The sequence below is a fragment of the Rana temporaria genome, chromosome 1, assembly GCF_905171775.1.
Source record: "Rana temporaria chromosome 1, aRanTem1.1, whole genome shotgun sequence".
Taxonomy (NCBI): Eukaryota; Metazoa; Chordata; class Amphibia; order Anura; family Ranidae; genus Rana; species Rana temporaria.
Window position 1 is genome coordinate 682,635,423 of NC_053489.1, and position 72,089 is coordinate 682,707,511.

Below are 72,089 nucleotides of genomic sequence, written 5' to 3' on the forward strand. Positions count from 1 at the left end.
CAACATCAAGCAAACATGGAACAAAAGGGAGTCGCGATGTGAAAAGACACTAGATAGGTGTCAATAGAATAAATAGCAATTATTCAGTGAGATTATGTGATAACATAAATGTTCATGACAATATCAATACGACATGGTTATCCATAGTGCAATGAAGAAAAAATAGAAAAAATAAAAAAGCAGAACAAAAAGATTTGAACACAGTCCCAAAATATAGTGATGAAAACAGCAGTAGATCCCAAGGTGCAAAATAAATCCACGGCGTGAACAAGTCCCTGTTGAGACGAAATGTCGGGAGGAGTCGCTCTGACTTTGCCGCGTTTGCACGTGTGAGGACCCGGAAGTTCGGGACGCACGCTACTATACAGGCCGGCTGTGTGTTTTTATGCTCGATACATGCTCATTTTAATAGGATTGATGTAAGTACGCAATCTGCTGTTTTTTTACAATAAACCTACATACAGTATTACGCTATTGTGCTCTCCTTGGTTTCTTCATATGTTTTGGAGCTCTGCATCGGGCTACTACTGAGTGGGGATATTCACCATTGAGGCTTCATTATGAGATGAAAGGATTGAATTTGGCCCTGCAGTGGAAATTGGATATCTTTGTGATGCTGATTTTAATTTGACATGCGGTAAGAGTCAGTGTTACCCGTGGGTGGTGGTCTCCTGTCTGTACTGATCACTACGCCGTGGATTTATTTTGCACCTTGGGATCTACTGCTGTTTTCATCACTATATTTTGGGACTGTGTTCAAATCTTTTTGTTCTGCTTTTTTATTTTTTACATTTTTTCTTCATTGCACTATGGATAACCATGTCGTATTGATATTGTCATGAACATTTATGTCATCACATAATCTCACTGAATAATTGCTATTTATTCTATTGACACCTATCTAGTGTCTTTTCACATCTTTAGAAGCGCCACTCCCTTGTGTTCCTTGTTCAAAAAACTGTAAATGGATAGTCAGGAATGTTTTTCTAATAAAAAAAAATAATATGTCTAATGAACATGTTTTAGCAGACATGATTTTCATTGGTGAAAGAAGTTTAAAGTGCCCTTGGAAATCCCAAAATATTGAAATGAACCCGGAAACAAGTTGGGGGTAGACCTGTGCAATTTGTTTTGTTCAAAATTTAAAGAATTATGACAAATTACAGTAAAACCTCGGAATACGAGCATAGGAGAATGCTTGTAATCCAAATCACTTGCATATCAAAGCGAGTTTCACCATAGAAGTCAATGGAAACAAAAAAAAAATGTGTTCCGCATTGACTTCTATGGCATGTATATGGCATAATATTCTTTTGATGGACATTGAATGTAATAAAAAGGTGAAAGTGGCAGATTTCAGACTGACGATGCTCCGGGGAACACAGACACCCATGTCCTGGTTTATACCGTACACAACTCCAGAACTCTGCCCCCTACAACAAGGGGAACAGTGGCTTCTGCACTCAAGCATGGACGTCTGGGCCTTTGGTGTCATGATATTCACAGCTATGATCGGGTCCTTCCCCTGGAAAGACACAAACAAGTTTATGCCCAACAAAGGCCCCAAAGTCCCGTTCAATGTTCCGACCACAACTTCATCCCAGAATTCCTTTAGAAATAGAAACACCAAACCCAAAAGACCCTTGTCAGGGGAAGATGCTAATGCCCCTAAGAAACGTATCTTACAACCCTCAATGCCCACTACTACCAGCGGTGGTGCTGCCAGATACGACCAGCAGGGCAAATCTCCTGCACGTTCCACTGAACTCTTCTCAAGCTTCTCTAATTCTCAGCATTTAAACACACAATCCACTCATGAAGGGTTACGACCCACTATTAAACAAACTAGTGACACTGTTTTTTTTTTCACCAGGTCTCGCATGCAACACTGGAAACCTAGACCCCCTTGAGGGGGCTCATGATAGTACATGCACCACTCTGCTTTAGCTAGGGTAGGGACAGGCTGCTGCTGATTGAGGGAGAGTGTTAGATAGGATTATCCTGCTGGAGAAATCTACACCAGCACTGTTTATTTCTGTGAGACCTGCATCTTATAGTTTAGGGACAGGTTCCTGCTATTTCCTATATGGACAGAAATATATAGGTGACTCTCTGCCTATTTCACCAGCACTGCACCTGTAATATACTGTGTGTGTCCAGTACATTGTTTAGGGAGAGGTTCCAGCTATTTGCCATAGGGACATAAATATATAGGTGACTCTCTGCCTATTTCACCAGCACGGCACCTGTCACCAGTGATATACTGTCTGTCCAGCACATTGTTTAGGGCTAGGTTTCTGCTTCTTGCTATAGGGAAAGAATTATATAGGTGAATCTCTGCATATTAAACTATTGTTGTATTTAAAAAACACCCATTTAGGGCAAGATCCTACATTTGAGAAATAGGAGGAAAACGTCAAATAAGGGACGTGGCCGCGGTCGTGGTGCTGCTGGTGGAGCTCCTGTTAGAGGGAGAGGACGTGGTCGATCTGTGCCAGCTACAAGCACAAGTGAAACACCTTTCTCAGGTGCGAGTAGCCGACAGAGCCTGCAGCGGTATTTGGTTGGGCCTAATCCAGCTCTACGAATGTTGAGGCCAGGAGCAGAACAGGTGGTAGTAGATTGGGTTGCTGGCAATGCCTCCAGTTCCTTCACATTGTCTCCCAACCAGTCTTGTGCTGAAAGTTCAGAGTTGGTGCCTGCAGCCGATGTCCACCATCAGTCTTTCACCTCACCCCCTTGCAAATCAGCCAAGCATGACCAGGCATCTAAGTGCAAAGCATGAGCTGCAGTGGAGTAGACACCTCAAAAACCAAGAAAGGTCTCTGGCTCCATCTGCTTCCTCTTCTGCATCAGTCTCGGGCCTCTCTGCCTCTTCATCCACCTCTGTAGTGACAGTGCCACCTGCCACCCCACAATCAGAGGACCGGCAAGCAACACTACCACCTGGGTCACCAAACATCTCCACAATGTCCCATGGAAGCATTCAGCTCTCTATCTCCCAAACACTGGAGCAGAAGAGGAAGTACCCCCCTACCCACCCGCGATCCCTGGCCCTGAATGCCAGCATTTCAAAATTACTGGCCTTTGAAATGCTGTCATTCCGTCTGGTGGAGACGCAGAGTTTTAAAAGCCTGATGGCATTGGCTGTCCCACAGTACGTCGTGCCCAGCCGCCACTACTTTTCCAGGCGAGCCATCCCTTCCCTGCACAACCAAGTGGGGGACAAAATCAGGTGTGCACTGCGCAACGCCATCTGTGACAAGGTCCACCTAACTACGAATAGGTGGACCAGTAAGCACGGTCAGGGACGTTATATCTCCCTAACAGCGCACTGGGTAAATGCAGTGGCGGCTGGGCCTGAGGCGGATAGCAGTTTGGCGCATGTCCTTCCACCACCGAGGATTGCAGGGCGCTTCAGTTTGCCTCCTGTTCCTAACTCCTTCTACTCCGCTTCCTCATCCTCTACCGCCTCCTCATCCAGTCAGCGTAACAAATTCACCACCAACTTCAGCACAGCCATGGGTAAACGACAGCAGGCAGTTTTAAAACTTTCCTGTTTGGGGGAAAAACCCCACACCGTGCAGGAGTTGTGGAGGGATATGGAACAACAGACCGATGAGTGGTTGGCGTCAGTGAGCCTCAAGCCGGGCCTGGTGGTGTGCGATAATGAGCAAAATCTCGTAGCAGCTCTGGGCCTAGCCGGTTTGACGCACATGCCTTGCCTGGCGCATGTGCTGAATTTGGTGGTGCGGAGGTTCCTTAAAAATTACCCCGATATGCCACAGCTGCTGCAGAAAGTGCGGGCCATCTGTGCGCACTTTTGGAGTTCTCACCCTGCTGCTGCTCGCCTGGCAGCGCAACTTCGGCCATCCCGATCACTGCCTCATATGTGACGTGCCCACAAGGTGGAACTCCACCTTGCACATGCTGGGCAGACTGTGCGAGCAGCAGTTCTAGCTGCAGCACGCACGCGTGAGTCGCTCTGCGGAACAGATCCACTTTACCACCAATAACTGGGCCTCCATGCGAGACCTGTGTGCCTTGTTGCGCTGTTTCGAGTACTCCACCAACATGGCCAGTGCCGACGATGCCGTTCTCAGCGTTACTATCCCAGTTCTATGCCTCCTTGAAAAAACGCTTTGGGCGATGATGGAAGAGGATGTGGCACAGGAGGAAGAGGAGGAGGAGGAATCGGGATCATTTCCAAGGCTTTCAGGGTAGTCATTCACAAGTGGATCCGAGGGTGGGTTCGTGCACCAACAAAGGCCAGGTACACAATTGTCCAGCAAGGGCACAGTTCTGGAGGATGAGGAGGAGAAGGAACCATGTTCACAGCAGGGTAGCACCCAGACCAGCTCATGGCCATCACTGGTGCGTGGCTGGGGGGATATAGAGGACACAGATGATACACCTCCCACAGAGGACAGCTTTTCGTTGCCTCTGGGCAGCCTGGCACAAATGAGCGATTACATGCTGCAGCGTCTCCGCAACGACCGCCGTGTTTCGCACATTATAACAGGTGCTGATTACTGGGTGGCCATGCTGCTGGATCCCCGTAACAAGGACAATGTACCGTCCTTAATTCCCTCACTGGAGCGTGATCGCAAGATGCGCGAGTACAAGCGTACGCTGGTAGACGTGCTACTGGTGGAATTTCCACCTGACAGCGGGGCCACAGTGGAAGCACAAGGCAGAGGAGGAGGAAGAGGTCGCCAACGCAGCCGGGGCACCGCCAGCACCTCAGAAGGCAGGGTTAGCATGGCCGAAATGTAGAAAAGCTTTGGCAGCACGCCACAACAACCAGCACCACCAGCTGATATGGAACGTCTTAGCAGGAGGCAGCATTTCACCAACATGGTAGAGCAGTATGTGTGCACACGCCTACACGTACTGAATGACGGGTCTGCCCCCTTAAAATTCTGGGTCTCTAAATTGGGCACATGGCCTGAGATTGCCCTTTACGCCTTGGAGGTGCTGGCCTGCCCTGCGGCCAGTGTATTGTCTGAACGTGTATTTAGCACGGCAGGGGGCGTTATCACAGACAAGCGCAGCCGCCTGTCCAGAGACAATGTGGACAAGCTCACGTTCATTAAAATGAACCAGGCATGGATCCCACAGGACTTGTCCGTACCTTGTGCAGAATAGACACATATACCGGCCTTACCCAGCCATTCTTTTTTTTTCTGATCTTTCTCATTCTTTTGGGGTGTACGCTAATTTAAAAAATAGATTAAAAACAAAAACCTGTGTTGGCTACCTTGTCCTCCTCCACCGCCGCTTCCACATCCACCGCCACCTCAACCTCCTACTCCATATGGACCTTGTCCTCCTAGGTCAAGATTATACATTTTTTTAATATGCATTTTATGTTATTATAAGTTATTTCCCTATCCATGTTTGTCTGCAGAGTACTTACCATGCGCTTACCAACATTTTGCTGCCATTTGCAGTTCTCTAGCCCTTTCCATTACTTTTTTAGAGACATTTTAGTACTCAAAAGTTCGGGTCCCCATTGACTTCAATGGGGTTCGGATTCAAGTTCGGGTCAAGTTTGTGTCCCGAACCCGGACTTTTTTTCCGAAGTTCGGCCGAACCCGAACATCCAGGTGTCCACTCAACTCTAGACCTGGTTTATTCTGGACACCACTCCGGGAACTGTGAAACTTACAAAAAGGAAAATTTTCTGCTGCACCCGAGCATTGACGTCTGGGCCTTTGGTGTCATGATATTCACAGCTATGACCGGGTCCTTCCCCTGGAAAGAAGCAGGGGGCCACAACCACATATAAAAAAATAGCTTGGTGGCAAATGAAGAAGGATCTGACCTTGGCACCAGGAAAGTGGTGACAATTCTCCATTGAAGCCAGGCAGATGTCTAGTGACTAATGTTTATTTTTCCCTACAGGTTGGTATACGTGAAGATATAATGAAGTGTTGTGTTCTACAGATCGTGAGTGTTTTGGACTTTATGCACAGCAGAGGAAAAGACAATCGGAAAATCATTTTGGACGATATTCTTTTGAGGGACAATAAATGTAATAAAGTGAAAGTGGCATATTTTGGACTGGTGATGCTCCGGGGAAACTCAAGAACCCTTTATGTTCTGGTTTATACCGTATACAGCTCTGGAACTCTGCAGCCTACAAACAGTGGGAACAGTTACTGCCGCTGCAACTGTCATTGACATCTGTGTGTCATAATATTCACAGCTATGACCGGGTCCTTCCCCTGGAAAAAAGCAGGGGGTTATGACCTTGTGTATCAGAACTTTGCTTGGTGGCAAATGAAGAATGACCTGACCTTGGCACCAGGAAAGTGGTGACATTTCTCCATTGAAACCAGGCAGATGTTCTGGAACATGTTGGCCCTCAATGCCTCTCAGAGATGTTCTGCTTTGGCCATTATAAAATATGTCCACCTGCCATGGAAAGCAGAAATGCCTCAAGAGAATCTATCCAGGAATACGGTAATACATATGGACATAACTGAGTGTATGGTGTTCATTCTGTTGGGGTACTTGAGGACTGAGGTTTGAGTACCACCCAAAAAGAAGACTTGCTGCATTGTGCCATAATAACAATGTTGTACATACGCACACTGTGACTAGAAAAATTGAGGATAGTGGCGAGCAATTGATGGTTCAACATAAGAACTTAGAGTTTCCGGTGGGTAGAGCGCATGGCGGGTGCGTGATAATAGCAGTAACGAGGAGGAAAGCCCGGAGCCAGAAACGTCCCGATCCAGGAGGAGGAGATATAAGGCCTCAAATATGTCCTTTGTGGAGATGGTGGACATCTTGAAGAGGCCTGACTATGATAGGAAAAACGAAACAGGAACTATGGAAACGCATGGAGAAACATGTACACTCCATGCGTATTGGCAACTTATACCTCCCCTTGGGAAGACATGTAGCTAGATGTCATAATTATAGAATGACCACAGTGAATTTTACTGTGTTGGATAGAATCCACATTCCAGTCGGGGGGGGGGGGGGATTGGAATAAGGTCTTGCTCCAGCTCGAAATGCACTGGATCAGGTAACTAAAAGCCACGAAATCCCCGGGCCTGAATGAGGCAGAAAGCTACAGACCCTTCCCTTGAGGGATATAGTTTAGGCAAAACAGACAGATTTGGGGTTTGGGGGACCACCGTGGCTTTTTGTTTCCAATTCTCTGTATCCGCGGATTGGAGATCCTGTGTTTTTTCTCATAATGTTCATGGACATGGGGGAATCCACATCCAACAACTATCCCTTTCCTGGAATGCACCCTGGTCAGATGCGGGGGGACCCAGAACCCATAGACCACTGGCGATACATAGATGTTTTTTTTTGTATATATTATTTCAGGCAGTTTTTGTTCTGGCACCTGTAAAATTTGTGAAGGTGCGTTCTGCTTGGACCTTGAAGAAGGGGAAACACCCCGAAAGCTTGTCCTGAAAAATTGCATGTTAGTGCAAATAAAAAGAGAGTATCACGGACAGTACACCATTTTCTCTGAAGGTGCTTTCAAAATGTTTGCCATTGTTATAATTTCATGCTAATGCGTTCCTTAAGGATACGGCTGATTTGCGGACATCTTTGGAAGAAGTAAAGATCAACCCAAATTCAAGATTTTTTTTGGTAACAGCGGATGTAGCATCCCTATACAAAATAATACAACATGAGGATGCTGCATTGGCATTGAATTGGGCGTTGAGTAAGAGAGATGATATCCCACATATTCAACAGAAATTCCTGGGTCAGGCTTTGGAGTTTTGTATGTCACACAATTATTTTTGGTTTATTTTTTTCCCCAACAGGTTGGCGTAGCAATGGGAGCTAAATTTGCTCCCAGCCTCGCCAACCTGTTCATGGCAGAGTGGGAAGATAAACATATTTTCTATAACCGGAAATCTCAACTGATCTTCTATCGAAGATTTATTGATGATCTCATGCTTATTTGGGAGGGATCGGAAGTAGATCTCAGACAGTTCTTGGAAGGCCTCAATGATAATACCAACAACATTAAAACTTGATTAGGTCATCAGTAACAATTCGGTCAATTTTCTGGATGTTACAATAGAACAACATGAAAGAGAATTGAAAACTACGGTGTTCTTTAAAGCCACTGACCGTAATAGTTATTTATCGATCAGGAGTGGCCATCATCCAGCTTGGATCAGGAATATAACGAAAGGTCAATTCTTAAGAGTGTGGCGTAATTGCACGGAAGATAGCGATTATCTAGAACAAGCAGATAAACTAAAGAGCAGATTTATACAGAAAGGTTATGATGAACCCAATCGGAACGCCATTATTCAACAAGTGGCTGAGGTACCAAGAGTTATGTCTAAAGAAAAAAAGAGACCGAACAATCCACTAACCAACATCAATGGGGTTTCCTGACAGGTTTCCATATACAGTATAAAAGAGATAGAAACCATTGGCATATTCTCAGTAGAGATATACATTTAGGGGGGGCTCTCCCTGAACAACCTTGCTTCATCTACCGAAGGGCTCCGAATTTTGGGGATAGGGTTGTCCGTAAAATCTTGGACCCACCAGATCACCACATCAAAATTGACCTCAACGGTTTCTTTCCTTGTAGGAAACGTATCTGTTGCCGAAAGGTGAAGGTGCACAATAGAGGGAAATGTGAAGTGACAGGCACTGATGGCAAAGTGTTTGAGATTTAGGAGTTTAGTACTTGTAATTCATTTTATGTTGTTTACTTACTATGGTGCCCATGTGGGCTACTATATGTTGGGAGGACTAAGAGACTCTCAAGAGTGCGTATTGCCGAGCATCTAGCTAATATCAAAAAAGGTGTTGAATACCATAGTGTATCCATGCACTTTAAAAAGTTACACAATCAAGATCCCACTTTGGCTCAATCTTGTGGGATAGATTGTGTCTATCCATCCTGGAGAGGCTCGAATAGAGTAAGGGACCTTTCACAACGTGAGACTCAGTGGATTTTCTCATTAAAATGTCTCTTTCCACGAGGTTTAAACATAGAGGTTGATTTGAACTGTTTCATAAGCAACTCTTAAAGTAGCCCTCCTCTTCCACTTTTGACTCTCCTCTATGATTGCACTTCTGTGCAGTATGTGGAGGCATGCTGTCAGCCAGTTGTGACCTTTTGTGCAAGGCTGGGCGGTCAGATACAGAGGGAGTCCTTTTTTATTTTTTATTTTTTTAAGCTATTCAGTGTGATTTATTGCTATATGTATTAAGGCTCAATAGTGTTATATCACATAAGTTTAACAGCTTGCTTTATTCACATTAGCTTTTCCATACTGTCCATTTAACCATTCATCCAGATTTTATTTCACCTTTTATTTGTTTTTAATATTTACCTTGTGAGCTTTGAGTAAAGCATTTTTTAGATTTCAGACCTATGTTAAAATGTACATTGTAACCATGTTTACTGCTAATTTATTAATATATGCATTGAGATCAGTTCATGACATGATGCATTTAGATTAGTCTATGACATGATTCCACTAACATAATGATAGGAGGAAGCCTGTGTGCTGGTGGATTATGGTCACAGGGACACTCGAGAAGCCGTTCATAAGTTGCTGACAGAGCGCGCTATTGGACCGCCAACTTTGTAATTCCAATCAGTTTACCCCATCTTACGTCTCATCTGTTTCTGTTGTGCGTTGCCCTTTGCTGCTCAGGTGGTGTGCGCCACTTCCGCCCATAGATATGGCCGCGCCCGCGCGCCATTGGCTGTGACGTGCACGTGATCGGTGGAGCTGTAAGTATATGAGTGAGGTGTCAATGCGGTACGGCCAATCCCATGATTAAGTCGGAAGTGACGAAACATGTCGGGGCGTGGCCATACAGTTAATCTGTGAACCTACGTGACGCGCTAAGGTCGTACAGCGCTGTCAGATATCTGGCAATCGGAGCAAGCAGTTCATTCGAGTGGGGTTGCAGTGTCAAATAGTGTAGAATATTTATCTATTCTTTAGCATTGTTAATATTTGCTGACACTTTAGGTAGAAGATCAGTTATTTTTTTATTTTTCACATAATTTCATGATTTGGATTTTCATGTCTTTGGATAATATATATTTCTTTTGGGTGGCTTGCATTTCCCGTGGTGAAGTCACGAGCTGTAATCTAGGTGCTGCAAGTTTTTTTTCCCCTGGAGGTTGGGGGGACTCTTCTCAACATTTCATTCCATTGTGTGATGATTTCCTCACACCCTTTCCCATCTGCTTCCAGGGGAGCGATGGAGGCGTTTGCCTATTTGGGTGTATTTGTACATCCACTAAGACAACCCTTGGCAGCGGTGGTATTTGATTTTATTTTTTTTCTTTCTTGCCCCTTTAAGGTTCAATCTGGGGGGGCAGAATTTATACGTTGAGAGTGTTAATACTCTCCTACGGGAGCAGCTTTCAAGCTATGGATAGTGGGCATTCAGGGGTGGGTTTGCCTGTTCCATCATGGCTGTTGAGGAACTTCCTGTGATCCAAGTAGCAGAGGAGGAGATGTTAGCCTCACAGCCAAGAAAGCCCATTACCAAGATGGCCGCTGACTAACTTCTGGTGATCTTCGGATCACCGGAAGTGATGTCATTACATACCGTTGTCACAAAAGTCCGCCGCCGCCCTCTGATGACGTGAAGCGCCATCCACCATCCATCGTGCACCATTTGTAGGTACACAGCGGTTTGGGACCGGTAAGTATTTAAGAACGCCAAGGTGGGCCTTTGGTGTCATTTACCCTCCGCAACCAGGTGGTTTAGGAGGTAATTCTGTGCTATACCAGGAGCTAGGGGGATCATTTGGGAAGAACATCCTGGTGGGAGCAGGTGTTTTTTCTGACTGCTTTGGGCCTGTTGGCCCGTTCCTGGACCATACTTGGGGGATCAGTCTTTTCCTTCTCCGTTTCATGGGTTAGTGGCCATTTGATATGTTCCCTGCCCTTGGAATTTTTTGGAGGCATGGCCTTTCTGATGATTTATTTTCGCTCTGCCCCAGTATGGCCGCATTAGTTTTAGTTTTGTATAGAATTACAGTACGAGGAGTAAAGAGGGAAAACACACTAGCAGTCATCTTGGGGGGAAATTTCCCTTCACTTCCTCTCCCGGAGATGCAACATTAAGCAAGAGGAAACTCTTAGTTGACACTAGTACAGGTGTCCATGTTGGAAGATTTAAACTTCCCTTTTGTTCTGACAACTTTAACAATTAGAATTTTCAATCACTTTGTCTCAATAACAGAGGTCACCGGCACAATGAAATAAGGTGAATATATCGCAAGTACATACACCTATTGAAAAACTGAAAAACCTCAGTGGTAATGAGATTTTTAAGGCAACAAAAATAGCGTTCATTCCTCTCCCAGTTCCTGAAGGAGTGGGAGTATCTGTGTGTGACAGAAGAATCATTGGAGGGTTAATTTTCCGATTGGATAGAGGTTTCTTTCATTTTTTGTCCTCCCCAAAGCTGTTGTACAGCAGGAGGAGCTCCTATGGATTTGAGGATTGGGGAGCATCAATTATTCTAACATCGGTGCCCTTCCTGACGTTTTGCTTGGGTTCTTGAGAGCGCACACCCCGCAGGCTTGGGCACATGTCTCTTCTGTCTCTACCTCGTGTACACCCTGGGACACAGACGCGATTCTATATTCAGCTTGTTGGCTCCCATATAGACCTCAACACTGTTGTCTCCTGGTGGTGCTGCTAACTAAGGGCCCCCCCTAATAGGGTTCCATGTGCTTTGCTAACCTGCTGCCATCTGTTGTCCCAGTAAGCCCAGGACCATACAAGATAGTCTACCTGAGTTATACAATCTTTCTGTGGCGTTTAGTTTTCAAATCTACGGACCATTGCGTTGACCATTCCAAGATCCCTGGCTTATGAGAACTTTTATTCAAGCTCAATGCTGATTTTGATTTTTTTCTACCTGTGCCTTATGTGCCTCATGGATGTATCCGTTGAAGGACCATTTGTCATATAAATCTCTGTTTCACTGCTAAACATGTATTCCTCGTCTTCGTCCTGAAGAAGCCCCACGGCGAAACGTGTGTTGGCGACTTCTGAGGAACGTACAGTGGTCAATTTTCTGTAAAAAAAAAAATTGTAATATCATACTTTATTATTGTGTGTTAATTTATATGCTATTAAATATATATTTTTTTTAAAACATACTTCCCTGGCCTGAAAGTGTGACCATCAATGTCCACATGCTAGATATTGCTTCCTCCTTAATATAATTACAGATGTGGCCCATGTGAGTGCTATCCTTATGTCCCCATTCTTCCTTCTCTCTTTTTTTGATCCTTCTCTTCTTTCCCCCCCCCCTTTTTCTTTTTCCTTCCCCCCCTTTTTTCTTATCCTTTCCCTCTCTTCTTTTTCCTTTCTTTTTTGAATCTTCTGAAGAGAGGAAATTGATACTGTACAACTTTTCCCTGAGGAAGAATGTATATCATTTAAAACGCGTTGGAAAATTGTCCTGCACGCTCACAGCTCATTGCCATTGGGCATGCTGTGACCTACAGCATCTTTGAAAAGTTTTTATCCTTGTTTTTGATACTATTTTTTGTTGTCTCTTTGATATATAATTATGTATTGTAATAAATGTATAACTTTTTTTATGACCTTGGTTGTCACACATATTTTTGTTGCCTTAAAAATCCCATTACCACTGAGGTTTTTCAGTTTTTCAATTGATTTAAGGGATGATGGCAACCACATGCCAGTATACATAAGCTACCTTTTTTCCAATACATACACCTATAAGAATTCATCTCTAGGTCTAAAACTAAATAAGTTAAGTCTGTCTATACATACACTTTACCTGTTTCTGTATTCCTGAATTTCTCCTCATATTTACTCCACTGTTTTTAACATCAAATTGTATTTTGATTTGATTTTTACTTATGAATTCCAGAAGACATGATAATAAAGAGATGTGCTTTTCAGATTCCCAATGCCCTCACATTCATAGCAGAGAAAGGACTTGTACACATGGATTTGAAGATAGAAAAGGTTTTGGAATTTGACAAGGAATGCCAATGTGTAATGTGCGCGTCTCTCTTCACCCCCCCCAGACCTGCAAGAGCTGCCGCCTAGTGGGTGAGGAGAATCGGAACCTTATTCGGGAGAATGAAGAGCTCAAAAAGCAACTCGGTGAGGAGAGTCGCTGTGCCTTGCTAAGGTCAGAGGGACGGTGATAACATCCAGGTGTGGCAGCCAATCCTACATGACCCCAGAAAATACTCAACGTGACCATTTCAGGTGGACTGGTTGTAGATGACATCATCAATGTGTGACATTTGGTGTCATCTTCTGCTGCCCACTTACAGGGGAGTTTTCATGGCGGGTGACTATCATTGATGATGAAGGATAAACATTTTGTTGACTGGCAAAACAATTTCAAGATGGAGAAACCTCCTGAAGCACGGAGAAAGGTTACCACTGGGATACAGAGGATGTTTATTGAGCTTTTGGCAATTGATTACACCAAAAGAAGTCAAAGTACCAAAGTCCTCAAAAACACGAGTGAAAGGTGGAAAAAATGAGATCCCATTGGAAGGAATTCTTCTGCACAGTGTGAGGAATCATTGGCTTCTCACCTGAACACGTCACAGAGCAGAGTTTCCATCACATCAACTCTCATCTCCATGTCTTCTTCTCTTCTCACCACAAACACTTCTGGATCTCAGTCTGAGATGATTGAGAAGATTCCAGAGCCACAGAAGGACGACATGGAAGAGGCACCAATTATGTTTGATGATGAATTCTCCTTACATATTGGTGCAGAGGTAGACATTGGGTAACCAAGAATTGGTGAGTGATGGGACGTCTGAAACAACATCGCATGTGGCCAAATATTCTCAGCTATGCGGCTCTGAGGATATAAATGGCAGCGTGTTCCTGTGATTCATGTGCAAGTGTGATCTGAAACTTATCCCCCTGAGTACAGGACAGCTGTGTGCGGGGGCGGGGTGGACAGCTGTGTGCGGGGGCGGGGTGGACAGCTGTGTGCGGGGGCGGGGTGGACAGCTGTGTGCGGGGGCGGGGTGGACAGCTGTGTGCGTGGTGGACAGCTTTGTGCGGGGTGGACAGCTGTGTGCGGGGTGGACAGCTGTGTGCGGGGTGGACAGCTGTGTGCGGGGTGGACAGCTGTGTGCGGGGTGGACAGCTGTGTGCGGGGTGGACAGCTGTGTGCGGGGGCGGGGTGGACAGCTGTGTGCGGGGGCGGGGTGGACAGCTGTGAGCGGGGGCCGGGTGGACAGCTGTGTGCGGGGGCCGGGTGGACAGCTGTGTGCAGGGGCCGGGTGGACAGCTGTGTGCAGGGGCCGGGTGGACAGCTGTGTGCAGGGGCCGGGTGGACAGCTGTGTGCAGGGGCCGGGTGGACAGCTGTGTGCAGGGGCCGGGTGGACAGCTGTGTGCAGGGGCGGGGTGGACAGCTGTGAGCGGGGGCGGGGGCGGGGTGGACAGCTGTGTGCAGGGGCGGGGTGGACAGCTGTGTGCGAGGGTGGGGTGGTTGCAGTTTCTCATTTTTTTTAAAACTCCTTCTGCTCAGGTGTTGAATGCAGCCTAACATTTTACAACTATAAAACAAGAGGTTGAGGATGTTTCCAGGTTTTTATCTTTTAGGGACCCTAAATATTTAAATGTAAACTTTAATGACATTGAAAAAGTGAATATATAATTCCATCAAATGCTTCCTCAAAAGCCAGACAAGTAAATACTTAAAGCACATGCACAACTTTTTCCATACTTTATGCTTTGTTTTTGCAAGTCACCAATGATATATAGAAGAGAATGGAAACCCTAGCCCATGACATTGTCAGTCAAAGGTTTGAATCCTTGATGAGAATCTCCAGAACTCCCACCAAATGCCACAGGTTTCTAGAGGCAGCTGTAATGGGAGTCACACTTCACTTCATCGGGGCACAAGCAGAAACGAGGGGGGCCAAATCATTCCTCAGTAGTACATCCGCTGGCAAATCCTTCATCACCCCCACATTCACGTGTCCCGAACCAACCCCCCAATCCAGGTGAATGCGGGCAACGGGTAGCCGGTGCCTCCCGCTACTCTTACGGCTAGTGTCTCCGGTGTGTTGGCTCTCTGGGATGAGGTTCTTCTGTAGTATGTTCATGGAGGAGTCAGTATCACATAGGCCATTGGCTATCTTTCCATTAACCCGGACAGTCTGCCTGTGTTGCTGCCTTGTACTGGATCAGTCTCGTGCAGGATGCCCCACTGTTAGTCCTCCTCAACGCAGTGGCCCGCAGGCATGGATGTGTGCGGGTTCCCCCCTGCTGGCTTTCTCCACAACTGGGACTGCCTGGCTGGATTCAATGGACAGTCTAGCTTTTTGTGCCCCTAGCTGTTTACATCCCAAACACTTGATGGGTTGTGAGTAGTCCTGGGAGTTGAACCTGGGCTGCTGGGGATAAGTGGCCGCTGGAGGTGGTGCTGTAGGGCGGTACGACTGTGGTTGGTAGGCAGCAGTTGGAGGGCTTCTGACCAATAGGCAATCTCTGTGACGTCCGAAGCTAGCGATTGGTCTGTTTGCAAAGCTTGCAGCTGTGTGTCGCTGGGAGCCATTGGTCTAAAGCAGGGATAAGCAATTAGCGGACCTCCAGATGTTGCCAAACTACAAGTCCCATGAGGCATAGCGAGACTCTGACAGCATCAAGCATGACTCCCAGAGGCAGAGGCATGATGGGACTTGTAGTTTGGCAACAGCTGGAGGTCCGCTAATTGCTTATGCCTAGTCTAAAGGGAAAGAGGCTATACACGCTGCTACTGCTGCGGACTCAAAGAGACCAGTCTGTGGGAAGGATACGTATCTGCTGTAGAGAAGCTGCTACAATTGGGATTGCATTAAGTGGCTCTTAAAAAAGCCTATCAGGCCCCGTACACACGACAGAGTTTCTCGGCAGAATTCACCGAGAAACTCGGTCAAAACCCGGATTCTGCCGAGAAACTCTGTCGTCTGTACAGTTTTGGCTCGATGGAGCCGCCGAGGAGCTCGACGAGAAAATAGAGAACATGTTCTCTATTTTCTCGTTGTTCTATGGGAGAAGGCGGCCCGCCGAGCTCCTCGGCGGCTTCATCCCAAAACTCGACGAGGAACTCGACGTGCTTTGCACGTCGAGTTCCTCGGCCGTGTGTACGGGGCCTCAGAGGTGAGAGGCTGGGGGAAACAGGCACCTGGAGTGGAGTACTTTTGTGACTTGGTTGGAGTGCCTCACTTTGGAATTTATCTTGGACATTTTTTGGTGTGCATGTTATTGCTGCTAATTTTGTTATTTGCACAGAAGACTTTGATCTACTCACATTGCATGAAGATTGTTACTCATTCACTGGAATGTGTATGAGTTACTCATGTTAATTCTTATTAATTAATTCTTCACTACGTTTTTGTGGACAGGAAATTTATGCACATATTGCAAGGAATTTTTTTATTTTATTTTGTTATTTATAGAAAGTTTTTTTACTGCCTAGTATTTATTTGATGTTTATCACTGGATTTCATGTATTATTTATTATTCACCATTAGTAAGCGCCCCAACACCTTACCTTTCATAATTGCCTATAAGTGGATTGACAGAGCATAAACATTAATTACAACAAGGATTGACTGTCAGCTTTCAAGTCCCTCTATGAAAGAGGATATATGGGGGTTTCCTTATACAGGAAAAATATGGGGACTCTTGTTAAAGCATCGACAGTAAAATTCTATAGAAATATGTGGGCCTGGTCAAACCTCAATCATGAGAGCCACAACACCGATATGAATATCAAAAATATTTATTTTGTAAAAAGGTTTTCTTTATAAAAAGACATAGAAAAAGAAAAAAAGAAAAAAGAAAAAATATTGTACATTGAATACTATAGAATGCATACTAGACAAATTCCAGACTATCAAATAAAATGATACTTCAAGTGCATATAGATGCAGGTGATCTTCATTTCATCCCACATGTAACGGTTCTACTAGTTTCGCCCAAGGGGGCTTCGTCAGGAACCAATGGGGGGCAGTAGTCTGAGCAAACAAAGAGTATATCAATGAACAAGAACATATATATCATAATGTATACAAATAGTCACATAGATTGATTATATCGGTACATACAAACGTGTCTGGTTGACCATGGAGTTTAATATAATCATAGTTTATTATAAGACATAAAGATAATGTATTTTATTTAAATAGACGAAAGTCGAGTTAATGGAGTGTCTGTGATAGCTGTGGACTTTAACGAAAAAAATAATAATAATAAAAAATATATTTACCTGTAAAAGTGGACTAAAAAAACCTGAATAGTTGGCCGTGGTTGGCTCAAAGTCCCAGATGGAAAATCCCAGATAGATGGAAGGAGGGATGGGAAAAAGAGGAAATGATCCTCTTAAGCATGCGGGTAGGATCACCGTGCAATGCACAGAGCCTGGATGCAAGCCTATAGAGGAAGAGGAGCCGGAGGCAAGCAGGTACTGTAGGTACAGAATAAAAATATTAGGGATATTGAAAAATTAACAAGTAAAAAGGGAGAAAGAAGAAATGTAATCAGAAAAGGAGAAAAATTGTGATGAACAGACAACTATAGAGAGATATGTGTAAAAGAGTTAATGATTATTACCTGATTAAAATGATGATAGAAAAAATGGGAAGATTGATGATGAGGTAGTCTCAGAAGAGATGGATATAATTCATCCCAAGAGATTTCTGTCAATACTATACTGCACAAAATAGGAAGTCATTCACTATATCATCAGATTGTATAATGACAGATTAGTTTGAAAATTAATTATTAAAACTGCAAACGACAGCAGTGATAAAGATAATGTTAATATAAATATAAACGCCTATATAGGCTGCAAAGTATCAAACGAATCTAAATTATTAGAAGAATGTAGCATTTTTTGTGTAATAATTCAACTTTATAATTGTTACACCTATCATAGTAATAGGGGTATAGCATAAAAAAAGAATGAAAATACTAATCTAATTAAAAGGAATAATGGTAATGGTTTTACCTGATTCTAGTTGCAATAATAACTGCCGGGAATAGGGCAGATAAATTGCCCAAGAGATCTGTATAGTCCAGATACTAGATAGTGAAAAATAAAAGAAAGAAAGTCAATCCAGGAAAAAATATTTCCTCAGTGTTGACAGATAAGTGAGTAAAAAGTATATTTTCACAAAGTCTGCAAGTGGCAACAAAGTATCACATCCAGATTGTTGTGAATAATGAATTAAACTTGGAAGGAAGAAAAATGAAATAATGATAAGACAATGGTAGATGAAAGCATACCTATGACCTGCTGTTGCCTCTGTATACCAAGGAATGATTCCTCTGGCAGAGCTCACGCTGACACATCAGCTGTGCGGCTCACTAATAAGCTGCCCTCAATCAGAGTGAGATGATACACAGCTGAGTAGGGGGCAGCTCCTCACTCTAAGATGGGCGTGGTGATCACGGCAGATGTCATGGGGATTGCCCATAGGAACCACAGGGACCGCGTCTGCGCAGAAGAAGGGCATCCCTCTAGGAGATGCTGAATCAAACGCGCCGGCGTGGAGAAAGGGAACTCCTGGGAAAGTACACCAGCGTCACAAATGACGCATCAGTGCCTACCATATGGGTGCCGTGAAGAAGCGGACGCGCGCACTGACACTCAAGCCTCCGCTTGAGTTCAGATCAGTGACGCTGAGCTGGTGCGTGCCCCCTAGCGCCCAAAGTGGCTTGCAGCATTGCTGATAGATGTCTGATGATAACGGCAGTGTGCTAAAGTGCAGGGGATCAATGCTGGTGGTAGGAGAGCATGCAAAACAAGTTTGAATCCGTGTCAGGCAAATAAGTGAAGAGGTAAAGGTAGATGTGGGGAAAGGGGGAAGAAGAAAAAAAGGGGAAGAAAAGAGAAAGAAAAAAGGAAAGCAAAAGTAAATATAAGTATAATAATTGGGAAATAAGAATTGGTGAAGCAGAAAAAATTGTTTAATTAATTATAAAGAATATTAAAGGAATATAATATTAATTATAAAATTAAAATTACGAAAAAACCGAAAATGAATGATAATGAAAAATGGAAAAAATAATAATAATAATAATAATAAGAAAAAAAAAAAAAAAAAAAAAGAGTCCCCATATTTTTCCTGTATAAGGAAACCCCCATATATCCTCTTTCATAGAGGGACTTGAAAGCTGACAGTCAATCCTTGTTGTAATTAATGTTTATGCTCTGTCAATCCACTTATATCTTATTATAGGGTGGATTTAAACACCCGTGCTCCCCCCGTTTAAGACAGAGCTCTAACATACTCTAGTTGATCTTCCTGTTAACCTCACTCATGTGCCACATTTATTGTGACAATTTGATTTTTTTTTATGTGCTTTCTCTAACTACTGAAACACTAATATATTAATTTGTTTATTTTTTGCTGTGTCATACCAGCTGTTCACTATTACTGCACATTATCGTTCCTATTGTTTTAAGGGACAGGCCCCTTCTTTACCATCTTGCTTGTTTGATATCGTTCGGCTAGCCAATCAACGAGAAAGTAATCACCTCTCTGTCAAGATGGTGGAATATTGTGGTAAGGAGTGGGAGGGATTTATAGCTGAGGTGAAGAAATCTAGGATCAAGGATGAGGCTTCGGAAGATGATGCTAATTCCTTTTTCCTGGGTCTACAAAAATTAGTTGAAAAGAAAACGCGCCTATTCTGGCACAAGGAATTCTTTCAACAATACATCAGTACCAAAATTGTGCCTTGGGGTTTAAGGATACAAATATTTCCAAATATTAACAAAGTAGAAGCAAATGTCAAGGCAGCGTGGGAGCTTAATTTACAGAACTGTTCGTTTAATATGATGAATATTTTGTGTGAACAATATAGCCGTGATATGAGCAATATTGATTGTGAGATCAAAGACTGGCAAGTCATTAATCACAATGTACGTTCATATGTTGACTATTCAGCATATGATGATCAACTTAAAGTCCATTTGACCAAGTATGCCACTAACCTGATTAAAACTAAGGAAAATAAATACCAAAGAGATAAAAGGGCATACGACAATGCTCAGGCATATAGATGGCCGAGTAACCCTCAGCGTAAAAATGTTAATGCAAAGAAATCCTTTGATAAGAAAAGCTCCCCTAAAAATAGTCCTAGACGTCAGTCTGACACATCTTCTCTGTCATCCGCATCTTACTTTCCAGTTGAGAGACGCACTGACACAGATAACAAAAAGAGAAAAAACGATCTAGACAGGAGCCTGCAGGAGGTCACTCGATCCCAGTTTCCTCTAAAGGATAAACGATCCCGTGCTCAAAGATCACGTACTAGTAATTCCAGTAACAACACGAGCATTTTCAGTAATACTTCTCTTACGCTGCCTATCTCTACTACAGGGTTAGTTGCAACATCTACCCTTGCTCCACCTATGACCCCCATGCCACATAGTTCTAACCATGTAACATCTAATGTTTCATCAGAATTACGCACTGCACCCATATTTACTGTCGATAGGAAACACAGTGCAGGCACACAGAGTATCCAGCAGACAGTAAAAGATCAGGTCCCGGTCCCCACAATGATGTAGACCGGGACACAACAAAAGTAAAAAATATTATTAACCTTTCTCCCTATCCTCTAACCACAGATCAAGAAAAGGTTCTTCAACTTGGTCTCTCATTCTGCCCAGATGGCGAGGCGGACAAATTCGAACTGGTAAAAGACTTGCACCTTTTCGCTAGACGATTAATGTACAAGGTACTTTACGATAACGCGGCTAATCCCTCTAACCCCTCTATCATTGACAACACTGCCTTAGACAATGTTTCCCTGCAGGAGTTACAGGCCCTACAGGACCTAATGGAACTGTGGGATGAGAGTAATCCTGAGGAGGAAGGCTGGACGTATCAACTTCCGGGCGTGGTGCCCGGCGGCTTAATACAGTCAAGACATAATAAACCAGTCTATGTCATCCCTAAAACTTATAGGCCCAAATCTAGATCATTCCCTGTCCTGCAGGGCAATCCCAATATTTGGGCTTTTGTCCTGCAGGTCACCAAAGCCATAGAGGCAGCGAACTGGAAGTCACGTACTACATCGAACCTTAATAAAAATTTAAGAACAGCCTTGAATACTATCCGTAATAACGACGATCTTGTAGTTAAAGCCTCCGACAAAGGGGGAAACATTGTACTAATGGATCGACACAGCTATGAGGAGATGTGCCTTAAAATTTTGAAAAATAGAGACTGGTACAGACCTGTACCAGCCTCGATGATCACACAAAGCATTGAGCGATATCGCCAGATTTTGAACCGCGCACGCCGCTTGGGCACCATAGATGAGACCACTTTGCAATTTCTTAACATCGAGAGCCCCACCACCCCGACATTTTATGCCTTGCCTAAAATACATAAGGGGGTTTTACCCCCTCCAGGACGTCCAATCGTATCTGGTTGTGGTTCCCTTACTGAAAACATCAGTAGGATCATCGACGAATACCCATACCCTCATGTTCAGAGCCTGTTTTCTCACGTAAAAGATACCATCGAACTATTAAAGATTGTTGATGGCCTTACTATTCCACCTGATGCCTGGCTAGTTGCCATTGACATAGAGGCATTATATAATTCTATCCCACATGGGCTGGGTACACAAGTCATTAGGAGCTTCCTCAATGAACGTGACAAAAATACCTCTAAATATAACAATTTCATTATAGAAATGCTTGAATTTATTTTGACGAACAACATCTTTCTGTTCAAACGTTCCCACTACCTCCAGGTACAGGGCGTAGCTATGGGGGCAGGCTGTGCCCCCTCCTACGCCAACCTGTACCTGGGGGGGTGGGAACGTGACCTCTTCAATGAGGAATCCAGGAACACGTCATCTGACAGCGTGCTAACATGGCATCGCTATATAGATGATGTTTTCATGGTTTGGGGGGGCTCTCGTGATGAGCTTCTGATGTTTTTGGAGGGGCTACAAATTAACAACTACAATTTAAAATTTACATACAATTATAGCCAAAAAAATATAACTTTTCTAGATGTTGAACTTTTTATTGATAGTAAAGGTAGCCTGTGTTCTACACTCTACAGGAAACCTACAGCAGGCAACAGCCTACTGCATGCTTCCAGCTCGCACCCCAGTCCGCTAATCAATAGTATTCCATACAGTCAATATTTAAGACTGAGGCGCAATTGCTCCCGCGACGAAGATTACAAAAAAGAAGCAGCACAGCTTTACGCCCGCCTCAAAGAGAGAGGCTACAGTAAGACTTGCTTACGCCGTGCCTACAATAAAGCCAGCCTATTAGACAGAAACGATCTTATCTATAAATCTAAAAATGTCTCTAAAGCCAACACTACTAGGGTGATTACACGCTTTAATCGTCAGCACCAAACAATTCGTAATATTTACAGCAAATACTGGTACCTCCTTACCTCCGATGATAAAATTAAGAAATTCATCAATTTAAAACCGGAGATAACATTCAAACGCTCTCCCTCAATTCGGGATAGAGCCGTCACCAGCCATTATGCGACACAAATGGTGCCCAAACCAACTAAGACAGGAACTTTCCCGTGCGGTAAATGCAATTTTTGTCGATATATTCTGCCAGGTGAAAGTGTTTCTCTACCCAATGGCGAAACATATTCACCTAAGTTTCGTGCAACCTGCCAAACAATTTGGCATTATCTATATAATGAAATGCAATTGCGGTGCCTACTATGTAGGTAAAACTAAACGCAATTTCTTTTGTAGAATGAGAGACCATGTCTTAGCTGTAAAGAAAAAACTTATGGAAACACCCATTAGCCGCCATATGGGCTTGTTCCATAACCACAACCAGGCAATGTTAGGCTTCTTTGCCTTGGCACATATTCCTCTCAATGAGAGAGGAGGCGATGCTGACAAACGACTGCTACAAGCGGAAGCACGCTGGATATATACACTTAATGCCACTCAGCACCCAGGGTTAAATGAAAATATTAGCTATAAACCCTTTCTTTAATTTAATCTAGTGACCACAAGCTGGACATACCGGGGTGACTACATCGTTAATTCGAAGCTCTTCTATCTAAGCTGTTCTTCCACCTTCTATGGTTAGGCTTTACCAAATGGCTATCAGCCTTAATCCATCAAGGCCTATCAAGCAATCTTGTCCGAGTCCCTTGAGCACTAATACTTCCTGTTGATAGAAGGAGGTGGTGCAATTGGCGCCGTGAACTGTGTTTCTACACTTATACGAGCCCCATTATTGCGATACCCCACCACCCGACACTTGGGAGTTTAGAACCTTATTGTGCAGCTTATATGACTGTAGGTATGCAACAACACTTTATAATTAACCTGATTTGTTTTTGAATACCATCTTTTTCGGTTACACAGAAGAACATACTTTGATGTGACAACATTAATGTCAAATATTACTGCAATGGATTTCGAGTGGTTTCATGCTGTGACCTGTGGACTTTACCTATGGTTTTTCTTTCTTTTGTTTTTTCTGGGTCTACTGGGGGCCCTTCCTTTACATATTTATTTTATATTCCTTATTATCATTATATATTTTTTTATTTATTTTTTTTTCTTATTATTATTATTATTATTTTTTCCATTTTTCATTATCATTCATTTTCGGTTTTTTCGTAATTTTAATTTTATAATTAATATTATATTCCTTTAATATTCTTTATAATTAATTAAACAATTTTTTCTGCTTCACCAATTCTTATTTCCCAATTATTATACTTATATTTACTTTTGCTTTCCTTTTTTCTTTCTCTTTTCTTCCCCTTTTTTTCTTCTTCCCCCTTTCCCCACATCTACCTTTACCTCTTCACTTATTTGCCTGACACGGATTCAAACTTGTTTTGCATGCTCTCCTACCACCAGCATTGATCCCCTGCACTTTAGCACACTGCCGTTATCATCAGACATCTATCAGCAATGCTGCAAGCCACTTTGGGCGCTAGGGGGCACGCACCAGCTCAGCGTCACTGATCTGAACTCAAGCGGAGGCTTGAGTGTCAGTGCGCGCGTCCGCTTCTTCACGGCACCCATATGGTAGGCACTGATGCGTCATTTGTGACGCTGGTGTACTTTCCCAGGAGTTCCCTTTCTCCACGCCGGCGCGTTTGATTCAGCATCTCCTAGAGGGATGCCCTTCTTCTGCGCAGACGCGGTCCCTGTGGTTCCTATGGGCAATCCCCATGACATCTGCCGTGATCACCACGCCCATCTTAGAGTGAGGAGCTGCCCCCTACTCAGCTGTGTATCATCTCACTCTGATTGAGGGCAGCTTATTAGTGAGCCGCACAGCTGATGTGTCAGCGTGAGCTCTGCCAGAGGAATCATTCCTTGGTATACAGAGGCAACAGCAGGTCATAGGTATGCTTTCATCTACCATTGTCTTATCATTATTTCATTTTTCTTCCTTCCAAGTTTAATTCATTATTCACAACAATCTGGATGTGATACTTTGTTGCCACTTGCAGACTTTGTGAAAATATACTTTTTACTCACTTATCTGTCAACACTGAGGAAATATTTTTTCCTGGATTGACTTTCTTTCTTTTATTTTTCACTATCTAGTATCTGGACTATACAGATCTCTTGGGCAATTTATCTGCCCTATTCCCGGCAGTTATTATTGCAACTAGAATCAGGTAAAACCATTACCATTATTCCTTTTAATTAGATTAGTATTTTCATTCTTTTTTTATGCTATACCCCTATTACTATGATAGGTGTAACAATTATAAAGTTGAATTATTACACAAAAAATGCTACATTCTTCTAATAATTTAGATTCGTTTGATACTTTGCAGCCTATATAGGCGTTTATATTTATATTAACATTATCTTTATCACTGCTGTCGTTTGCAGTTTTAATAATTAATTTTCAAACTAATCTGTCATTATACAATCTGATGATATAGTGAATGACTTCCTATTTTGTGCAGTATAGTATTGACAGAAATCTCTTGGGATGAATTATATCCATCTCTTCTGAGACTACCTCATCATCAATCTTCCCATTTTTTCTATCATCATTTTAATCAGGTAATAATCATTAACTCTTTTACACATATCTCTCTATAGTTGTCTGTTCATCACAATTTTTCTCCTTTTCTGATTACATTTCTTCTTTCTCCCTTTTTACTTGTTAATTTTTCAATATCCCTAATATTTTTATTCTGTACCTACAGTACCTGCTTGCCTCCGGCTCCTCTTCCTCTATAGGCTTGCATCCAGGCTCTGTGCATTGCACGGTGATCCTACCCGCATGCTTAAGAGGATCATTTCCTCTTTTTCCCATCCCTCCTTCCATCTATCTGGGATTTTCCATCTGGGACTTTGAGCCAACCACGGCCAACTATTCAGGTTTTTTTAGTCCACTTTTACAGGTAAATATATTTTTTATTATTATTATTTTTTTCGTTAAAGTCCACAGCTATCACAGACACTCCATTAACTCGACTTTCGTCTATTTAAATAAAATACATTATCTTTATGTCTTATAATAAACTATGATTATATTAAACTCCATGGTCAACCAGACACGTTTGTATGTACCGATATAATCAATCTATGTGACTATTTGTATACATTATGATATATATGTTCTTGTTCATTGATATACTCTTTGTTTGCTCAGACTACTGCCCCCCATTGGTTCCTGACGAAGCCCCCTTGGGCGAAACTAGTAGAACCGTTACATGTGGGATGAAATGAAGATCACCTGCATCTATATGCACTTGAAGTATCATTTTATTTGATAGTCTGGAATTTGTCTAGTATGCATTCTATAGTATTCAATGTACAATATTTTTTCTTTTTTCTTTTTTTCTTTTTCTATGTCTTTTTATAAAGAAAACCTTTTTACAAAATAAATATTTTTGATATTCATATCGGTGTTGTGGCTCTCATGATTGAGGTTTGACCAGGCCCACATATTTCTATAGAATTTTACTGTCGATGCTTTAACAAGAGTCCCCATATTTTTCCTGTATAAGGAAACCCCCATATATTTCATAATTGCCTAAGTGTGTGAACATGATCTAGTTGTGGCTGCTGCTATAGATTATTCATATTTATCTATTTGTGTGGTTTACGCATTAATTTACCCCCAATTTCAGCAGCTGGAGGGGGTGCCGCTGATCGATAATCCACCCGAGCTGTTGATTTGACCACAGGGTTATCCAGTTTGCGGGTGTCTGTGTTATCGTCCGCCAGGCGAGCCGCTTTAGGCAAGGAGAAAGGTTTTCGGTCCCAGACCCACTCTCTGACTTCTGGGGGACAGTTTGACAAAAGAAGTGCTCCAGTGGGCATTCTGTACAAAATTAGCTTTTTTCCAGAACAGGTACATGGGGGCCAAATTCTCAAAAGAGATACGCAGACTTAACTCCATTTTTCTAAATTTACACGGCGCGTATATTTGCGCACGATCGTCAAAACGACTTAAGCAAACATTTCCGTATTTTCAGCCGTACTTAAATTAGTTACACCTGCGCATCCCCGGGCGCAAATTACGCTAGGCTCGCCGCTGTTTTTGATAGGCAAAGATGCAAATGAGGGAGTTAGGGCGATTCTCAGAATTAAGTGTTTGTGTGCCGTATTTTCCGCCCTGTGCGCACCTGTTAGTTTTTCTGACTAAATTTCCACATTATAAAACCAGCCCTAATTTTACACATGCTGTGAAAGGGTTTGCTGAAGGTAGTGACTAGAGGTTAGAGCTATAGTTGTGAAGGTTATTTTTGGAAAAATGCCAGGACCAGCTATGATTGTGACGGCACTTGCTGCCTTACAGGCACAAAGGAGGAGGAGGGCACAGAGGAGGAGGATGAGGGCACAGGCGCGAGTTTATCGTCCACGGCGTGATATTTTGCAAATGCCAGATTATGAGGTGATTGGCAACTACCGTTTTGATAGGGAGGCCATCCTGGAGATCACCCAACTTCTTCATGAGGTTCTTATCACCCCAACCCTACGTTCCCATGCCCTGACAACTCTCGAAAAAGTGATGGCAACCCTCCATTTTTTAGCGAGTGGCTCATTCCAGCGTGCATCTGGAGGTCTGGCTGGGATGGTGCAGTCATCAATGAGCAAATGTGTCCATCAGGTGGTCCCTGCCATACTGCGGCGCATGACCAACCAGTTTGTCATGCCCACCCAGGAGGACCAGCGTGTGCAAGCCATGACAGACTTTTATAACATTGCTGGCTTTCCAAGGACCATCGGGGCGATAGACTGCACCCATGTGGCACTACAGCCCCCCCATGATACTGAACACCTGTTCAGAAATAGGAAAGGCTGGCATTCGATAAACGTACAGGTTATCATAGATGCACATGGCCTCATCTGGCACGTTTGTGCCAAGTTTCCAGGCTCGTGCCAAGATAGTTACATCCTACGGCAGACCAAGATCTACAGAGACTTGGAGATGAACGTTTATGGAGACAGCTGGCTGATTGGTGAGTGACATTGGTGTCAGGTATGCCCCCCCCCATGATGCAGACATCACAAGGGGCACATGCATGACTAATATCCTCCTGTCTTTTCCCTTACAGGTGACTCTGGATATGCGTTGGGACCCCCCCTGATGACCCCCTTTAGGAACCCCCAAACACCCGGAGAACGGAAATTCAATGAGGTGTACATCCAGACCCGGGCAATAGTAGAGCGGACTTTTGGCCTTCTCAAGTCCAGATTTAGATGCCTTGACAAGACTGGGGGTACACTCTTGTATTCCCCAGACTTTGTCTGCCAAATTATTGGGGCATGTTGCATACTGCACAATTTTGCTTTGAGAAGGGGCCTGCATGTGGAGATATGTCCTGACCTAACCCCCCACCCAGGCAATTCCCCCCCCCAAACCCCTCTACCCGGTCTGCTGAGGGCCAGGCAATAAGGAGACAACTGTCTGAAGGCATCTTTGCCCAGTAAATGGACCCTAATTATCTTTTTGTTTTTGATTTGCCCAGAATAAATCACAGAGATTATGTGACCTTTAAATATTTTCTTTGCACATAAAATGCACATTACTTATATGCCAATGAGAATGTTTTTTTTTGTTACAAAACGCACATTAATTATCTCACAATGAGAATGCATGAATGCACGTCACTGTGGTCCCTAGCACAGACACATCACATGCACATCGAATTGGATTAGATCCAAGTACCCCCCCCCCCCCTTTGGTACTTGGGAGCAGTAACGCCCCGCCACGGCTCCAATTATGTCACTGTGCATTCATACACCATTCAGGAACCTAGGATGACTTCTCCCTGGTCCTGGGGATCCATACTCCACCAAAACTGAGGGTGACACCCTTATGATTTCAGGAATGCCACCCCCCCACATTCACACATCATTCACACACATAAACCAAATCATAAGTACAGTAGCAAAAAAAATACAAAAAAAAAAATCAAAAGTACCCCTGCAAATTAAGGATGTTGCCGAGTGCTCCTTCTGGGCTGCCCACGGGGACGGCCACGGCCGACTGGGGGATCTTCACGGGGGGGGGGTCTGTGCAGGGGAGGGAGTATTTTCAGGGGGGGGGGGCCTGTGCAGGGGAAGAAGGAGCCTCCCCTGGTGTCTGTCCTCCTGCTGGCCTTCCCTCCAAGGCAACGGCTATCCTTGTCAGACAGGAAGTAATGTCAGCCGTATTGGCCTGCACAGCCCGGGTATTGGCCTGCACAGCCTGGGTGAGGGCAGTCACCTCCTGGGCCACACCTGTTTTGGCGTTCCTCAGGTCCCACAAACAGGTGATGACCCCCACGGAGTTGGTGGCCACGTCACCCAGTGACTCCCTCATTGCACCCAGGCTGCGCTCCACCTTGGTCATTGTTTTTTGGATTGCAGACAGACTACGGGTCTGCCGGACATTGTCCCTCAACAGACTGACCGGCAGACGCACCAACCCCCCCTGTTTTCCGGGGTCGGCCTCCTACTTGCCCCTGAGGCTTGTGGCCTTGGAGGAGGAGTTGGAGTGAGCCATGGGTGCTGCTGCATGTTGGAGGAGGGTTGGGAGGGGCCACCCATGATGGTGGCCTGACTTCTGGGCGCCTGTGGGGTTCCCTCAGGGGATGATTCAAAGGTCATATCTTGGCCCATCATTATTTCCTGCCCAATCAGAATATTGTCATCTTCCTCCCCCTCATCCTCCTCCCACTCAACATCCAAATTAGGGGAGTTGTGGGCACTCCCCTCCCATGGCGAATCCTGCCCTTCTTGGGACTCTGCATCAGCCTGTCTTGGGGGTGGTGCAGCAGCCTGCCCTGATGGGCCAGCAACCTCCTGACCTGATGGGCCAGCAACCTCCTGGGCTGATGGGGCTGCCACCTCCTGGGCTGATGGGGCTGCCACCTCCTGGGCTGATGGGGCTGCCACCTCCTGGGCTGATGGGGCTGCCACCTCCTGGGCTGATGGGGCTGCCACCTCCTGGGCTGATGGGGCTGCAACCTCCTGGCCATCTGGGGAGGACACAAAACAATCACAGGTTGTTGGATCCACACACTTGGCACATCTTCCCTTCCCCCACCCACACATGCTAATCACCAGATAGAAATTCTAAAAAATTACCTGTCCTCATAAGAGGATCATTGTCAAAGCCAGGCAGGCCCACCACCTGCTGTGGGTGGAAACACTGGGCCACTGCCCATTCCTGCTCACTCATCCTGACTGGGCAGGGTCCCCCTCCTCCAGTGCCCCTGGTATGGGCAATGCAGCGTTGCCAGCTTGTTCCGGGACACGCTCCTCAAGTCATTAATTTTTTTTTTGAACTCCAGCGATGGTCCTGGTCTCCCCCCCCCCCCCCCCCCCCCCGCCGCATTGATCCGATCGGTGATCTTTTGAAGGATCTCCTTCCTCCTGGCCGGGGTGGTGTTGTGGCTCTCAGGGCCATGGAGAAATCGCCCAAATTTAATGACGCCCTGAGCAAGTATATGCTTCTCTGCCAGGGTAAAATTAAGCTTCCTGCGCTTGGGAGCCATGACAGACAACACCCAGCAACAGGGAACTCACCCAAAAAACAAACAATACACACACACAACAAAGAAAATACAAACAAGCAAAAATAAAAAATATACAGACAGCTACTATAAATTCAACAACAAACAGGCAAAAAAGGAAAACAAAAAATATAAACACACCAAAAAAAAAACACTTATCAAAAACAAACAGGCAAACAATCAAAACAAAGAACAAATTAGCAAAAACAAACACCAACTATACCCTCCAACTCCACAAAAACTTTTCTCACAAACAAATCTTACCAACAAACACTGACAAACGTTCAAAGCAGAAGCAACTTGCTTTAGGAAGGGAACACAGGGAAATACTTTTGCAATAGAAGTGTGTTTGACTGGGGCTATTTAGACACAGGGCGGTCCTCAAACTAAGTACGCTTGGCCTTTTACCTATCTCACTGATTGCGATGACCAAAGTTCTGCACATGCGCAGTGAGGTCCAGATTCGTGCGCGCATGCGCAGTACGGCCGGCCCTTCATTTGCATGGGGTCACGGCTCATTACAATGAAGCACGCCCACTTCATTCCCACTTGTCATAACCACGCCTTACGCATTGGAACTTAGGTTAAGGATGGCGCAATTTTGTGCGCAAATGCGCTGTGGATACGGTACTTACGACACCAACTTAGGGCGCCGTAACTTAAATGACATAAGTTAGATAATCCTAAATTTGCACAGCTCTTTGGGAATTTGGCCCAAGGAGTTTAGTACTTGTAATTCATCCTATGTTGTTTACTTACTATGGTGCCCATGTGGGCTACTATATGTTGGGAGGACTAAGAGACTCTTAAGAGTGCGTATTGCCGAGCATCTAGCTAATATCAAAAAAGGTTTTGAATACCATAGTGTATCCATGCACTTTAAAAAGAAACACAATCAAGATCCCACTTTGGTTAAATTTTGTGGGATAGATTGTGTCTATCCATCCTGGAGAGGCTCGAATAGAGTAAAGGGACCTTTCACAACGTGAGGCGTGGATTTTCTCATTAAAATGTCTCTTTCCATGAGGTTTAAACATAGAGGTTGATTTGAACTGTTTCATAAGCAACTATTGGACCGCCCACTTTGTCATCCACACCAGGTTTTTTTTCCAAATCAGATAACCCCATCTTACATCTCATCTGTTTCCGTTGCCCTTCGCCGCTCAGGTGGTGTGCGGCACTTCCGCCCATAGATATGGCGGCGCCCGCGCGCCATTGGCTGTGATGTGCACGTGACTGGTGGAGCTGTAAGTATATGAGGGAGGTGTCAATGCGGTATGGCCAATCCCATGATTAAGTCGGAAGTGACGAAACATGTCGGGCGTGGCCATACAGCTAATCTGTGAACCTACGTGACGCGCTAAGGTCGTACAGCGCTGTCAGCTATCTGGCTATCCGAGCAAGCAGTTCATTCGAGTGGGGTTGCAGTGTCAAGTTGTGGTGAGAGCTCTCTGGTTGATCGCAGGTCCGCCGTGACCATTGAACACTGGAATCTGGAAAAGCAATTCTGCCTGATGCATTAAGAACAGAAATAATAAAGCTGGGTTCAAAGTATTTCCAGAACAGTGAGGGGCCTTTCCTACCAACAAGTAACCGCTCAATGAACACAACTTGGTTCAAAAGGAAATTGGGAAATGGTCGTGGTGAGGAAGTGACCCGCTCTTGGCTGGTCTTTTCCCTTTTTAAAAAGTCTGCATTTTGTATCTGTTGTCTTCTCTATTCCCGGTCAGACCATCAATCCTCATTGGAGCAGGAAAGTGGATTCAGCCAATGGAAAGCACCTGAAAGGATTAGTGTTCATGAAAATGCTAAGAATCATTGGGAGTGCTTTGCACAGTGGAAAGAAATGGAAATAAATTTAGCTGAAAACAGAGGAGTTATTGACGTGGAACTTCAGTCACAGATTGAGAAGAAAAAGCAGAAGTGGTATGATATCTTGAGGAGAATCCTTCATTGCATAAAATTCCTTGCGACTCAGAACCTGGCTTTGCGAGGACATAGGGAGTCACTTCAGCTGGATGATGACTCCAACGTGGGAAATTTCCTTGGCCAACTGAAACTACTGCCCATCTTTGTCCCTGTCATGAAAGAACACCTCAGTCATGTGGAAAGTCATCCTGGATCCACGTCTTATCTTTCACCAGGTGTTCAGAATGAATTCATTCACATGATGGCGTCTACTGTTCCTCAGAGTTTACTGACAAGTATTCATAAGGCCAAGTACTATGGTCTCATGTTTGATTCGACTCCTGGTCAGGCACACCGTGAGCAGATGTCAGAAGTAGTGAGGTACGTGGAGGGTGATTTTGAGAGCAAAAGTGTCCGTGTTAGACAGTCCTTCCTTGGATTTATACAGATAAGCCAGAAGGATGCTGAGAGCTTGGTTGAAGACATCTTTAAACAGCTAGAGGACGGACGGAATGGAGCTAAAGGATTGTCGGTCACAGTGCTATGACAACGCTGCTGTGATGGCTGGACACAAAAGTGGTGTTCATCAAAGAATAAGTGAGAAAAACAACCTGGCAGTGTTTGTGAATTGCAACAATCACTCACTCAACTTGGTGGGTGTACATGCAGCCAAGCAGGATACAATGATGGTCACATTTTTTGGTACAATCGAAGCTATGTGTTCTTCTCTCGTTTAACACAGCGCTGGGAAAATCTCAAAAACGCTGTGCCTATGGTTGTTAAGTCAGTCTGAAGGTGGACTGCAAGGACAGAAGCAGTGAAGCCTGTCAACAACTACTTTGAGGAGATAGTTCAAGTTCTCCAAGACATGACAGACAATGAAAACGAGACCAGCGAAACAAATTCTCCAAGACATGACAAACCATGAAAACTAGACCAGCGAAACAAGTTCTCCAAGACATGACAAACAATGAAAACGAGACCAGTGAAGCAAGTTCTCCAAGACATGACAAACAATGAAAACGAGACCAGCGAAACAAGTTCTCCAAGACATGACAGACAATGAAAACCAGACCAGCGAAACAAGTGATGCAAGACAGCTGTGTAACCGCATGTTGAGTTACGATTTTCTGTACAGTTCCGCACACACGGCTCATGTGTAAGGTAAGGTCTACAGGATTGGATATATCAGTTTGTAAATGGATAGAAAATTGGCTGAAAGACAGAATTCAGAGAGTCGTGGTTAATGATTCTTACTCTGAATGGTCCAATGTTATCAGTGGTGTACCCCAAGGTTCAGTGCTGGGACCCTTACTTTTCAATATATTTATAAATGATATTGGGTCTGGGATCAAAAGTAACATTTCTGTCTTTGCAGATGACACCAAGCTATGCAGTGGAATAACGTCCTTACAGGATGTCTCCAATTTACAAGCCGACCTCAATGCTCTGTCCAATTGGGCGACTGAGTGGCAGATGAGGTTTAATGTTGATAAATGTAAAGTTATGCACTTGGGGGCTAAGAATATGCATGCATCATACATACTAGGGGGAGTACAACTGGGGGGATCTGTAGTGGAGAAGGATCTGGGGGTTTTTAGTTGATCATAAGCTCAATAATAACATGCAATGCCAAGCTGCGGTTTCCAAAGCAAGGAAAGTCCTTTCTTGTATTAAGAGAGGTATGGACTCCAGAGACAGAGATATAATTTTGTCCCCCTGTACAAATCATTAGTAAGACCTCATCTGGAATATGCAGTTCAGTTTTGGGCACCAGTTCTCAAAAAGGATATCGGAGAACTGGAGAAAGTGCAGAGAAGAGCAACCAAACTGATAAGAGGCATGGAGGAGCTCAGCTATGAAGAAAGATTAGAGGAACTGAATTTATTCACTCTTGAGAAGAGGAGAATTAGGGGGGATATGATCAACATGTACAAATATATAAGAGGTCCATACAGTGTACTTGGTGTTGAGTTATTCACTTTACGGTCAACACTGAGGACAAGGGGGCACTCTTTACGTCTAGAGGAAAAGAGATTTCACCTCCAAATACGGAAAGGTTTCTTCACAGTAAGAGCTGTGAAAATGTGGAACAGACTCCCTCCAGAGGTGGTTCTGGCCAGCTCAGTAGATTGCTTTAAGAAGGGCCTGGATTCTTTCCTAAATGTACATAAAATAACTGAGTACTAAGATTTGTAGGTAAAGTTGATCCAGGGTAAATCCGATTGCCTCTCGGGGGATCAGGAAGGAATTTTTTCCCCTGCTGTAGCAAATTGGATCATGCTCTGCTGGGGTTTTTTGCCTTCCTCTGGATCAACTGTGGGTATGGAGTTGGGTGTATGGGATTGTACTGTGTTTTTTATTTTGTTTGTTTATTTTTTTGAGGTTGAACTGGATGGACTTGTGTCTTTTTTCAACCTGACTAACTATGTAACTATGTAACTATGTAACTTTGCTAGGATTTTGGAACAAAGTACTCATTCGCATTGACCATTGCAGGATCCTAGCATGAACTTTCACGATGCTGCCCTGGATTTGAAAGCCCTTCGAGATCATTTTGATGATGACAGAGAAGTTTTAGTCAGTGAGTCACTCGAAGAAGGACTCAGTCTCTGTCAAGACTGGAATATTGAAGTTGAAAGACGTCAGAGACGAAAGAAACAAATGCCTGGTGAGAACTTAAGAGATGTTGGGTTATCAGCCAAGGAGGAGATGGAAAGAGTCATGAAGGGAACACTCGACCGCCTTCACAGAGAAATGGATGAAAGGTTCACCCGTTTGCATGACACTGACGCCAAGTTTGGGTTCCTTCTCGATGTTGGGGGACTGTGTTCCGGTGCCTACAATAACGACCTAAAAAAGAAGTGTGAAAATTTGGCGGAATTCTACAGCTCTGATGTTGATGGACAGCAGCTATATGAAGACATTTTGGCTTGCAGAATGTTGCTATTAAGTCGTGCCAACATGAAAATATCAAGACCTAAAGAGCTTCATATTTATTGTTCAATATGGAGATGAGAGTTCCTTCTCCAATCTTCGCATTGCTATTCAGATAATGCTAACTATTGCAGTTTCCATCGCCAGCTGTGAGAGATCATTTAGCCAGTTAAAACTAATACTTTCATATTTGAGAGCCTCCATGGGTCAAGACAGACAGACTGTGATCTTGCTCTGCTGAGTGTAGAAAGAGAAGAAACAGAAAAAAATGACTTTGAGCAGATCATAGACCAGTTTGCATCAGTGAAAGCAAGGAGGGTGCAGTTGTAATTTTTATGTAGTGCCAATCCATAATTTGTTAAAGGGGTTGTAAAGGAAAAAAAAAAAATTCATAATAAGCATCCTTTACCTGCAGACATTCCTCTTTTCACTTCCTCATTGTTTGTTTTTGCTCAGATGTCGCTCTATTTCTTCTCTGTTCACTTCCTGCTTGTCTGATTTTACTGACCACCGTGACGGGAGGGTTTACTGCGGTGGTCAGTAACGTGCTTACCCCCTCCTGGGAACTACATCTGTGCGGCAGGACGCTCTCTACATGTTAGAGACTTCAAGGAGGTGTGAATTACCGGGCGTGCTGCAATGCATACTGGGAAATGTAGTTCTTACATGAACGAGCGCCGCAAACCAGGAAGTGAATGAGAGAACAGAAACTAGAACGCCGGAGGTGATATAGATGAAGGAATTTAATAGGTATTTACTCGCTTTTTAACAGAATGATTAAACTAGTCTGTCTGTCTACCTTGCAGACATTCATTTTAGGTAAAACAACTTTAATTGGAAGATTAAAAAGTTTGACTTAAAGATTTGCCCGCTGTTTTTTTTGTTAAGGTTATCCGAAAGACGGGTTTCAAATGTTATGACAGGGGCGCAGTTTCAGTGCTTGCCATAGGCGCCATTTTCACTAGATAAGCCTCTGGGTCAGAGGGACGGTGATAACATCCAGGTGTGGCAGCCAATCCTACATGACCCCAGAAAATACTCAATGTGACCATTTCAGGTGGACTGGTTGTAGATGACATCATCAATGTGTGACGTTTGGTGTCATCTTCTGCTGCCCACTTACAGGGGAGTTTTCATGGCGGGTGGCCAACCTTGATGATGAAGGATATAAATATTTTGTTGACTGGTAAAAACAATTTCAAGACGGATAACCCTCCTGAAGCACGGAGAAAGATTCCCAGTGGGATACAGAGGATGTTTATTGTGCTTTTGCCAATTGATTACACCAAAAGAAGTCAAAGTACCAAAGTCCTCAAATACACAAGTGAAATGTGGAAAGAAGAAGATCCCATTGGAAGGAATTCTTCTGCACAGTGTGAGGAATCATTGGCTTCTCACCTGAACACGTCACAGAGCAGAGTTTCCATCACATCACCTCTCATCTCCATGTCTTCTTCTCTTCTCACCACAAACACTTCTGGATCTCAGTCTGAGATGATTGAGAAGATTCCAGAGCCACAGAAGGACAACATGGAAGAGGCACCAATTATGTTTGATGATGAATTCTCCTTACATATTGGTGCAGAGGTAGACATTGGGTAACCAAGAATTGGTGAGTGATGGGACGTCTGAAACAACATCGCATGTGACCAAATATTCTCAGCTATGCGGCTCTGAGGATATAAATGGCAGCGTGTTCCTGAGATTCATGTGCATGCGTGGTGTGATCTGACCCTTATCCCCCCTCCCCCGAGTACTGGACAGCTGTGTGCGGGGAAAGTGGACAGCTGGGGGGAGGGGTGGTTGCAGTTTCTCCTTTTTTCTAAACTCTCTGCTCAGGTGTTGAATGCAGCCTAATATTTTGGAACAATAATCAGGAGGTTGAGGATGTTTCCAGGAATTTATATTTTATGGACCATAAATATTTAGACTTTAATGACATCGAAAAGGTGAATCAATTTATAATGCCATCAAATGCTTCCTCAGAAGCCAGACAAGTCAATACTTAAAGCACATGCACAACGTTTTCCATACTGTATGTTTTCTATGCAAGTCCCCAATGATATACAGAAGAGAATGGAAACCCTAGCCCATGACATCATAGGTAAAAGGTTTGAATCCTTGATGAGAATCTCCAGAACTCCCACCAAATGCCACAGGGCTCTAGAGGCAGCAAACAAGTCTTTTCTTAACCCCCCTGACGGTAAACCCGAGCGCGACTCGGGGTTGGTTTTACATGTTAGGATCGGCAAACCCGAGTCACGCTCGGGCTGGACGGGCTTACCTTTCGCTGGATCCACAGGCTTGGTTTACTTACCTTGTCCCTGGATCCAGCGATGCCACCCGCTGTGTGAGCGAGCGGGACCTCCTCGCTCGATTCACAGTCTCCCCGTGTGCCGCCGATCTCCGTTCCCTGCAACGTTACGACGCACGGGGACGGAGAACGGCGCCAAATTCAAAAAAGTAAACAAACACTTTACATACAGTATACTGTAATCTTATAGATTACAGTACTGTATGTAAAAAATATACACCCCCCTTGTCCCTAGTGGTCTGCCCAGTGTCCTACATGTACTTTTATATAATAAAAAATGTCATTTCTGCCTGCAAACTGTAGATTGTCCAAAAGTGTCCCTTTATGTCAAAAATGGTTTTAGATCAGCTAGAAAACAGCGATAATAAATTATAATCACTTGCAGAATTGTGCGATAGCGATTTGCGGGGAAATTCGTCATAAAAAAAATAAAATAATGACAGCGACAATTCTGCAACTGCAAATTTCAGTGATTTTGAGTTGATTACATTATTGAATAATTTTTATTATAATTATATTATTATTTGTTATAATTATTTATAATTATTTATTATATTATAATTTATAATTTTGTTTTAAAAAAAAAAATCATACCCGGGATGCCTACAAGACTCTTGCTTGGTCAGATTTAAGTGAGTTATTTCTAAAAATTACAGGCCTACAGTATAAAACACCAATTTCCTTGCAAAATAAATGTACCGCTTTTGGTACGTAATTCCAGACAGAATCATACCGCCAGGGAGGTTAAAGCCATTGGTAATGTCCAAAATTATCAAATATTTGATTTGAGTGTCAAGTTGGATATGATATATTATCATCTGGAAGCTGTTCTGGTTACTTCAATATCTGCAGAGATCAGGGGTGGGTAGGAATATGACCGTGTAGGAGTGGGGAGAAGAGAGCGGACCACCAATAGGTCACTTCTGAGCACACAGTGTCTTGTACAATCATTGGGGTCCAGCTGCATGAATATTAATGAACCAAGTAGCAGCATTTGCATTATAATTATATATCAGACAGGAGGCTCGTATCTTTGCATTAACTTTCTTTATTTAATGCCCATAGCAGAATATTTACTTTACAATTATCAAAAAACTTTTTCCTCTAAAATGGTGGAAAAAGGAAACTACATTTCCCAGCGGCCCTGGTAGCCACGCCTCCAGACGGCCTGTATATATATGCCCTCTTCAGTGTACCTCCTCCTCTTTCTTTCTGCTCGTGGCAGAGATAAGTATTGATCTATTTTCTTACGGTATTTCTGACTAAGAGCAGCGTTGCAGTTTTAATTCTCTACTGCAGCGCTGAACTACATGGATTTTATGTGATTGTTTTTCTTATGTTTAATATTGTTTAGTATTGTTTAATTTTACTTATCATCAGTGCTGCAGTTAATTCCTCTGCAGCGCTGTTCCTTTGGTATTCGTGCAGTTGTTTACTTATTTATTATTGTTTCCCTCCGTCGGATCGTTTTCTGCTATCGGGCTTTCCTCCCCCTCTCTTCTGTCACTATCTCTCCTCACAGCGCGGATTCGCGCCTTCTCTGCGGAGGAGGGGGCGTGTCGAGAGGCGCGTCCTCTCCTCCTCCCTCTGCAGTCATCTCTCGACCAATCGTGAGTCTCCCTTGAGATCTCGGCTGCCTGTCACACTCTAATCTCTCTCCTCCTCACCGCATCGCCACTCGGCTGTGGATCGGTGAGGAAGGAGGGTGATAGTGGTGGTGGTAGATAGCTGAGGGGCATAGAGGGAGATAATTACATATATATATATATTCACTGCTTACAGATTGTTAGACAACTTTAGACCTCTAGGAATTTAGACTAAGCGGAGCACTCATTGGTAGAGTGGTCCGTTTTTTCTCTTCTAAGTGAGCTGACTGATAATTGTCTTTGTAGCTCACAGGTAAAGATTATTAACCTATCTGTCAATATTATTATCAGTGCTTGTTGAAACAAAAGAGAAGATTGCCAGTTTTGTCTGACAATAACTTCTGATATGGCAGGAGAATCTGGTTCCTCATATAAGGCTCTAACAAGTCCAGGGTTAACCCCTGAGACACCGCAACTCTTATCTGTCACGCAGATTCAGGAGCTCATTAGCCGCTCTATCCAGGCTGCTTTGGCATCCGCCACTAACCCCCCCACAACCTATCCTGAGGTGATTAAGATAGGCAAAGCCACTTGTAAAAGGAAACATGTGACTGTTCATCACGACTCCCCGGCAGGGGAAGTACAATTAATGCACGAGGCAGGACCATCCTCGGCCTGCCGACCCAGCCATCCCGATAATGAGCGACCCTTGGTAATCAAGGAGTTTCCACGGAAAAAATTTATAACCGCCCGCAGGTCCAAACCAGATTCATTTAACGACGACTCTGGGGAGGAATCATCGGAGGGATCGCTATTGTCAGCATCCGAGGACTCCGAGGCGGAATTAGAGGAGGCTGGGCAGATGGCTAATGATAACATGGCCAACGCGGATTTGCCATCGGAAGCAATCCTGGATTCCCTAGGGGAACCATTCTTTAACCCCGAGACTATATCTCACCCCAGATCCGGGGACTGGGCACCCCTCCCACAAGTGTCCCAATATGTGGAACACTGGACGAGAAGGATCCTGGATAGGACCAATCGAAATAAATTGAGAGCCGAATGCCCCAGACCGTCCATCCCAAAAAAGGTGGCATCAACACCTGAGATCGGCCCGGTGCTTCTCAAATACCTGACTAAATCGGGCAAATACGCAAAGAAGGGAATAGAACGTTCCTTCAAGACGATCCAGGATCGTGTCTTAGACCTCTTAGGTCCTCTAACTAAAATCTTGAACCTGTCGGAACAGGCTGCCTCCTCTGAGGAACCGGTAGACCTTATGCAGCTGAGAGGATGGGCGCAGCGTGCCATCTGTCTATTGGGCTCAGCTAATACGACCTGCGCCATTGAAAGACGCAGGTCGATACTGATGAGATTAGACCCGCAATTATCTCACTTGGCGGAGTCAGAGCCAGGCCCCTCAGCCGAAGGCCTCCTATTTGGGGAAGACCTCATGAAGAACATTAATAGGTTTGTAGGCCTATTCAATAGCCTGGACAAAGCCCAACACTCCCTCAAAAGATCGGGTTCCGGGACTAAGGTTTTTAACAGGGCCGGTAGAGGAAGAGGCCGATCTGCCGGCCGTAGTAACTACTTCAGGGCCTATCCTAGGGCACCCGCTCCACACTACGCTCCAAAACAATAGCCATACCATGCCCCGGTGGCACAACCAGCGCCATTCTTCCCGCCTAGAGGACGCCCATGGAGACTTCGAGGCGGCAGAGGCTTTCCGAGATCCAGACCGCCCACCGGTGAGTACGCCAACAAATTTCCTTCCTCATATACCGGTAGGGGGCAGACTGAAACATTTTACCCACGTCTGGTGCACGATTACAGCAGACGTTTGGATATTGTCCGCAATAGCGGGCTACAACACAGAATTCACATCGCAACCGGTCATGCTTTTTCCGCCACGCCCCATACACTTTTCACAACAAAATGTTCGTCTTATAGACGTGGAGCTTCAAGAGCTCATTTCGAAACCAGCGGTAGTAGAGGTAGATCCCTTAGCTCCCGGCTTTGTACACAACCTCTTCTTGGTAAAGAAGAAAGAAGGGGGATACCGACCGGTGATAAATTTGAGAGATCTGAATCAATACGTGACTTACCGTCACTTCAAGATGGAGGGAATTCATCTTCTGAGAGATCTTCTAACCCAGGGAGATTGGCTGGTCAAAATAGACCTCAAGGATGCCTACCTAACGGTCCCGATGCATCACTCCTCCCAGACATTTCTAAAATTCCAATGGCGGGGCCGTACATGGCAGTTTACTTGCCTGCCTTTCGGCCTGTCATCAGCCCCATGGTGTTTCACCAAAATAATGAAACCCGTTGTGGCTGCACTTCACTGCAGGGGAGTACGTCTGATAATCTATCTGGACGATCTCCTAATTATGGCCCGCTCGAAAGCTCAAGCCGATCTGCACAAACACTGGACCGTGTCACTCTTAGAGGAACTAGGTTTCCTCATCAATCACAAGAAGTCCGTTCTATCTCCCGTTCAAGAACTGGAGTTTTTAGGATTCTCTGTGGACACCAAACAAGCAATATTACGCTTACCCAAGTCCAAATTGTCTCTGATCAGGAAGGAGATCAGAGTGGTTTTGCGCAAACGTCAAATCTCACTCAGGGTTCTTTCACGCATTGTCGGACTTCTGTCAGCATCCATTCAGGCGATCTTCCCAGCCCCACTACACTATCGGGCCTTACAGCGACTGAAGGCGCTGCACCTCCGACGAGGTCTCCGCTATTCAGACAAAGTGGACCTATGTCCGGATTCGGAGGAGGAATTGCGATGGTGGCTGCGTCATGCCGTCGAGTGGAACGGCAGGACAATATTCAATTCGCGCCCGGACCTCATCCTAGAATCGGATGCGAGCCGACAAGGCTGGGGGGCCCGTTGTGGCCAGGACTCCACAGGAGGGTCGTGGTCCGTACACGAGACCTCCCTCCACATCAACGCGTTGGAACTACTGGCGGCGCTTTTCGCCGTCAAGAGTTTCCTCTCGCAGAGGTCCAACTGTTGCGTTCTCTTACGCATGGACAACGTGGCGGCGGTTCAATATATCAACCGGCTGGGGGGCACGAGATCCAAAATGCTAGCGGACATTGCGTCCGAATTCTGGGAATTTTGTCTTTCCCGCGACATTATCCCGGTAGCGGAATACATCCCAGGGGTGTCCAACTGGGTGGCAGACTGGAACTCGCGGTACCTGACCGACTCCAGCGATTGGACGTTGGACAGATCGGTTTTCCTAGCGATACAAGCCCTTTGGGGTCCGCTTCACACGGACCTTTACGCCTCAAGGCTCAACCGGCAACTACACAGCTTTTACAGCTGGAGACCGGATCCAGAAGCCACGGCGGTGGACGCATTCCTCCAAATATGGCCCAAGGGGTTGCACTACGCCTTCCCTCCCTTCACAATGATCACCAGACTACTTCTCCACATAGTCAATCAGTGGGCGCGGGTTGTGCTGATCACCCCCTGGTGGCCGTCACAACCATGGTTTCCTCTGGCCCTGGGAATGTCGATCGACTATCCCAGACTTCTTCCCCACTCGACGCACCTGTTGACCAACCCGTCCAAGGGTCTACACCCATTGCTCAGGGAGGGCAAACTGCCTCTCCTTGCATGGCTGGTCTCGGGACGCCAGGATCTGGTTCTGGACTTTCACAATCAGCTAGAGACCTCATCGCCGGGGCCCCAGGGACTAGATCGGCATATAGATCTGCCTGGGGGTCATGGGTTCGTTGGTGTGATCCACAACAGATTAGTCCCATTCAGGCTCCTGTCGCTTCAGTGGTAAACTACTTAGCGGACGCCTACAGCAAGACAAAATCATATAGTTCCCTTAATGTTTATAGATCGGCCATCTCGGCCTATCATTGCCCGGTAGATTCTTTACCCATCGGCAAACATCCACTGGTTTGTCGCTTACTCCGGGGTGTTAGATTTAACCGTCCCCCGCGTCCTCGATACCACTCGACCTGGGACGTCTCCAAGGTCCTTCAGTTGTTCTCGTCTTGGGAGGACAACGATCACCTATCTCTGAAGATCCTATCCCTGAAACTCACTACACTGTTATGCTTGGTTTCCATAAAAAGGGTCTCAGATGTGAGAGCCCTGGATATTTCCAGGCGACAATTTTCACCTGATGGGGTTAGATTCTCTATAGTGCGCAGAACCAAGACACAACTACACTCGGTTTTCTACCCCTTCTTCCTCTCTCACCCGCGACTTTGCGTTGTCCGCTGTTTGCAGGCTTACGAATCTCGCACAATGACTCTTCGTTCGCCAAGTCTCTCACAATTGCTGGTATCTTATGTACAACCGCATCTCCCTGTGTCGTCAGCCACCTTGGCGAGATGGGTGAGACTGGTGATGGACATGGCCGGCATAGACGTATCCCTTTTTGGCGCACACTCGACCAGGGGGGCGATGGCCACTAAGGTGGTTACTTCAGGGGGTTCTCTTCTGGACCTCTTACTAGCTGCCGACTGGTCCTCGGAAACGACTTTTCGCCAGTTTTACTTCAGACCTGAGAATCATGTCTCCTTCTCCGTTTTTAACTCTTAATCGTTAAGCTCTGTATGTTTTGTTAGGCCAAGTATTATGCACTTGTATGACAGGAAACTGTTTATATGTTAAGATAAGCTTTGAACATGCAAAGATATGAGCCTCCTGTCTGATATATAAATCAAGATTTTCCTAGTTTGTGACGGAAAATATTAGTTATATGAAGACAGGAGGCGAGTATCTTCCCACCCTGCCCACCCTATCACGGTTGTTTATTTTCTTTTTTCCAGGATACTGAACATCCACGCCAGATGGCTGTTGGTGCCTAACCAGTTCACTTTGGGGTCCCCCGTTGGGACGAAGTTTCCATTTACTCCCGGTTGGAGTTTCCGACAGCAGGTTTGCAGTCCGTTGGTCACCTTGAGACAGCTTCAAGTCAGGATTGTCCGGATGGCCGAGAAGCCCAGTTGGAGTTCTGCCTACGGTTACCAGTTTACTACACTCGCTTCAAGAAAGAGGAGGAGGTACACTGAAGAGGGCATATATATACAGGCCGTCTGGAGGCGTGGCTACCAGGGCCGCTGGGACTGCTGGGAAAAGTAGTTTCCCTTTTCCACCATTTTAGAGGAAAAAGTTTTTTGATAATTGTAAAGTAAATATTCTGCTATGGACATTAAATAAAGAAAGTTAATGCAAAGATACTCGCCTCCTGTCTTCATATAACTAATATTTTCCGTCACAAACTAGGAAAATCTTGATTTATGTAGCGATAATAATAGTACTTGCTCATTTGAGCATTATCGCATAGAGTACAATGTGCATTTTGTATTACTTACATTATGTCACATATGTATATGAGGTTAATATAGCAGGTCTGTAATGAAATGACACCCATATAAGGGTGCCTCGCATGTAGCTATTGTGTGTATTCTTTTATTTCAATTTTTTATGTTTGGCCATATAGCTGTATTTATTATTTGTTATTATATATTTACTTCCAATATAATATCATTACAAACTCTTGTCAAATGTAGTTGTTCACCAACATATTTTTTGGTTTATCCTGGTTACCATCTATGCAAGTCTCGTGGGCGGCATCCTCTGTTCCATAATTAAGATACTGCCAATAAGAATACAATGGGCGGGCCACCTAATGGGTATATTGCCCTTCAGTAAAATGGCCACTGCTAAGCCTGATGAAGAGACTTGAAAGTCTCGAACGCGCGCACCTCCCGCGCCCGGAAGTGACGTCCAACACGCAGCACACAATGGAGACCTGACCCCTTCTCGAGAGTTCCGAGGGCGTTCAGTTCCTGCCGCCGCTGTTTACAAGCAAGGACAGCTCTACGTGTCTGCATGAGGGATTATCGTTCTCTCTGGGACTCCCGCGGATGACACACCTTATTTATCCATGCCTTTACCTACGTTTGGTTTGGGAGTAGGTTTTTTATATGTCTACACAATTTTTTTAACATTAAACTTACCTGCTACGCTTAGAAGGTGCTGCATTGTGTTTCTTCTTGTCCTTCTGCAGATTGCTTCATCTGTTAGCTGGCTGCCATCTAAGCAAAGCATTATTAATATAGTGCTATGGACATTGTTCAATTGGACTTATGTATCTCCATAGATCACTTTTTTGGACTTTTCTCATAGTATCCATTATTACTTCCTTCTTCCCCTTCCTTCTCCCCCTCCCCCCATTCCAGGTATTTTTCATATAGATACATATTGGGAGTGCGCTCAATTATTGTGTTTTTTGCATTTGCATTAACAGAAAATGAAGAAATGAGGTTCAAGGTATATTTTCAGAGAGCAAAGCCAACCTTGCTGGATAAGACTCTGCAGAGATCACATTCCTTTCATCATCATCGGGACAGAACATTTACAATGTGGGAAATGACATGAGGAGATATCATGAGAGGTTCTGACTACCACATGTAACAAGCCAGCTCATCGGTCCGGTATGTGAGACGTGGACAATGAAAACATATTCTGATGTTGACAGGTAAATATCTTTTGCACACAAATCTGACATCAGATCGGTGATATAGAGAGAGGAAGATAACGGGGACCTGTCACACCTTTCTCCTGGTCACACACGTTGCTGTGAGCAGAACAACCAGAGTCCAAGCAAAAACCCAAAGACCCTCCATGTGTCTCCATGCAACCTTAAAGAAAATTAGACAATCCGCCGGGATCCAGAGATTAGGAAAAAGTACGAAATGAAAAATGGAACAAAATTTAATGAGAGCTACAGTTCAAGATTTATATGTGTCCACAAGACCAATGATTTGGCTGTTTGTCGTCTTCCTGTCACCGGCCCATCCTAGAAATTATTTTGCCTTCCTCCCTCTAGCTTGTTGGGAAAAAATATTGCTCCTGATATGTAAGAGGGACACAGGCAGAACATGTTGTCCTCCATCCTCTGGCTTGATGGGAAAAGCTTTTCTCCAATGTGAGAGACATGACGATACATGTTGTACTCCTGCTGTCTGATTTGGGAACCATTACAAAGTGGTAGTCCAAGTCAGAAAAATAAATAAAAATAGCTGGCTCTCAGTCCCCTGTCCTCACCCCCAAGTGGAAGGCCAGTACCGCCAACATTTTATTAGTCTGTGAGATCGTACCCATGACCCCAGCCTCTGTTGCTCATGATTAGGGTTGAGCTTCGAGTACGAGTCAAACTCATGATCGACTCGAACATCGTATTTCGACCGTTCGTCGAACTGTGAATGTTATGGGCCGTTCGCACCAAATTTGTGTGGCGCATTACGGCCCATAATTCACTGTGGCATAGCAGTGCATTGCTGGCTAATGATTGGCCAAGCATGCACTATGACCCACATTCTTGGCCAATCACAGCGCCGCCTGTACAGATAGCCATAATTGGCCAAAGCCAGGGTGGCTTTGGGCAATTAGGCCTCAGGGGATTTAGTACACACCCCACACTATATAAGACCGCCTGGAAGTCGGCCTTGTGTAGTGTGTTGCGGTGTTGGTTAAAGATAGGATAGACAGAGAGAGACAGTGTAATTTCAATTGAGTTAGATAGAGCAGGCAGGCGAGTCAGTTACAGTGTGTAGAGGATATATATACATCCCAGGTGTTGTATATATATATATATTTTGTAAGGGGTTAGCTCGGTAGCGGGGTGTGTGACCCCTTGGATGGGTTCACTACACACTGAATTTATACAGACAGGCAGTCGAAGACGGTTGAAAACAAAGATTTTGGTTTATTTTTTCATCTTGCTGGAAACAAGTGCAAGCATCCAAACAACATAAACAAAATCAAACATAAGATAAACCCTGGCCACTTGGGGCGTCTATCTTCACCACACAGGAACCTATCTATGGAGTCTGGCACAGCCTAGTGCTGGACAGACACTGCTGGTCAGCAGAAAAACAGTAGTCTTGATTTTTAATCACACAGAAAAATCAATCCTCTCCTCAGAAGACTTTCAGTACACTGCTCTCCTTATTCACAAAGCCTCAGGATGCAGCAAATCAGTGGTAATCCTCTGGATTACTTATAGAGGCCTTAATTGCCTAATTCTGAACAGCTGAAATTTTGCAACGCCCTTAAACCTTCTCTGGCCACTTTTGCAGCCGACACCTAATAACAATTGGTGTAGTGTCTAAACAAGGCAGAAATGTATGTCCCATCTGTGACAACACCCATAGATTTACCTGACTTCCTGTCACAATTTATACACTGTATTGAGTTTAGATAGATCCGCTCTTCCTAATATACTGACAGGCAGGCAGGTGATTGTGCTAGCTGCAGTATTTGCACTTAGTGTCACTTGCACAGTGTGCACCTAAAGCTTACCTGAATACAATTGCTGGTGTTCTCAAACTAAAACACCACAGGCAGGGATCTGCAAGTATTGTCAGTATTTGTGCAGCTACATCTCACTGCAGGCCATTAGTATGTCTGGAGGGACAACAAGGAGAGGCATAGAGTCACAAGCCGATAAAAAGAGGGCAAGCAGGCTCTGTGTCTAGAGGCAACAGTGCTGGTGGTGTACACGGTGCATCCTCATCAGCACATGGCCGTGGGACACGCTCGTTCTTTTTTTCGGCAGCTGGCCGCATTGAGCTGCAACATGTCGAAGACTTGGTAGAGTGGATGACCAAGCTCTCCTCATCCTCTCTCACCCAGGCTCAGGGTACTTTGGCAAAGCAACTGCCAACACGGCCTCTTCCCTCTGCTTAATGGCATCACTCACTCCTACCCTAGCCCCACCTTGTACTCTTGAAGAGTCCCCCGAACTGTTTGACCACAGTGTTGGCAACATGCTGGAGGATGTGCAGCGTTTTGAAGGCTCAGATGATGGTACACAGCTAGAGGAAGGCAGTAACGTGAGCCTAGAGAGAGGGGGTGCCCAAGGACAGCAATCTGGCAGTCATGTTCCCCCACCTGCAGCATACTACCAGGTTTTCTACAGTGATGAGGAGGGAGGGAATGATGAGGTCACTGACTCTATGTGGGTGCCTGATAGGAGAGGAGGAGGAGGCACATCTCCAACAAGGCAGGATGTCCTCCAGGGGCCAGCTTAAGGGCAGCAAACTGCAGAGCTCCGCATGTGCAGGGTGCTGCTGTCTCTCTGCGTTATTCCTAGTTCTTTGGTGTGGGCCTTTTTTGAGATGGGTGCATCAGATTGGAAGGCCGGTATCACTAACATTTTATTTAGTCTGTGAGAGTTTAGCCATGACCCCAGACTCCGTTGCTCATGATGTGGACATTCTTCTGGATAGAATGGTCACCTTCTGATCACAAGGACTACAGAAGGTACAGAAGTTTTTATAGTGAAGGAACTTGGAAAAGATGGATATGGAAGAATATTCTTGGAAAATAGGTCAGTAAATGAATCTAATCACCATTTCAATATTCTCAAAAAAAAAAAAAAAATGTATGTATTATCTTTGTAAATGTGATGTGTAAGATATAGGATGTTTTTCCCCCAAGAGCTCACAAATTGTAGACTTACGCTAAATCACTCTTAATGGAAAATAGCAGGTAAATGTAGTCAAAGAATATGGCCCAATGCCAGAATTTATTATATCTCTATACATATAAAAAAAATGTATAAACATTAAACACATTTGTAATTTAGGGAACTAAGCAGCAGGTAAATGCTTCGGAGGAGTTATGTAAATATCAATGTCTTGATGGTACATCTCTGTCGGGAGAAGTGGGCATTGTTGTACAGGAACCTCTCCAGTACTAAAAATTGTCAGCCGATTGCTGGTGAGGCTGAAGTTTAGCTTTAAATGAAGCATAATACATTCTGATAATACATTCTCAATGCAGGAGCAGCAGAACTTATTACAATTGTTGAGATTTACAAGTGAACATACAGGAGAAATTAGTAGATAGTAATTTCCAGGTTTAAGATTTTTTTTTTCACAGGTCGAGGAATGGATTTGAAGGTCATGGATAGAATTAGAACCAATCAGGAGTCTTTCCTTTGGGGAATTCAGCATTTCATTCTTTCATCTCATGTGACGTGATCTTCTAAACCAATTACAACTTTGTGTTTGCCCAAAGAACTGGCTCCTGTTGGTGATCTGTGCTCTCTGATTATACCAATTGTAAGTACATGAAGATATACATATGGCCGCATTTGTTTTAGTTTTGGATAGAATTACACTCTGAGGAGTAAAGAGGGAACAACTCCTATCAGTCATTTTGGGGGGAGATTTCACTTCCTCTCCCGGAGATGCAACAGGAAGTGAGAGGAAACTCTCTTATGTCGCGTACATACGATCGGGCTTTTGCCCGGCCAAAAGCACATCGGAATTCCAACAGAATTCCATCGGAGTAAAATGTAACATGTTCTATATTTAAACTCTGATGGAATTCCTCAGAATTTCCGATTAAGCATACACACGGTCGGGAATTTCCGATTGAAAAGGTCCAACTGACTTTTTCCATTAGAAATTCCGATCGCGTGTACGGGGCTTTAGATGACACTAGGACAGGTGTCCATGTTGGAAGATTTACACTTACCATTTGTTCTGACGACTTTATCATTTTGAATTTTCAATCACTTTGTCTCAATGACAGAGGTCACCAGGACGATGAATTAAGGGGAACGAAAGCCCACCCCAAACTAGTTAGGTAAGATAAAGTATGCACACCTTGAGTACGATGGCCCCTTCGGTACCGGGAGAATGAATTTAGCCCTTGCAGTAACAAGACTGACACGGTTATAGGTTAAAAATCATTCTGCTCTTTATGACGTGGGTTTTCCCTTTTATAGGGCATTCACAACAAAAGGAAATACATATACATGTCTCATTACAATTGGTCAGTATACTGTTACTGCGTTGCTGCTAGAATATCATTGGTTAAAAGTTACCGTTACTCGTTGTTTAACTTAAAACTCGTCTCATGATTAAGACTGGTATATGTGTCAACCGCCACAAACTGGTTATAGAAACCACAAGACTTAGGTCACAAGACATTCAAACTGACTACTACTATATATGGTTATCACAAGAATTACTCATGTCATTCTTTTTTTTTTTTTAAGTGTATTTTGTGCGTGTACTCGAGAGAGGAGCTGGACTGCAGGAGTTGGGAGTAGGCAGGCCTCCCCCAGAGGCAATCTGCCACCTTTCTCCATCCCCCCGGGTGGCAATGGCGGGTGTGTGGGGGGGTCCTCCCACACAGCCCGCCCTACCTGCTCCGCTTTGAAGCCCAACGGGGCAGAGGGACTCCCTATAAGGGAGTGAGAGGATTTGCCCGCACAACCAGCCCCGTTAGTCCTTCGCCTCTCTTTTTAGAGACCGCGTGGTCAAAGTGCGTGATGTTAACCCAATTTCGAGTGCGTGTAAGTGTGGTGGTTTTTGTAGGGGGGGGGTGGGCTTACTAAGCGCAGGCTTACCTCGCATAGCACACCCACCGGGAGCCGGGCTGAGACCACCAAACTCAATTCACATGTAGCCGAGAGCGTGATCCGAACCCCTAGCTGCAGAGGTGAATGGCTTGTCAGCGCAGTGCCAATCGCGTTGAGCCACCGCAGCTCCACCTCATGTCATTCTGATATACAGACAGCATTTATACAATCTATGGACAACTTGTGTTAACCCTTAACATCCCCACAGGGAATATATGGCAAATACATATAAGAATTCATCTCTAGCCTAATACTATATACAAGTTATGTCTATACATACACTTTACCTGTTTCTGGACAAGTATCCCTAAATTTCTCCATATATTTACTCCACTGTTTTTAACATCAAATTGTATTTTGATTAGATTTTTAGTTATGAATTCCAGAAGACGTGATAAAGAGATGTGCTGTTCAGATTCCCAATGCCCTCATAGCAGAGAAAGGACTTGTACACATGGATCTGAAGACAGAAAATGTTTTGGTATTTGACAAGGAATGCCAAGGTGTAATGTGTTTGTCTCTCTTCACCCCCCCAGACCTGCAAGTGCTGCCGCCTAGTGGGTGAGGAGTATCAGAACCTTATTCGGGGGAATGAAGAGCTCGAAAAGCAACTCGGTGAGGAGAGTCGCTGTGCCTTGCGAAGGTCAGAGGGACGGTGATAACATCCAGGTGTGGCAGCCAATCCTACATGACCCCAGAAAATGCTCAATGTGACCATTTCAGGTGGACTGGTTGTAGATGACATCATCAATGTGTGACGTTTGGTGTCATCTTCTGCTGCCCACTTACAGGGGAGTTTTCATTGGCGGGTGGCCATCCTTGATGATGAAGGATATAAACGTTTTGTTGACTGGCAAAACAATTTCAAGATGGATAACCCTCCAGAAGCACGGAGAAAGGTTCCCACTGGGATACAGAGGATTTTTGTTGCGCTTTTGGCAATTGGTTACACCAAAAGAAGTCAAGTACCAAAGTCCTTAAATACACGAGTGATAGGTGGAAAGAAGAAGATCCCATTGGAAGGAATTCTTCTGCACAGTGTGAGGAATCATTGGCTTCTCACCTGAACATGTCACAGAGCAGAGTTTCCATCACATCACCTCTCATCTCCATGTCTTCTTCTCTTCTCACCACAAACATTTCTGGATCTCAGTCTGAGATGATTGAGAAGATTCCAGAGCCACAGAAGGACAACATGGAAGAGGCACCAATTATGTTTGATGATGAATTCTCCTTACATATTGGTGCAGAGGTAGACATTGGGTAACCAAGAATTGGTGAGTGATGGGACGTCTGAAACAACATCGCATGTGGCCAAATATTCTCAGCTATGCGGCTCTCAGGATATAAATGGCAGCGTGTTCCTGAGATTCATGTGCAAGCGTGGTGAGGCATTGTAAAAACCAACAATAGTCCCACAAATTATTCAAAGAACGATTCATATTCCTCTTTCAGGCCTACAATCTTTTTAAATCATGTTTACCTTTTCTTCATTCTCGTAGGGCATCATGAAGCTTTGAGGATTTGTGTTGCGCTTTTGGCAATTGATTACACCAAAAGAAATCAAAGTACCAAAATCCTCAAATACACGAGAAGAAAGGTGGAAAGAAGAAGATCCCATTGGAAGGAATTCTTCTGAACAGTGTGAGGAACAGTGTTGTTCATCTTCCTTTAAAAAAGTAATTAGTTACAATTACAAAGTTACTTGTCCGAAAAAGTAATTGAGTTAGTGACTCTTTATTGGCAAAGTAACTAGTTACTCGGAAAAGTAACTGAGATTTTTTTTTTTTTATATTCTACAATGCAATTACGTTCTATAACATCTTTAATATAAAAGATGTTTATATTAACTGATTGAAGATTAAAAACACTATATACATTATTTTAGAACATTTCGTTCTAAAGTTCATATTTTGCCACACCAGGCCTAAGGCCTTAGGCCTGGTGTGGCGAAATATGAACTCTGTGCTACTGGCTGAGCTGACAGTGACTGTCTGACTGGCTGCTGCTGCTGATTTTAATTGTAAAGCGTAGGACTCCAATTATTATCTTATCTGTCAGTGTCATAACTAAGCCTATATTTACAGACAGATAAAATTGGAGTCTAAGCAACAGTTCCCCAGTCTTTTCAACTTGAACAACTTCTCATGAAGTATAAAAAAGGACCAGTCACACGGTGACACTGTGACCTGAGCGCCCCCCCCCCCCCTAATTCCAATCGGCTCCTCACCTGTGCTGGAACCTGGATGCGCAGGGGCCACAGGTCGGTCGGTCGGTGGCTGACGGTGCTGCACGGTGCACCTCACCTTCTGTCTCTGCTGGGCACTGGCTTGCGCAGGGCAGGGCCACAGTGTTGCTTCACTTGTTGCCTGGTGGTGGTTCTGGACGGTTCACTCTGGCTTGGCGCTTGCTGTGCTGGCCTGGCCTCAGGCCTAAGGCCTCGGTCCGGTCCGTGGTGGAGCGGAACCTCCGCGGGAGACGGGTCAGGTCACTCCTCTGCTCTTATAGTCGTCACAGGTGTGATCGGATTCGTCGGCGGGTCAGACAGTGACACACACAGAGTCAGCTGAAAAAATGGGGGGGGCAGGGCTTTTTCTGTCCTTGGCCCGAGAGAATGGAATCTACTTCCCCTAAGTCTTAGACAGAGTCCTGACCTACCCACATTCAGGAGGGATCTAAAAACCTATCTGTGGGCAGAGGCAGATTGATAGGAAGAGTGAGGTTAGGGTCATTCTGGAGGGAAGCACTGCTAGAACTGTTTGTGTGGGGAATTGTGTGTTGTCTCTCCTTGGTCTTATGTCATTTCTATGGTTTTTGTACTGTTTTGGTTTTATGGTGTTATATTGTTGTTTTATTAGTTGATTTTAACTGTGGTACATATTTTATATTGTTATTATGTTAATTTATGCCTGTAACACTCGGTCTTGTTGTGAATTGTTAAGGTCTGGAAGCGTTTCGATACCTTCGGGTGATTCTACGCTATACAAGCAATAAGCAATAAACACACGCTCACATGGGCCTGTCACACTCACCGCCTGACTCGATTCCCGACTCCCGTCCGACAGACCGACACTCACTGTCACGACGAGTGTCACGGTCTGAGACTGGCAGACTGCAGACGGCCGCGGGCGGGACTTGGGAGACTCCAGGGGCGCGTGCATGCGCCAAGCAAAGCCACTGCCACTTGTGATTGGGTGGGTGATTGTGTCTGTCAACTCATCACATGCATTGATGTCAAAGAAGTTAATGATTGGTCGCCTGCGGGCATGTGGATCTCAGTGTGGGTGGCACTGCCAGCGCCACCAACACTGAGAGTCACATGCCCGCCGGCGACCAATCATTAACTTCTTTGACATCAATGCATGTGATGATTGATGAGTCAGTCACCCACCCAATCACAACCGTCCGTCGTCAATGCAGCCAACATCACAGCCATCCCGTCGAGGTGAGGGGAATTAAGAACAGACATGAGCCCGGATTGCCCCCACCCGCGCCGCGCGCTCGATGTAACTGGTAACGCAGCGAATGTAACGGCAACGGCGCTCCCGCTGGGGTAAAAGTAATCAGGTAGATTACTAGTTACCCATTGGCGGGCAATCGTTACGTAACAGCGTTTATTTAAACGCCGTTACTTACAACACTGGTGAGGAATCATTGGCTTCTCACCTGAACATGTCACAGAGCAGAGTTTCCATCACATCACCTCTCATCTCCATGTCTTCTTCTCTTCTCACCACAAACACTTCTGTATCTCAGTCTGAGATGATTGAGAAGATTCCAGAGCCACAGAAGGACAACATGGAAGAGGCACCAATTATGTTTGATGATGAATTCTCCTTACATATTGGTGCAGAGGTAGACATTGGGTAACCAAGAATTGGTGAGTGATGGGACGTCTGAAACAACATCGCATGTGGCCAAATATTCTCAGCTATGTGGCTTTGAGGATATAAATGGCATCGTGTTCCTGAGATTTATGTTCATGAGTGGTGTGATCTGACCCTTATCCCCCCTGAGTACTGGACAGCTGTGTGCGGGGGCGGGGTGGACAGCAGTGTGCAGGGGCGGGGTGGACAGCAGTGTGCGGGGGCGGGGTGGACAGCAGTGTGCGGGGGCGGGGTGGACAGCAGTGTGCGGGGGCGGGGTGGACAGCAGTGTGCGGGGGCGGGGTGGACAGCAGTGTGCGGGGGCGGGGTGGACAGCAGTGTGCGGGGGCGGGGTGGACAGCAGTGTGCGGGGGCGGGGTGGACAGCAGTGTGCGGGGGCGGGGTGGACAGCAGTGTGCGGGGTGGACAGCAGTGTGCGGGGTGGACAGCAGTGTGCGGGGGCGGGGTGGTTGCAGTTTCTCCTTTTTTTCTCTCAACTCCCTGTGCTCAGGTGTTGAATGCAGCCTAATATTTTGGAACTATAATCAGGAGGTTGAGGATGTTTCCCGATTTTTATATTTTATGGACCCTAAAAATATTCAAATGTTAAACTTTAATGACATTGAAAATGTAAATCAATTTATAATGCCATAAAATTCTTCCTCAAAAATCTAAGTAAATACTTAAAGCACATAAACAACTTTTTCCAAACTGTATGTTTTTTTTTTGGCAAGTCACCAATGATATACAGAAGAGAATGAAAAGCATATCCCATGACATCATAGGTAAAAGGTTTGAATCCTTGATAATTATCTCCAGAACTCCCACCGAATGCCACAGGTTTCTAGAGGCAGCAAACAAGTCTTTTCTTGAAGCCATTGGAAAAGCCCAAAATTACCAAATAATGTCAAGTTGGATATTATTGTATCATCTAGAAGCTGTTCTGGTACTTCAACATCTGCAGACACCAGGGATGGGTAAGGCCTAGTACACACGAGAGGATTAATCCGCGGATACGGTCCAGCGGACCGTTTCCGCGGATAAATCCTCTCGAGGATTTCAGCGGATTTGGATCCGATGGAGTGTACTCACCATAGGATCGAAATCCGCGCCGAAATCCCCTCGCGATGACGTGTTGCGCCGTCGCCGCGATGATGACGAGCGCGACGCTGTCATATAAGGAATTCCACGCATGCCTCGAATCATTACGACGCATGCGGGGGATCCCTTCGGACGGATTGATCCGGTGAGTCTGTACAGACCAGCGGATCAATCCGTTGGGATGGATTCAAGCGGATAGATTTGAAAGCATGTCTTCAAATTTTTATCTGCTGGAAATCCATCCCAGTGGATTAAAATCCGCGGAAACAGATCCGCTGGATTGTACACACCATAGAATCTATCCGCTGAAACCGATCCGCTGAGATTTTTCAGCGGATGGATTCTATGGTGTGTACGGGGCCTAAGAATATGACCGTGTAGGAGTGGGGAGAAGAGAGCGGACCACCAATATGTAATTTCATAGCACACAGTGTCTTGTACAATCATTGGGGTCCAGCTGTATGAATATAGATGAACCAAGTAGCAGCATTTGCATTAACAGAAAATGAAGAAATGAGGTTCAAGGTATATTTTCAGAGAGCAAAGCCAACCTTGCTGGATAAGACTCTGCAGAGATCACATTCCTTTCATCATCATCGGGACAGAACATTTACAATGTGGGAAATGACATAAGGAGATATCATGAGAGGTTCAGACCACCACATGTAACAAGCCAGCTCATCAGTCCGGTATGTGAGACGTGGACAATGGAAACATATTCTGGGTGTTGACAGGTAAATATCTTTTGCACACAAATCTGACATCAGATCGGGTTTATAGAGAGAGGAAGATAACGGGGACCTGTCACTCCTTTCTCCTGGTCACACACGTTGCTGTGAGCAGAACAACCAGAGTCCAAGCAAAAACCCAAAGACCCTCCTATGTGCCTCCAAGCAACCGCAAAGAAAATCAGACAATCCGCCGAGATCCAGAGATTAGGAAAAAGTACGAAATGAAAAGTGGAACAAATTTCCTGAGAGCTACATTTCAAGATGTACAAAGAAATACTTGGGATCACCAGTGTTCTGGTCAGAGCTTTTTGATTTTTAAAGCTTCCTCAAGACCAATGATTTGGCTGTTTGTTATCTTCCTGTCACCATATAAATTTATATTTATTTTTTTCTCTTCTCCATGGCTACTGATAGGTCTAATAGGTTACAGTCTATCTTTGATAATATTGATTTATGTAGCCTCTCCGGTACGAATCATGATATCATCAACATTACCTCCACATCTGATAACAAACCAACCTCCACATACAGAAGCCTTGTACACATGACCGAGGAAGCTGACACCTCAAGACCCACCATGAGAAAAAGAAGAAGATACAAGGCCTCAAACACGTCCTTCAATGAGATGGTTGAAATGGTCACCATCTTAAAGGATCAAGACTATGATGGGTAGCATGGCCCATACAGATTCCCCAACAAAGTGAAGGCTGAGATAATGGAGAAGGAGGTGAGGCGTCTCCAGAGGAAATTTGGGGTCCGAAGATCCAAAGAGCAAATCCGAAAAAGATGGTCGGACCTTAAATTGCGTGAGCCAGACCAAATGAGGAGGATCAGAAGAGAGATTAGAAGAAGAAGTAAGTAATTTTTATGTGCAATCATTTTTTGTCTTTGCTATTTGCGCCATGTGCTTTTTCTTTCAGGTTGTACTGTATGTATTTCATGTTTGTGAGCCCAAAAATTTGTCGTAAAAGTCGTCGTTCATTCAGAACGACTCCTCCTACGACCAAATATTGTGCCCACAAACATGAAAGTTGTGACTTTTTTTTTTTTTTTTTTATGTGAGATCAATTGTGGAATTAATATAGATGTGTTCTTAACTAGATTTTAATACTCAAAAATAAGACAATATACAGTAAAAGGAGAAACTGCTCAGCAGTTGGTGACACATGTGGACTCAGTAGCACAATTGTTGGCCACAAGAAATAACTATTTAGGGGTTCACACAGAGGTGAGGTGATCCAGTGGATACTTGGTTTGCTTCCATGTAGAAAACTAAACCAAAAGGTACAACGATTTTAATCATCTTTGGGAATGCCTACAATCCTGTGTCCTGCTTAGAGGGGTTGTAAAAACCTACAATAGTCCCACAAATTGTTAAAAGAATGATTCATATTCCTCTTTCAGGCCTACAACCTTTTTAAATCAGGTTTACCTTTTCTTCATTCTCGTTGGGCGTCATGAAGCTACAACAAATGAGCAGCAAGACGACAACACCCAAGCCACACCCCCGCGGGATGAAGATGAGCCTGCCACCACATCCGGTAAAGTATCATATACCACAGCTTCAGGTAATCTAGATGTAGGCCTGCATAATTTTAATACATGGTTTTGTCCCACATTTCAGGAGCAGTTTGGGGATTTGATACATACAGTGCACAGCTGAGGATTGCTGATGTGTTGGCGTGCAGGGCAGAGATCGAAGATATTCATCTCGCTAGCAGAGAAATCAGAGAGAGAACCAGAAGGGTGGAAATCAAGTTGAAAAATATCACTGATGTTCTGGGGAGGGTTTGATTTTATTTGTGAATGAAAACAAAACAAAAAAAACAAAGAAAACACAAAACCAGATTTTATTTTTGAATGATTAAAAAAAAAAAAAAAAAAAAGATTGTGTACTTTTAATAAAAAAATAATAAAAACAAGATATGTGAAAATGTAGAAATACCCAAATAAAAAATAACCTGATTATATTTTACAAAATAAAAATTTTGGATACTCAAAAAAAGTGTGTCGTGTTTTTCTTCAACTGTCACCCGGTGATTCATTACTTAAAGCGGCGGTTCACCCTAAAAGAAGACATTTTTTTTTTCTCTAGCATGCCATCAAGCATACTAGCGCGATCTACAGTACGCCTTTATTTTTTTGGCGCCGTACTCACTGTTTACTGCCGTAGTGAAGTTTCAGCTTCCCCGCGGGGAATGGGCGTTCCTATGCACAGGGAAGATGATTGATGGCCGGCTATGGCGCGTCATGCTTCCCGAAGATAGCCGAAATAGGACTTACCTCTTCACGGCGCCTGCGCAGTCAGCTCCGATGTCTGTGCGCAGGCGCCGTATAGCGCCGTGAAGAGGCAAGTCCTATTCCGGCTATCTTCGGGAAGCATGACGCGCCATAGTCTGAAACTTCATTACGGCAGTAAACAGTGAGTACGGCGAAAAAAAAAAAAAAAAAAAAGGCATACTGTAGCTCATGCTAGTATGCTTGATGTTATCATAGAAACTTGTTTTTGGGGTGAAAAAACGCTTTAAGTATGCTTAAAGATTCGCTCAATCCGTTCGGTTCACTCAAGTAATAGGCCTGTGGCAGAGGCCCTTAGAGCCAGGTCTGTGGCAGAGACCTGTTCCTCCCAGCAATCTAAAGTGACATTTCGGCTGCCAGGCTTGTGGCAGGAGTCTGTCCGGGGGCACTTCACCCACTCTGGCTAGAGTGGCGACGAACTGTAACTACTACTACTGTGCCGTTGAGAGCAGTATTGCTCCTTTCATATCCAGGCCTGATACTGCAAAGTTCTCTATCGCTTCATCAACCTTTTTGCTCTACCTCATGTTGATGTTGGCCATGTTGGGCCTGGAAATAAAGCATTTATTTAAGCTCTGGAACCATTTTATCATTATATGCCATCCCAGATTTATGCTACCCAATATGTTTGATTGTGTATCATATCTCATTGGTTAATGTTTTTGTATATACCTTTTCAGTTGTTTATTCTGACTGGATATCGCTCCCTCCCCTGAAGAAGCGGAAGTCCGCGAAACATGTAGGGTCCATGCGATTTCCTTTTCCAGTCGCATCTGTATTTCCAACTGATTGATGCTTTCTGTTATCCACTGAATTGAATCAACTACTGGTTGTCCACTTCCTTTTAAATTAATCAAATTGTATATTTTTTATATCTTGTATTTATGAACAAAGTATTCTTGTAAATTTTGTAACAAAGAATTTGTGCTCTCTCATCACTATTATTTTAAAAAAACACGCACCGCAAATTATCCCCTTTCCCTTCCTATTGGAAAAAACGTTATCTACCGTTTGAAAACCTTCTTTGATTGACTGGACATTCGCTCACTACTCTATTCATCAACTACACCCCTAGACAACACTGAGAGGTAACTTAATATGCTGATCCCAACAACAACCACCTCCTGAGGAGAGGTAACTTAATATGCTGATCCCAACAACAACCACCTCCTGAGGAGAGGTAACTTAATATGCTGATCCCAACAACAACAACCACCTGAGGAGAGGTAACTTAATATGCTGATCCCAACAACAACCAGCACCTGAGGAGAGGTAACTTAGTATGCTGATCCCAACAACAACCACCTTCTGAGGAGAGGTAACTTAATATGCTGATCCCAACAAAAACCACCTCCTGAGGAGAGGTAACTTAATATGCTGATCCCAACAACAACCACCTCCTGAGGAGAGGTAACTTAATATGCTGATCCCAACAACAACCACCTCCTGAGGAGAGGTAACTTAATATGCTGATCCCAACAACAACCACCTCCTGAGGAGAGGTAACTTAATATGATGATCCCAACAACAACCAGCGGCTCCTGAGGAGAGGTAACTTAATATGCTGATCCCAACAACAACCAGCGGCTCCTGAGGAGAGGTAACTTAATATGCTGATCCCAACAACAACCAGCGGCTCCTGAGGGGGTTAGCGCTACACAAGTGACAAAAAAAAGCTGCAAAACAACCTTCTTCAGCTTATCTCCCAGACTTCTGAAAACCTGAGGATGATGGAGGAGACTGACCCTTTTCTCCCCATTCAAGAACTGGACATTAACATATGAAAAGGTTCTCCTGGAAGTATGACCACAGTCAATACTGTATATATTATCAACCTTCCAATTTGATGGTAAATACTATTGTCAAGCCCATTGGTCAAAAATGTAAAATAATGCATTTGGGTGGCAAAAATATGAATGCAATCTAACTCACTGGGGGAGAACCTCTCCGGGAATCTAGGATGGAAAAGGACCTGGGGGGGGGGGGGCGGGAGTTTGAGTGAGAGGAGGCGTGTCGTGGCGACAGCAAACGGCAACAAGTGATTCTGGTGTGAAGAGAAAAGGCGGGAAGATTTTAATTTGGAAAATTCTATATTTGATTTGGAAAATCTTTTATGCTGTTTTTGCCGAAACACGAGAGTGCGAGGCAAATCGTTTTTGGTGAGTGACCATTTTGATGGGTGGAGGATTCACTGATCACTTCTGGTGTGGTAGAAGATTTTGAAGATTACAAGATTTTTTTTACCATTTATGAACTTTTATACTTTATCACTTTCATTTATTCACGGGTTCATCTACTTAGTTTTTTGGACATTTAATAACATTTCTTTGTCACTATGTTTATGTGTATGTTTATCACATACGTGAGCGCTGTTTAGTATATATATTTTTTGTAAGTTCAATCACACAATTATATACACATTGTTTTCACATTTATTTTGTTTAAAACAGCAGCTAGGAGATCTCTGTTTATCTATCCTCTATAGCGCAGCGGTGGTAATCAGGAGGGCGCATTTACTTGAATTACCATTTATTTTTGATATCTTATATATTTCTAACCGCTTGCAGCCATGGAAGCCATTAACTTTTTGTCTAATAGGCAAAAATAAGTTTGGATAATATTTTTTTCTTCCAATCATGAAATGAGTGATTGTGAAGAAGATTACCCAGGTACACTCAAAACATTAGAAAACCTTCTTGAAAAACAGGTTAACGCTTGGTGGGATGTTTTTACCTTTGAACATTACAACAAGGAAGGTTTGATTTTTAGAAGCCTGAGATGGGAGGTCACACCTCAGGACGGGTTAAATGATATTAAATATATGGACGAATGGCAGTTTTTTTTTAATAGGGTGGGGAAGGAGCTACTCCTATTGGACTCTATGGATGCCCCCCTGCTCTTCTCCATAAATGTTGGTCACCAACATTTGCCCTAGCCCATGCTAAATTCTACATACCTACTACGATACATACATATGGGCCAGCTGTTACTTAACAGCCCCCTGGAATTCATGCATTCTTCCACATTAATTAATCTAATCATGGTTCATTATGGGTGTTTTCTTGTAGGACTGCTCCTCCGCTGCCCCTGGGGGGGGCGTTCATCATGCGGCTCCCTGAAAGCTGTTCTGGTCAGGCCGCCCCTTGTTGGGGGGTGGGGGAAGCCTGGGCCCCAATGGTCCACCCCATGGTCTTATACATTGCCTAGTGTCTTGCATCAGTGGTAATTATCAAATTATTATGGCTAATTTTTTATGATGTGTGTTGACCTATGTCCTCTCATTCATTTTTGATCATATGCTTGCAGATGACACCAAGCTATGCAGTGGAATAACGTCCTTACAGGATGTCTCCAATTTACAAGCCGACCTCAATACTCTGTCTAATTGGGCGACTAAGTGGCAGATGAGGTTTAATGTTGATAAATGTAAAGTTCTGCACTTGGGGGCTAAGAATATGCATCATACATACTAGGGGGAGTACAACTGGGGGGATCTGTAGTGGAGAAGGATCTGGGGGTTTTGGTTGATCATAAGCTCAATAATAACATGCAATGCCAAGCTGCGGTTTCCAAAGCGAGCAAAGTCCTTTCTTGTATTAAGAGAGGTATGGACTCCAGAGACAAAGATATCATTGTGCCCCCCCTGTACAAATCACTAGTAAGACCTCCTCTGGAATATGCAGTTCAGTTTTGGGCATCAGTTCTCAAAAAGGACATCGGAGAACTGGAGAAAGTGCAGAGAAGGGCAACCAAACTGATAAGAGGCATGGAGGAGCTCAGCTATGAGGAAAGATTAGAGGAACTGAATTTATTCACTCTTGAGAAGAGGAGAATAAGGGGGGATATGATCAACATGTACAAATATATAAGAGGTCCATACAGTGTACTTGGTGTTGAGTTATTCACTTTACGGTCATCACTGAGGACAAGGGGGCACTCTTTACGTCTAGAGGAAAAGAGATTTCACCTCCAAATACGGAAAGGTTTCTTCACAGTAAGAGCTGTAAAAATGTGGAACAGACTCCCTCCAGAGGTGGTTCTGGCCAGCTCAGTAGATTGCTATAAGAAAGGCCTGGATTCTTTCGTAAATGTACAGAATTTAACTGAGTACTGAGATTTGTAGGTAAAGCTGATCCGGGGAAAATCCGATTGCCTCTCGGGGGATCAGGAAGGAATTTTTTCCCCTGCTGTAGCAAATTGGATCTCATGCTCTGCTGGGGTTTTTTGCCTTCCTCTGGATCAACTGTGGGTATGGAGTTGGGTGTATAGGATTTTACTGTGTTTTTTATTTTGTTTTTTTATTTTTTGTGGTTGAACTGGATGGACGTGTGTCTTTTTTCAACCTAACTATGTAACTATATGCAATTATTATACTCTCTCTATATATATTTTTTTAGAAATCCCAGCCCCCTGAAGAGACCCAACTGGTCAAAACGCGTCGGGGCTACAGCACCGCTCATGGGGTTTTCATTATTACAGATTATTTATTACATATAGCCTCCTACTGTCAAAGTTTTGTTGCAATCGTGTTATGCAATCATGTCATGCTCACTGCATCCAGCAATGTCATATGTTTTCAACCTATATATTGTTATCACCTTGTGACCTTCTTTGTACTTTTGTACCCTTGTGATATTCGAAATCCTTGGCAATAAACAATAATTTATACAACAACGTTATTCCCCAAAAAAATTCTTGCTGCCTAAAAGCCCCAATGGGGAACTCTCTCTTCGGAGCCACAGGATCTGGTCCTGAAAAGGAAGCAGATCACGCTCAGTTTGCTAAATGAAAAGATTAAAGTCATTCAGACAAAATTAGAACCTATTAAAAGACTCAAATTTAATTAAAGAATTCAATAGTACCATGAAAAAAGAAATTAGAGAAAGTTGACAAGGATACTCAAAAGAGAAAAGTCAAGAAATATAAATCGGGACTCTGAAGATTTTAAAAACAATAAAATCTATGGCCCCGTACACACGTCCAAGGAACTCGACGGGCAAAACACATCGTTTTGTCCGTCGAGTTCCTTGTGAAGCCGCCGAGCATCTCGGCGAGCCGAAATTTCCCATTGAACAACGAGGAAATAGAGAACATGTTCTCTATTTCCTCGCCGAGGTCCTCGTCGGCTTCCTCGGCCGAAAGTGTACACGCGGCTGGGTTTCACGGCAGAATTCAGCTCCGACCGAGTTTCTGGCTGAATTCTGCCGAGAAACTCGGTTGTGTGTACGAGGCCTATGCGAGGCAGAGTACCTCTATGTTGAATGATGACACTGTAAATGAAAATCCTGAAATTGCAACCCACAAGCGGTGTAAATCTGAAGAAATATTCAGGAAAACAGAATATGAAGATATCTTCAGGGAAAAGTGAACGTGCACCATCTAACCAGATGCGGGGGAATGTTCCACAAACAAAGAATAATCATTATCCTACTCAATATGAATCTCCAAGGATATGAAGACATGATGGTGAAAATTACCAATATGATCATCACTATCAATCTCCTAGATCATATCAAATGCAGGGTAGGAATGACCAATTGACCCATTATTCACAACAGGACCCTCAACAGTGGTATCAACACCAATATCCCCCCCCCCCCCGGGGACTATCCGGTGCCCACTTCCAACAGATTTCAGCCTTTGGCTGAACCTGAATATGGAGGACATTACCAACAGCAACCTTTTTTAGGACAAAGGGGGCGGGGGGGCAGAGGGGCAACTCCGAAGAGACCCTCACATCAAGTGACCAACAGGGGGGGGGGGGGAATGGGTCCCCATACCCGCCCTACAGGAATGGAACAGTCACCCAAAGAGAAGAAGGGGCTGTCGGGCCGGAAGACGGAAACAACTCAAAGAAAAAGGATGAGGAGAGCTTAGAGAGAGGAATATATAACCTGAGTAAAATTTCACTGAGTCCGAAAGAACTGAATGTATTGAACACAGGTTTAACCACTTAAGCCCCGGACCATATTGCTGCCTAAAGACCCAAGGTGTTTTTACAGTTTGGGACTGCGTCGCTTTAACAGACAATTGCGCGGTCGTGCGACGTGGCTCCCAAACAAAATTGGCGTCCTTTTTTCCCCACAAATAGAGCTTTCTTTTGGTGGTATTTGATCACCTCGGCGTTTTTTATTTTTTGCGCTATAAACAGAAAATAGAGCGACAATTTTGAAAAAAATGCAATATTTTTTTACTTTTTGCTATAATAAATATCCCCCAAAAACATATATAAAAAAAAATGTTTTCCTCAGTTTAGGGCGATACGTATTCTTGTACCTATTTTTGGGGAAAAAAATCGCAATGAGCGTTTATCGATTGGTTTGCGCAAAATTTATAGCGTTTACAAAATAGGGGATAGTTTTATTGCATTTTTATAAAAAAAAAAATTTTTTACTACTAATGGCGGCGATCAGCGATTTTTTTCCTGACTGCGACATTATGGCGGACACTTCGGACAATTTTGACACATTTTTGGGACAATTGTCATTTTCACAGCAAAAAATGCATTTAACTTGCATTCTTTATTGTGAAAATGACAGTTGCAGTTTGGGAGTTAACCACAGGGGGCGCTGTAGGATTTGGTGTACACTGTGTGTGTGTTTACAACTGTAGGGGGGTGTGGCTGTAGGACTGACGTCATCGATCGAGTCTCCCTATAAAAGGGATCACTCGATCGATGCAGCGCCATAGTGAAGCACGGGGAAGCCGTGTTTACATACGTCTCTCCCCGTTCTTCAGCTCCGGGGAGCGATCGCGACGGAGCGGCTATAAACGAATAGCCGCGCCGTCGTCCCGGATCGCTCCCCGCGGGTATCCGACCGCCGCAAGTCCCGGGGGGGTCCCGATCGGACCCCCGACCCACGTCTAGGCAGGGACGTACAGGTACGCCAATGTGCCTGTATGTGCCATTCTGCCGATGTATATGTACATGCGGCGGTCGGGAAGGGGTTAAAATGTGCACCGAGGAAGACTATGAATAAGTTAGATATTTATATTGATACTCACAAATTCATAAGAACCTTAAATATGAAGAAATATTTTTTAAGTCATCCAGCTGAATCCACTATGAGGAGTAAAATTACCAGTGCCAATATTGACAGCGGTCTGAAAAATAGGTCGCTGTTCAGCCCTCAAAACCCGAGCAATCACTATATCAAAGTTTTTAAGCAATTAATATTGGAAGATGTAGAAGATCTACCCCAAAAAAAAAAAGTCAACCCAGAGTATATAAAGGGAAGGTGTGAAATCTTTGGAAATGAAAAAATACATTTTTATCCGTCCCGCGGATAAGGGGGGGGGGGATTGTAGTTATGGATAAAACGTTTTATTATGAATTGCTGGGAGATAGAATAACATACAGAAGAATGGGATTTGATCCCACAGAGGCATACAAATTCCAACTTGATGCTCTGATTGAGTGGGGTTTTCAAACCAGTGCTCTCAACGTCAAAAGAAAATAAATATTTAGCACCTTCAACATGTAGAATCCCGGTAATTTATACGTTACCAAAAATCCAGAAAAATGCAACAACCCCTCCAGCCCGCCCAATAGTTAATGGAATTGGATCGATCACCTAAAGGTTAGGTGAATATCTGGATAAGTTCCTCCAACCGAGTGTGAAAGCAACTCGAGCTTATCTGAAATATACTGCAGATTTACTGCAATCATTAGAGAAGGTGATCATTACCCCAAATGCTGAAGTATACCTACCGTATTTTCCGGCGTATAAGACGACTTTCTGGATGCAGAAACATGCATCCAAAGTCGGGGGTCGTCTTATACGCCGGGTACAGTCTCAGTACTCACTTTTTTTCCCCAGCGCTGACAGTCTAACATGCTGCGATCGCGAGCGTGAATGATTTCAAAGCCGCGCCTTCACTGCAGAGTGTTCTGTGATAGGAGGAACAAAAATCTTCCCAGCAGCGCCTCTGTTCTTTGTTCCTCCTATCACAGATGCCTTCTCATCCTCGGACGAGATGAGAAGACGTCCGTGATAGGCGGAAAACATAACAGAGGCGCTGCTGGGAAGATTTTTGTTCCTCCTATCACAGAACACTCTGCAGTGAAGGCGCGGATTTCAAATCATTCACGCTCGCGATCGCAGCATGTTAGACTGTCAGCGCTGGGGAAAAAAAAGTGTGTGTTATTGCACTGGGGGGGGGGGGGGCAACAAGTTCAGGCACAGTGGGGGCAAGTGATGGCAATGTGGGGGCATGTAATGGCACAATGGCAATGTGAGGGGCATGTAATGGCACAATGGCAATGTGAGGGGCAAGTGATGGCAATGTGGGGGCATGTAATGGCACAGTGGCAATGTGGGGGCATGTAATGGCACAGTGGCAATGTGGGGGCATGTAATGGCACAGTGGCAATGTGGGGGCATGTAATGGCACAGTGGCAATGTGGGGGCATGTAATGGCACAGTGGCAATGTGGGGGCATGTAATGGCACAGTGGCAATGTGGGGGCATGTAATGGCACAGTGGCAATGTGGGGGCATGTAATGGCACAGTGGCAATGTGGGGGCATGTAATGGCACAGTGGCACAGTCTGGGCATGTAATGGCACAGTGAGATTTGAAAAAGCCTGTTTCTGTCAGCGGTTATGGCTACCCCTCAGCTTCCAGAAAGACTAGTAGGAAGGGGGTAGTCTTATATAGCGAGTATATCCCAAAATCAAAATTTTTCCTGGAAAATTAGGGGATCGTCTTATACGCCGGAAAATACGGTAATTACTGCTGACGTGGCATCGTTGTATACGATCATTCAACATGAGGATGCCTCTTTAGCACTGAACTGGGCACTGAGCAAAAGGGAGGATATACCACACATCCAGAAAAGATTTTTGGGTCATGCTCTTGAATTTTGTATGACCCATAATTACTTTTGGTTTGACGGTTTCGTTTTTTTTTCTCAACAGGTTGGCGTGGCCATGGGAGCCAAGTTTGCTCCCAGTCTTGCCAACCTGTTTATGGCGGAGCGGGAGGATAAATATGTCTTAAGAAACAAAAAAACCTCAGTTAATTTTCTATAGAAGATTTATAGACGGCCTCCTATTGATCTGGGAAGGAACGAAAACGGAGGCTGTACTATTCCTGGACAATTTAAAACGAGAATACGAATAACATTAAATTGGAATACACTATTAGCAACCACTCTTGTCAACTTTTTGGATGTTACGATCGAACAAAATTCTGGTAAACTGAAAACCCAAAGTGTTCTTTAACCACTTGCCGACCTCCTCATGTAAATATACGTCAGCAGAATGGCACGGACAGGCACATGTACATACCTGTACGTCCTCTGCTAGACGTGGGTGGGGGGTCCGATCGGGACCCCCCCGGTACATGCGGAGGTCGGGTTCCCTCGGGGAGCGATCCGGGACGATGGCGAGGCTATTTGTTTTTAGCCGCTCCGTCGTGATCGCTCCCCGGAGCTGAAGAACGGGGAGAGCCGTGTGTAAACACGGCTTCCCCGTGCTTCACTATGGCGGCGTATCGATCGCGTCATCCCCTTTATAGGGAAGACACGATCGATGACGTCATTCCTACAGCCACACCCCCCTACACTAGTAAACACACACAAAGTGAACACTAAATGTTACAGCGCCCCCTGTGTTTAACTCCCGAACTGCAACTGTCATTTTCACAATAAAGAATGCAATTTAAATGCATTTTTTGCTGTGAAAATGACAATGGTCACAAAAATGTGTCAAAATTGTCCGAAGTGTCCGCCATAATGTCGCAGTCACGAAAAAAATCGCTGATCGCCGTCATTAGTAGTAAAAAAATAAATAAAAAAAAAATGCAAAAAAACTATCCCCTATTTTGTAAACGCTATAAATTGTGCGCAAACCAACCGATAAACGATTATTGCGATTTTTTTTTACCAAAAATAGGTAGAAGAATACATATCGGCCTAAACTGAGGGGAAAAAAAAATTATATATGTTTTTGGGGGATATTTATTATAGCAAAAAGTAAAAAATATTGAATTTTTTTCAAAATTGTCGCTCTATTTTTGTTTATAGCGCAAAAAATAAAAACCGCAGAGGTGATCAAATACCACCAAAAGAAATCTCTATTTGTGGGGAAAAAAGGACGCCAATTTTGTTTGGGAGCCACGTCGCACGACCGCGCAATTGTCTGTTAAAGCGACGCAGTCCCGAATTGTAAAAACACCTTGGGTCTTTAGGCAGCAATATGGTCCGGGGCTTAAGTGGTTAAAGTACGAAATAGAGGCAAAAATCAAATCACTGGGTCTGATGGTAGGATGTTTGAACTAAAATAATTTACCACTTTTAATACATCATACGTTGTATATCTATTGTGGTGCCCCTGTTGTATATCTATTGTGGTGCCCCTGTTGTATATCTATTGTGGTGCCCCTGTGGTCTTTTATATGTTGGAAGAACGAAGAGATTGCTGAGAATTCGCATCTCTGAGCATCCGGCTAACATAAAAAAGGGCTATAAAGATTACAGTTTGTCGGTTCATTTCAAAGAAAAACACAACCAGGATCCCACCTTAGCACAATTTTGTGGTATTGATTGTGTGTACCTATCCTGGAGGGGCTCCAATAGAGTTAGAGATTTGTCACAACGTGAAACCCAATGGATTTTCCTTTTAACCACTTAAGGACCCGCCTATTGTAAATGTACGTCCTCTTTTTAAACATGGATATCTCAGTAACGGCAGCAGCTGCTGCCACAACTGAGATATCCATGTCTTCAGCGGGCGGCCGTGTAAACGATAACGGCGGTCGCCGCGAGATCGCCGTTATCGGTGGCGGGAGAGGGCCCCCCCCCCTCCCGCCGCTTGTCCGCGCCCTCCGCCGCTTACCGGAGCCGTCGGTAGCGGCGGAGGAGATCCGATGCTGCCACCTGGAGAGTGAGGACTTGAGTGAGGGCAAGATGGCCCCCACCCGTCCTCATAGCTCTGTTGGGCGGAAGTGACGTCAAAACGTCAGTCCCGCCCAGCCTCTTAAAGAGACAATTTTTTTTCTGTCATTTTTTTAATTGACAAATTTTCCTTTTTTTTTTTTTTTTTTTTTTGCATTTAAGCCTAAATATGAGATCTGAGGTCTTTTTGACCCCCAGATCTCATATATAAGAGGACCTGTCATGCTTTTTTCTATTACAAGGGATGTTTACATTCCTTGTAATAGGAATAAAAGTGATCATTTTTTTTTTTTTATATTTTAGTGTAAAAAATAATAAAATCAATAAAATTAAATAAGAAAACAAAAATAAATTTTTTTTAAAGCGCCCCGTCCTGACGAGCTCGCGCGCAGAAGCGAACGCATACGCGAGTAGCGCCCGCATATGAAAACGGTGTTCAAATCACACAAGTGAGGTATCGCCGCGATCGTTAGAGCGAGAGCAATAATTATAGCCCTAGAGCTACTCTGTAGCTCAAAAAATGCAACTTATAGAATTTTTTAAACGTCGCCTATCTAGATTTTTAAGGGTAAAAGTTTGACGCCATGCCATGAGCGGGCGCAATTTTAAAGCGTGACATGTTGGGTATCATTTTACTCGGCGTAACATTATCTTTCACAATATATAAAAAAATTGGGCCAAATTTATTGTTGTCTTATTTTTTAATTCAAAAAAGTGAATTTTTTCCAAAAAAAAGTGCGCTTGTAAGACTGCTGCGCAAATACGGTGTGACAAAAAGTATTGCGATGACCGCCATTTTATTCTCTAGGGTGTTAGAAAAAAATATATATAATGTTTGGGGGTTTTAAGTAATTTTCTAGCAGAAAAAACTGTTTTAGTCTTGCAAACACCAAATCTGAAAAACACCTGAGGTCTTTAAGTGGTTAAAATGCCTCTTTCCAAGAGGGTTAAACATAGAGCTAGATTTAAATTGTTTTATTAATAACTTTTGAGTACACCTAGGGATTTTTTTCAAGATTTGTGTCTAAACTTCTCTAAAATATTCTTTCTCTAAAACTTTTCATTTATTGTTTCAGATACCTTGTAGAGACATTATGGTCATTTATTTATAACTGTGATTTAGGATCTCTGTGACTGGGAGATATGGCATTATAAGAGTATCTGGCAGTTTAGTTACTCTATATCAGTGTTCCCCAACCCCCGGGCCGCGGACCGGTACCGGTCCGTGGATCAACCGGTACCGGGCCGCCGAGGACAGTGGCATATCCAAGCTATGGAAAGTGCCATGGGCGCCAAGCGGGGGGGGGGGGGCGACAAAAAAAAAACACTCATAAATAAAAATTCTCACCCGTTCTGTGGCCGCCTCCTATAGCCCCAGCGCTTGCGGCAGCACAGAAATCAACTTCGGTATTTTATACCATGGATGGAATCAGGACTGGCATGGAGAGAAAGACAGGCGCCGGCTGCGGGCGCCCCCATGCTTTCCTGTGAATGGGATCGCCCAGTCCCCGTGTATCTGACTTGCGGAGGCTCCACCCAAGCTCCGCCTACCCTCCTCTGCGCATCGCAGCTTCATCCACCGGGCCCGAGTGCGAGCGAAAGTGTCACTCGTGAGGTGAAGTCAGTGAGGAACAGAAGAACTATTGGACGGTCCCCCAGCCAGGCAGTACGGTACACACACATCACACTGTGTAACGATGTACTGCCATTCAGATTCTGCCAAGCAGGCAACCTAATAAATATATTAGGTGCTAAATACTTGTTGCCCTAAAAAAAAAACTTTTAACATTGCATTTATGAGAATAATGACTATTAGAATCGGCTGTTTTTTAAAAAAAAAATACGTCTGTACATACCGTTTCCTATATGTGTTCTCACCGCCGCTTCCGGGTATGATGGTCGGGGCTGGGCGTTCCTAATTGACTGACAGGCATCCGACCGACGCATACATCGCGTCATGAGATGCCGAAAGAAGCCGAACGACGGTGCGCAGGCGCCGTATAGAGCCGCACCGACGTTCGGCTTCTTTCGGCATCTCGTGACGCGATGTATGCGACAGTCGGAAGCCTGTCAATCAGATAGGAACACCCAGTCCCGACCATCATACCTGGAAGCGGCGGTGAGAACACATATAGGAAACGGTATGTACAGACGTATTTTTTAAAAAAAACAGCCGATTCTAATAGTCATTAAACTCATAAATGCAATGTTAAAAGTTTTTTTTAGGGGAACCTCCACTTTAATAAAGATAGTGCTAAATATATGGAATAAATAAGTTAGAATTATGCATAGATATCCTAAATAAAGTGATTTGTGCAAGTAGTACCTGCTGTTGAACAAATCACTTTATTTATATCTATGGCTATGCATAATTATAATTAATTTAATCCATATTATGCAAGCACTATATTGGATGGGCTGCTTGCTTCTGTTTGAGACTTTGCCTGGCACATGATGCCAGGCTTAGGCTATTTTCCCTCTGTGGCGTTGCGCTATTGGCGGTAAACCGTCGCTATTTGAGCGGCGCTTTACTGTAGTTTTGGCGGCGCTATTCAGCCGCTAGCAGGGCGCCTCAAAGATGCGGCTCGCAGGACTTTGAGCTTCCTGCCAGCACACCACTAGCGGCCCAAAAAGGGTTAAAACCACCCGCAAAGTGCATCTGCAGCGATGCATTGCTGGCGGTTCAGCGGCGCTGCCGATTGATTTCAATGGGCAGGGGCGCTTTCGAATCAGTGTGTACACTGTTCCTACAGCGCCTCAAAGATGCGGCTAACAGGACTTTTTTATTGTCCTGCCAATGCACCGCTCCAGTGTTAAAGCCCTCGGGCTTTCACATTGGAGTGCTCTATTTTGTAGCGCTGTAGCACCTGCAAAGCGCCCTGAAAGACTGGCTCCATTCACTCCTGTGTGAAGAAAGCCAGAGGGCTTGAACACTGGAGCAGTGCGTTGGCAAGACATTAAAAAATGTCCTGCAAGCAGCATCTTTGAGGCGCTGTAGGAGTGGCTCCTAAAGTGCCCCTGC

General features: G+C 44.3%; 2 long non-coding RNA genes across 4 annotated transcripts; one reads left to right on the top strand and one right to left on the bottom strand.

The window, feature by feature from the left end:
* Positions 1 to 16,914: 16,914 nt before the first annotated feature.
* Positions 16,915 to 18,094, bottom strand: LOC120925092. Of its 2 annotated transcripts, none has more exons than XR_005746545.1 (4): positions 17,999 to 18,094; positions 17,602 to 17,696; positions 17,258 to 17,455; positions 16,915 to 17,006 (listed from the first exon to the last, which is right to left on the bottom strand). It is a non-coding gene; the product is annotated as an uncharacterized LOC120925092 (long non-coding RNA). The 2 variants fall into 2 exon arrangements; XR_005746544.1 differs by having other exon boundaries at positions 17,602 to 17,701; positions 17,999 to 18,080.
* Positions 18,095 to 24,197: 6,103 nt separating this feature from the next.
* Positions 24,198 to 25,737, top strand: LOC120925093. Of its 2 annotated transcripts, none has more exons than XR_005746547.1 (4): positions 24,198 to 24,653; positions 24,956 to 25,050; positions 25,197 to 25,394; positions 25,646 to 25,737. It is a non-coding gene; the product is annotated as an uncharacterized LOC120925093 (long non-coding RNA). The 2 variants fall into 2 exon arrangements; XR_005746546.1 differs by having other exon boundaries at positions 24,573 to 24,653; positions 24,951 to 25,050.
* Positions 25,738 to 72,089: the final 46,352 nt, after the last annotated feature.